Source organism: Cryptomeria japonica, chromosome 1 (assembly GCF_030272615.1).
Source record: "Cryptomeria japonica chromosome 1, Sugi_1.0, whole genome shotgun sequence".
NCBI classification, from domain to species: domain Eukaryota; kingdom Viridiplantae; phylum Streptophyta; class Pinopsida; order Cupressales; family Cupressaceae; genus Cryptomeria; species Cryptomeria japonica.
In genome coordinates, this window is record NC_081405.1 from 186,865,245 (window position 1) to 186,937,333 (window position 72,089).

The 72,089-nt window shown below is 36.6% G+C and overlaps 1 protein-coding gene across 3 annotated transcripts; it reads left to right on the forward strand.

The window, feature by feature from the left end:
• Nucleotides 1-4,718: 4,718 nt before the first annotated feature.
• Nucleotides 4,719-48,052, forward strand: LOC131066147 (uncharacterized). 3 transcript variants are annotated; one of them, XM_058000848.2, is made up of 3 exons: nucleotides 4,719-4,925; nucleotides 5,515-7,093; nucleotides 47,324-48,052. In XM_058000848.2, exons 2-3 carry the CDS (start codon nucleotides 6,257-6,259, stop codon nucleotides 47,426-47,428), a joined length of 942 nt encoding a protein of 313 aa, XP_057856831.1. In that variant the 5' UTR covers nucleotides 4,719-4,925; nucleotides 5,515-6,256; the 3' UTR covers nucleotides 47,429-48,052. The 3 variants fall into 3 exon arrangements, with proteins under 3 accessions (XP_057856831.1, XP_057856830.1, XP_057856832.1); XM_058000847.2 differs by having other exon boundaries at nucleotides 5,636-7,093; XM_058000849.2 differs by having other exon boundaries at nucleotides 5,641-7,093.
• Nucleotides 48,053-72,089: the final 24,037 nt, after the last annotated feature.

The window sequence follows — 72,089 nt, forward strand, 5'->3', positions numbered from 1 at the left end:
AAACTTTTTTTGACAGTGGGGTGGGGTAAGGTTTTTTGACATGTCTGATTAAGTTCAGAATGGTTTTGGCTGGGTGGTTTTGTTTCAAGATGGTGATTTGGTTGAATGGCGGTTTACTATGTACTTCATTTTCCTCCTTATTAAAAACAAAAATACTTTACCAATCAAAAAAGAAAAATAGACATTTTTAAAATAACTTAATGAAAAATATTTAAATTTATGACTTAAAGTTATTAAATTATTTTGTATATATTAAAATGATTAAAAAATTTATGATTTTCGAATTAAAAAATAGAAAGGTTTCAAAAAAATATATAAAATATAATTATAAAGAATACATATAATAATTAGGTTTATTTTTTAATAGAAATATTTGTATTTCATTTTTCATTTAATTTCATTCATATTAAATGAAACCCTTATAATTGATTTTATTATCTATATTTTGAGATAAAAAAATAATTATTAAAATTTATATGTTTATTTAGAAAAATTATTTTATTTACAATATTATAAATGATAAAAAATGAAAAAACTATTTAAAATAGACATTCCAGTTTTTAAAATACAAAGAAATGCAAAAGAAAACTAAAAAAATCTATCATCCCTAAAAATTTGCTCCTATAACACCAATTTTTTTAAACCAATCATAGTGTAGATAAATAATTTTTACAATATGTTAAATTTAAAAATATAAATCCTAACTTTACAAAAACCAAGTATTTTTTTAAGAAAAAATAATAATCACTTTTGATTGGTGCAAACTAATTTAATAAAACAGTGCAGTAGTATTGCAGTACTAATAAATCTAATTATTATATGTATTCTTTATAATTATATTTTATATATTTCTTTGTAATAATTCTATTTTTAACACTTTTTGTAAATCATTAATGTTTTAATCATTTTAATATATACAAAATAATTTAAGAACTTTTAGTCATAAATTTAAATATTTTTCATTAAGTTATTTTAAAACTGTCTATTTTCACTTTTATAGTTACTAATAGTTATTTTATTAAAATTGATTATAACTAATATTACATAAATACAAAATAATATAATATTATGCTACAAATTAGTAATTATATTTGAGATTAATTTAATTATTATCATGATAATTACATAATTTTTTAAAATTAAATTAGGATTTTGCTTTAAAAAAAAATAAATTTCACTATAAAATTTGTATTATATTATAATTATTATGTCAAAGCATTTCCTATATGAAGTGAACCACGTACTTATTGAAATCAATGGTTTAAAATTGGGGAGAAGAATGAAGGCCATAAAATTAACCACTTAAATTTATATTAATTTTAAAAAAGAGATCTTTAATAATAAAAAATAAAAAATATACATTTTAATATTATTTATTAGGAGTTAATTTTCATTAAGTTTGAAATTTATTTTGATTATTTATGTCTTTTCATAATAATTAAAAAAATTATTATAATCAAATCTATAATTATTTGTCTTATTAAGATTTTAATTATGATAGAATAATTATATTTTGAATTAAAATCTTTCTTTTCTTACTATATTATTTAATATTATCTTCTTTTACTAGATACTCTATTATTTATTTATTTATTCTAACTCTTCCACTTCTTCTTTTAAGGGTTGATTTTTTATTAAGTTAAAATTGTATTCTAATTATTTGTGTTTTTTAATGGAATTATAAATAATAATGAAAAGATATTAGAATTTATACATTTTGTCTTATTTAAATTTTATTTATTATAGAATAAATATATTTGAATTTTATTCTAATTTATATAATAAAATAAATTTCAACTTAACACCTAAATTAAATGTTTAGAGAGAGAGAGAAAGAAAAAGTAACTAACTTTTGATTACTCATTTCATGCCAATAATTTAAGGATATCATAGGTCTTTTGGGAGTTATATTGACGGTAGCATTTTATTTGATTATTATATCCATCTCCATCTCTCTCCTTTATCTATATCTCCTTATCTCTCCTTATATCTCTTTCTTTTCCCCTTCTATCCCTGCCACTCTATCTAGCTCTCTATCTCCCCCCCCACTCTCTCTCTCTCTCTCTCTCTCTCTCTCTCTACTTCTATATCATCTCTCTCCCTCTCCACCCCTCTCTATTTTTTGTATATCTTTCTTCCTCTTTATATCTATTTCTATATCTTTCACTCGCACACATTTTGTCTTACTCCCTCCTTATCTTTATATCTATATCTCTCTCACTCACACAAACACACACTCCATCTTATTTCCCTCCCTATCTCTAGATATTATACACTCCTCTTCCTTTATCTCTCTCACTCTCTCCATATCCCTCTCTACCTCTCAATATATCACTTCCTATATCTTTATCTTTCCATATCTCTATCTCCCCTCTCTAATTCTCACCGTCTTTCTATCTTTATTTCTTCCTCTCCCCCCTTTTCTCTCCTTCCATATTTCCCTCTTGCTCACTCCCTCTATATTTTATAAGTTATGTTTACTCTCTAGATCATTTCTATCCCTATATCTATCTCTTTATATCCTTATATATTGCTTCTCTCCCTCTTTTTATCTTATCTCTGCCTATCTCCCCATCACTCCATCTTTTTATATTTCTCTACTTCTGCTCTCTAATGTATATACACACACTCCATGTTTCTCCCTCTCTCTAAAGTCTAAACCTTTCTCTCTCTATTACTTGTCTTTGTCATCTCCTTTCTCTCACTCTTGTGCTCCATATCTCTTGCAAAATATATATTTTTCTATATTTCTTTCCATCTCTTTTCGACTCATTTATCTATCTCTTTCTATACATATATTTCTCTTTCTCTATCCCTCTCTATCTATCTATATTTTCCTCTATCTATATCAATTTCCCCACTCTCTCTCTCTCTCTTTGGGCCATCCCTCTCTTTATCTTACCCTTCTCTCTATTTCTCCCCATCTCTCTCTCCCCCATTCCCTCCCTATCCCCCTATTTATCTCTACCTCTCTCCCTTTTTCTTCCTGTATATCTCTATATCTCTCTCTTTCTCTTCCAATATATATATCTATGTCTCATATTTATCTCACCCTCTCTCCAACTCTATTTGTCTATTTATTTATCTCTCTCCCTCTTCCCCTCTCTATACATATCAAACTCTCTACTTCTATCTCATCATGTGTGTGTGTGTGTATCATCTCTCCCTCTTCCTTTATGCCTCTCTCTATCTCTTCCTCTTTGTCTCTCCCTCTCTATCTCCTCTCTTTCTATCTTTATCTCCCCCTCTCCCTTGCTCTATCTTTTTTTCCTCCTCTCTTGCTCTATCTTCATCTCTCCCCCTAATCTCTAGACATACCTCCTTCTATCCATCCATCTCTCTCTCATTCTCCTTCTTTTTGGACCTCTATATCCATATGTCTTTTTCTCTCTATATCTATCTCTCCCTATCACTTCTTTCATCTATCTCTCTATCTCTATCTCTTTGTACTACTATATCTCTCCCTCTCTCTCTATATCACTTCCTATCTCTATCTTTATCTTTCTATATCTTCATCTCTTTGCAACTATTTATTTTTCTCTTCCATATCTACATATTCCTCTCCCTTGTCTCTATGTCTCTCTCATATCTCTCTCCTCTCCATCTTCCTCTCCCCATTCTCCATATCTATCTTCGACTCCAACTATATCTTCATATTCTTCTCTATCTCTATATCTATCTCTTTACCAATCTCTCTCTCACTCTTACCTCTCTATATATCCCTTTTTTTAGCCCTATCTCAACCTCACTCTTGCGCTCACCCTATTGCAAAGATAATATGAGCCTGTTGCTAATAAAACTTGATTATCTTCTCAATTCAAAGGTTTCATTTCAGTTATGATTGAATCCTTGTAATTGGATGCATAGTTGATTTTAAGCTATCACCTCTCAATTAAGTCCTTTGTCGTACAATAAACATTATGGCCACAAATTGACCTCATGCACTACACAGATTTATCCAAAAAATAGACCAAATTTTCTCCAATTCACCATCCACACCTCTTTGGCATACCCATTGCACACCAAAGTGCAATTGCTAGTTGATATTATTTTATTAAAATAAGAGTTGTAGTTAATATTATATAAATATAATTATTTTAATATAATTTTAAAATAACAATGATTCAAAATTATAATAATTAAAAATTAAAAATTATAATAATTAAAAATTCAAAATTATAATAATTAAAAATGAAAGCAAATATTTTTATTACAATACTATGATGACAAATACTTGCCACCACACGACACTTGTTATACTTTTATAAACTTTTAAAATTGAAACTTTGATTATTTTAATAATTTAATATAAAATTAATTTTTAAATCATCTTAACACTTTAAACACATCTTAGAAAATTGTGCCAATTTATGATAGAAATTGTGCCAGTTTATGATAGACTATGACTTAAAATCTTTCTATTCATTGTCCAACAATATCTCATTTTAAAAGAAATTATTCAATTCAAGAACTAAAACACCTAATTTGAAATTTTTTGAGTTATTTACATTTGTCACCTTCTACATCGACAAAAGTCAATGATATATAAATATGGAGTGGAATCAGATCATGTTTGCTGTAAAAATAGAAACAAGAAAACCTCTACATCAAGAGTGGCTTTATCATTCTTGAAAGGGCATTCCATCCTTTTAGAGAAATAGACAGCAAACACCATCCCCCTACCCCACAAATACATCCCAACATAACTATAAATCTTATCTACAAAAGAAAGTTTGCCACGGTTGTCCCACACAACTGGCGTTGTAGAATGTCTCCCAACTCCAAACTTATTTTACATTTTAAAAGAAAACAAAGTCTTTAAGCAAGATTTCTTCATCCCATTTTGCTTACCTATTTGATTGACAGAGGGGAAGAAAAATTGCAGGGGATTCCACTAGTTTTAGGAGACGGTATTTTGAAACCAGGTGGGTCTTGGAAAACTATTATTTTCATTTGTCTTTTGTGTTTGCTATCTATGTGGTAGACTATATTCAGCTTACACAGATTACTGCGGTAATAATAGACTGGTTTGATGAACTATTGAATCTAAATTTACAGACTTTGCAAAGCGTCTGTAAATCTGATTTACTGTAATTGAACACATGCACTTGAAGGGACCAAGGTCACAGAGTTTGAATAAAAACATGGTTTTTTGATATGAATTATGCCAACGCTTTATTGCATTGCATTGCATTGTTTTTTTATTCAAACTGAGTTTTGGGAAAACTGGGGGTTAGGCGTAATGGGGTTTTTATATTTTGCTTCGGAGAGGCCAGTGGCTTGATCCCCAATAAGCTATATTAATATGACGAGATAAGACGATTTTTAACGGCCTTTAGGCCAAAACGGTCTGTAAGAGTTATCACTTTGAGTTTTTAACTGGAGATTGTTTCTACAAGTGTTAGTTCTTAGATGAAATCCCTAAGCACTGCTTGAGTGTCTTGATTGAATAATTTTTTGTTCTTGGACATGATGGCAAATTTCTATGTAATTGTGCTTTGTATGATTATATAGTGGGCAGATTAAGAGGAATGTGTCAGGCTAATTGAGCAAGAACTCTTTATCAGTTAGCCCAAGTGGTTCTTGATCTGGATCGTGAAAGTGCTGATAGTTTTTGCCTTGCTCTGTTGTGAAGCGTAGCTGCACAGATGGTTGTCTTCAAGATGGGATTCCATTTTAAGATTTTCTGTTGTGAAAGTAGGTTGTCATAGACCGGTTGGTTTATTATTGATTCTCAGATTGTGACCTGAAAATTGGGTTATTGGAAGGGCACAAGTATTGAAGAGAATGAAGAACGTTAATGGCAATAGGCTGGAAACAGGGTATAGACTCTCAAGCAAGTATTTTGTGAGAGTATGTCAATCAGCGGATATGTTGTGTCCTCTTTGGGGTATTTGGGAATGTGTGGTTCGAAAGACAAGGTATTTTTACAAGCCCGAGTGGTTGTAGGTAGGTCTGTATTACAAACTGTTTTCTGCTGAAGTTAGATTTAGGGAAAAGTTCTCAGATTATTTGTTGGTCTTCAAAGCTTTGGCCTCAAGAAGGTGCTAAAAGGATATATAAAGGCCATGAGCAAATTAATGCCACAGATTTATTTTGTATGCCTATTTGATATGCTGGTATCTGAATTTGAGTGAAATCAAATTGACGGATTAGAAATGGGGCTCACAGAGAAAAGGAAATAACAAAAACAAAACAATTTCTTGAAAAAGAAGGAAAAGATTAAAGTAACTTTTTTTTGTGCCAGAGAAGAAAAATGGATAACCATGGAGCTGTTCATAGTTCTTTACCATCAATTTCAGGAACTAGGAAGGAGAAGAAAAAGCAGGTAAAAGATGAATTGGATCGGCACCGCCAAGCAGAGAAGAAAAGGAGGCGTCTAGAAAAGGCTCTAGCAACATCTGCTGCTATTTGTTCTGAAATACGAAAGAAGAAGCAAAAAGAGAAAGAGGAGCAGCAACGCCTCGATGAAGAGGTAGCTGCAATTGCAGAGGCTGTAGCACTTCATGTTCTTGCAGATGAAGATTCTGAGGAGGCATCAGAAGTTGTTCTACATACAAATGAAAAAATAAGCCTTTGGCAGAATCCCTATGTAGGGCTTTTTCCAGAGACTATGATGGCAGCTGATGGCAATATTCAGTTTTATTTGGGAAGGCAGAAAAACGACTTGCTTTACCAGAATACTCTAAAATGTTGTGGAGACAAAAGTTGTAGAGGTTTTGAGAGCAGGGAGGAAATTTTGGGTTCAAGGGCAACACAGTGGCAGCTTAGTGATTGGAAGGTACCTTATTATAGACCAGTTGATAGAGGAATCAGGAACACTGAATGGAATGGAAGAGAATTTGTTGTTGCAAATGGATGGAGTCAATTGGAAAATATTTGCTTGGTCAATCAGAAAAGAGTAGCATGTGACGAGAAAGAAAGAACTGCAGAAGTATCAGCAGATTTGGCTGCTGCTCAAGCTGTTGCAGCCCTTCCTATTGCCAAGGAGGCACAGGCTGAAGCCAAGGTTGTGAAAATGGCAGCAGAAGCAGCTATCTCCAGAATTCTGGATAAAAATTACGTAGTGCATAAATCTGATATACCTGACAAGGTTTGTTACCTTTGGTTGAATATTCTTCTTCTGTTAATTTACAAATGTCAAATATAATCCTTTGTTTATCATGTGTGTCGTGTATTTTATGATGTCCCTGGTTATTTTCCCTACTAATCTTCCTGCTGTATTTGAGAAATGTGTTTTAGCTGGGACTAATAGATAGGTACACAGCTATTTGTTGATAGGCAGAACTACAGGTTCACACAAACTGAAATGTGTTGTTAGCAGATTTCAAACAATTCTCATTTTTGAATGTCTGTATTCAGGTTTAAACAGCATATAGATCCAAAATATCATTCAATTTTAGGCTGGTAACATATCAATCATAAAAATATATTTACAAAGATAACAAGCTTTAACAACAATTAGAAACTCCTAAGACAGATTTTTTTTTCAAGAATGGCTCCCGCTCCTCCTCCAACGGCAAAAACATTTTTGAACCAGCCCGCTGCTACGGCTCTTACCGCCCCTGCTGCTGGGCCTTTGCCTGTGCTTGTGAGGTGTGGGGGTTTTGTGCCCATTGGTGCCATGGGGTCTGCAGCTTCTCTTGTGGGTTTGGTGATGGTTGATGTTGCTTCCAAACAAATTTTCTCTATTGCTTGTGAGGGTTTTTTTTCCCTCTGTCCATTATCTTGTTGGTAGACCTCTTGTTTAAATAGGTGCGGTGGGTGTTGGGGTCCTCCCTCCAAGGCCTTTTTCTATTGCTGGTGGGTGAAGCTTTGCTTGTGTTGCCAGATCTGTTGCAGCCCTTCCTCCCAAAGGGAAATCTCGTCCTCTTGCTTGTGCCAAGATCTCCCTCCTTGTGGTTTGTGGCCAAGATGTGGTGGAAAATGTGGGTTTCTACCAACTCTATGGGCTGGTGTGTAGATTTCTTGGTACTTGGCCTTCTCTCCCTAATCTATATTGCTGGGTGATGGATTCTTGGAAGCCCTTGATTGTTGGTAACATTGAGGTTTTTCCTTGTGCTAAGGTTTTTAATTATTGTTTCTTTTGTTTCTTGTGATGACATGACTTGGTGCTAAGCAAGTTGTGGGCTTGGGGAGTTAACTCACTCTTGGTCAAACCTTGGACAACTTCTTTTAACCCTCTTCCTAAATCTCTCAATGTTTGTTTGGCGTGGGTTCATCTTCCGTATCTTCCCCATCATTTTTGGGAGAATTTTTGTTATGAGGCCATTGACAATTCTATCATCTGCTTCTTGAAGGTTGATGATACCACTTCATTCATGGGTCATTCTACTTTTGCTTGCATTTTAATCGACATTGACATCTCTACGCCTCTTCCTAGGGATGTGGTTCTTATGGTTGGGGATAGACCATGGACTTAGTCGTTGGATTATGAGGTCCTCCCCTTTCAATGTTGTAGATGCTTCTCAACTAGTCACTTAGCTGCAGATTGCTCTCTCATGCATTGTAAAGGCACTACTACATGGTGGAAGGATGCTAATGGTGATTTCTTAACTGTCGAGGCTTCAGTTTCTTCTTCTGATGACTTTTCACAGGCTGATGATGACCTCTCCTAGGATGATGTTTAGCCTCTTACTGCTGGTGTGGCCTCTTCTTACCCCATGGATCGTATTCTACCTCTTACTATTGGTGTGGCTACCTCTTGCCCTGTGGATTTCACCCCTATTGCTCCTTTTCTACTCCAGTCTTTTGTTGTTGATGGTCAGAAGTCTGCTCCAGGTGCTGACAAACCCTCTATGGGATTTCCCCTCTTGATCCCACTTTTGATGATGTTCTTAACAATAGTATTGCCTGGACTATTGTTAGTCATAGGTAGAAAGGTAGTTCTTCCTCCTCCCAAACTTTTCCCCAAGTTGTGGGTGATTTTTCTTCCCACCCTTGAGGTGGGTTCCTAGCTATACTGCTAGTGGGGGGTTAAAGGTCTGTTTTGGCTTTTGTTTACTGACAGTGGTCCGTTCAGCCTGCGTTTGTATAGGGTAAGCACCCTTGTTTTGCTGCTTTTATAATAAAAAACATATCAATCATAAAATTTCAGGCAAGTTGCATACAATAATTGACTATCTGGGTTGTACATATACTGTCTCAAGTCATATATTTATAAGAGTTATCCATTACTATCAACAAATGTATGCTGTCTCATGATCCTTGGTCGGTGCTTCAGGAAAAATAGACAACAATCACCACCTACAACAATTTGGGAATCACTTCTAATATTTCCTTGACTTGACTGACTTGTGTGAATATCAGTTAACTATCTGCTGGTTCTAATGTTGTGGATCCTCTTGATTATGTGCTGATTCCTGTAAGGCGGATAGGTCCAACATCTTTCTTGTCCCAGCTCACAAACAAGTATGGATTTCCTTTGCAAATGACTGAGTGATAAGAAAAATTGCTCTTGGTTAAGTGATCCAACAACCTAGCTCCCTCTTGAATAAATGGTGCTCATCCAATATTTGCTCACAAATTTTGAGCCGCCAAACCTGAAATTTGATCAATATTATCAATGAATGCATTTGCAACCCTTGTATAGTATTGCCAAATTGAGGTAACGATTTTCGTCCTAACATCAATTTTGCAGTTAAGGAGTTTCATCTTCAATTGCATGGACACTAGATTCAAATCAATATGCAAATATAATCAAAGTGAACAATCGAGGCTTGTAATCATACCTTCCTTGGTTAGGACACATGGGCCAAATTTTTGGTACCCAAGTTTGAAATTACTTTAATTTTATTTTACTATATATTTATTTGTTATATTTCAACAAGTGTTAAAAAAGACTTTATTTTAATAGTTGTAATATTAATTGCTGTTGGAAAAAGGGGATATGACATATTTTGAATTTTTATCACTTAGGGGAAAACCTTGGGAGTGATATTATTGTATGCTTTCCTAGTCTTGTCAAGAAATATATTGGAGGTACCTAATTTGGACTTTAAATTTCATCAGTTAGAAGCACTAGGTTCAGGTCCGGTTCAAACTTAGTTCAAATTTTGATTCGGTTTGGCTGTGGGGTCATTTAGGGCACATAAAAATGGCTGTGGGTTTGTTCAGAATGAACCTGGATGAAAACAGAACGAATTTCAATTGATTATCTTTGATACTACAATGGACCCTGTTTACTTTCTTCATTGTGTTTTGCCAAAAAATGGACATAGTTTGCGAGTGATTACAAAATCGCTAACTCTCCAAATTAGAGATCAAGGCCTTACCTTACCAATGCTCAAAAACTCTATTCTATCAATGTGCAAGGCATTTATTATTAATGAAGTTTAATTAATATATATTAGTATATTTAAATTTTAATATTTTTAGTTTAATATGGTCATGATCTTTAATATTTAATATGACGGGATAATATTTATATTATATTATATTATAATATATATTTTTTAAAGTGTTGGGTAAACTTTTTAACATGTCCGGAGCCGTTAGCACAACATGCCCTTTGGTACCATGTGAAATGCTGTCGGAGCTATGAATAGGTGAGGTCTCAAATGGGGGACCTCATCCCCATTTAACAATGTTAAGGCTCAAACTTGTGAGCACATTCGGCACAAGCCTACAATCACAATGGCCTAGCAGGGGTTTGAACCTTGGCAGTCATGACTCACGACAACACCACTACCACTTAACCAACACACTATGGAAAGAATCCTATATTATGATATTATCAATATTTAATGTTTATATATTAAATTATTGATTTATATATCTATATGTTATAATATTTATCAAATGTGATTATTAATAATTATTAATTTTAATAAAATGAACTAAGACAGCTTGGTCAGAATAGGAAGTACTTAATATTATGAATTTAATTAAAGTTAATTAATTATAATGTTAATAAAATTCTAAATATTAATACAAATATGAATGTTATGAATATTAAAAGTTATAATTATATTAATATTAATACTAATACATTTAATAGTTATACATTATTTTTATGTTTTAATCATATTAATATTTTTATTTATATTATACATAATTATAATATGTTTATGTATGGACGAACCCAAAACAAACCCAACCTCAAATTTTCTTGACCATTTCCACAAATTGAATCGGCAAACCTGAACCTGAACCAGTAACTTAGGAATAAGTTTACTTGATTAATGTTTTTCAACTGTTTTTCCTATAACATGTATTAGATGAATGACTTTACTTCTTTCTGTTTTGTTTGTTTGTATTTTCAAATATTAATTAGGTATTTCTATTATATCTTCAATTTCCAAATAATTTTCTTAATTGTGAGCTAAAAAGGTCCAGACATCAAGCAACGAAGTGCAATTCTTCTTGTTTTACGATTTATATCGTAACACCCAATATTAGCCATTTGAGGTGACATCAGATGTCTCGTTCATATTGGTAATGTGTTCTTGGGTATTAGGCAATGTTATTGTATTTGCAGGAGATCTATCCAATCACTAACTGTACATAACCATAGAGATAGAGTGTAAAGCTGAATGTTGGAGTGCATGGTGGCCACATATAGAAGGAACAAAATTTTAATATCTGTGCATCTTTGTCAATTATTGTCATGGATCATGGAGTTTGATTCAAAACGTCAAGGGAAAAAACTCACACAATTGATTCCAAAAGCTATGTACAATAACATCATGGGCTGTGGAAATCATATGTCTACAATTATTGTCATGTTAAACTTATTTCATAATGAATAAGTTCCATGGAACTGATGACTGTAATCGTTCACTTGAGCTAAGCTTGCTATTAAGACTCATTTGGTCTCTGTTAGATGTAGATTTCGCATGTTCCATATAGCACAAAGGTGGACAGTAATATGTGAAGACATTTTCATATACTTGTTAGTAAATGTTTCTTATTACAAACTCTTCGTGCAAGCACACAATCTTGGATCTAGATTGTGGAACTATTTTAAGATTGAGCATCAGATGAAATTAGAAAACTTAAAATTAGAACAATTTGAAGAAAATTAAGGAACTGTTTCTTCGTGCACTGTATCCCATTGGACTATTATGGATTGAATGATCCTCAAATAATCATTTTGCAAGGCTTAGTATCTATTATTTAGGAATGATGTGAATTTTACGTGCTTTTTATACATCAATTTTTGTCAAACTATATGAAAAATAACTTCAGGAATAGAACGAGGAAGCATTGTCAAGTCGACTATTCATCAAAAAGTCATTTATGCAATGTGAATTATGCTTGTCATTATTACAGTAAATAAGATAGCAGTAATGTGAACCTCTTTCCAAGCTTGTTTAAGGACACTTTGTATGTGAGGCTTGTTGTTTTTGAGCTCAACTCTACTTGTTGCAATTTTGTTAGCAAAATGGATAATAATTATAAACTCTTATGCGGTTTTTTAATTTAATATTCAATTTGACTGGGGCAGAGAAGAGAAGCTACTTGATTTTTATAATTTAGTGTCCTGCCACTAAGTCACAGGATACGGCGATTTTCATGGATGAAGTTCGAATGTAATCGAATTTCAAACTTCTATAAAAAAAATCGAATTTAATCGAATTTCCTCTATAAAGCACTGCTATCTGCCTCTAAGCACAACTCAACTGGTCGTAAGTATTCTTTGTATATGCTTTGTATCTATTGGGTCATGGGTGTCTACAACTGCTGGGTCGCCCTCGGATTTTCTCCAACAAGGGTCACTATTCTGATAATTTATTACAAGTATACATATATTTAAAAATAAACAAAATTATAGAAGGTGAATTTTATCCGAATTTTTTTTCTGAATTTTTCCTTTGTCGAATTTCATCCAAATTTCATGGCTGTCGAATTCGAATTTGAATTCGAACCTTGTGATTTAGTCCTGCCATATTATTTGTTATAGTAAAAAATAAAAATTCATTCGATGTATTATTTAGAGTCCTTTATATCATAGATTTAAGATTGATTTTATTGCAGTCACCAGAGAATCATTTAGTCAACAATACTAAGTATTATTCACAAAGATTTTATTGCAGTAACCATGACAATTATTTAGTTGATAATATCAAATTTTCCTCAAGTATTGAGATATAGATTCATCTTTTCTACAAACTCCACTCTGCCTGTGCACATCAATCAAAGATTTTATTGCAGTAACCATGACAATCATTTAGTTGATGATATCAAATTTTCCTCAAGTATTGAGATATAGATTCATCTTTTCTACAAACTCCACTCTGCTTGTCCACATCAATTAAGCGATTTCCCATTGTGGCTATAGAGGGAATTTTGGTGCTCTGTTCTCATTATCTAACGTGTTGAATTAGTTTCTATCTAAAAGAGTAGGAAGAATCATATATTAAGTGGAACCATTTCCATGTAATGTGGGTTCCTCTATTCACTGATTTTTGTGTTACCTGTTTGAGTGAATACTCTTTTGATAGTTTGTGGGTTTTTAATTTTTTGAGAAAATTTTCATTTTCTCATAATAAGGCCCAGAGAAAAGTGAGATCAAAGCTCTCAATTAAACTTACATAGACATCATAGTCAAAGACTCAAAGCACTCAGGAAATCACTCTCATAACCGCAACTCTATATAATTGCACTTCGAATAAGAAGTTCCTTGAATGCATGAATACTTTGAATTAAAGTTTCATGTTTCTCTTGATGTGCAACAATCGATAAACACATCAGCTATATCATCTTACATGTAACTCAACTAAGATTTAGAAATTGACAGTTTTCTGCTTCCTCCCTTGATTAGGGGTGATATGTAGATGGGTCCTTATTTTCTCAATATAGAAAAATAAATATATTAATGCCCCTAGGGAGAAAATGAATTAAGTATATATAATTGACTCTTACTTAAGATGAGATTGTCCCCAACGTATACCAAAAAAATTATCTGAAAATAGACGGAGTTCCATTTTTTTGAGAAGGATAATCATGTTTTTACCGACCAAATTTGTTGCTGTCTGCTTCTTTTTAACTGTCTACCAAACATTATATCGTCTGAGAATGCAGGATTAATTTCTGGAAGAGCATCCTTCAGGCAAAGCACCCGGAAAACATTCGATTGAGTGTGCTGGCCCATAATTTTTATTTTTTGAAAGGTGAAAAAATAGATTAAAGTACAAACCAAGACATCTTGAGGTCAAGGTAGCTTCCGTTCAAACAAAATATAGTGTCAGAGTCTTTCAGTCTCAATTGAGCTGTCCTAAATAAGCAAGAAACTAGAATGTCTAATAAACAAGTTGGCTTTTAGATTGATATTGAAATTCCTTTAGAGGATTCATCATATTGCTCTACAAATATCACCAAATATTGACATTACAATTTCATACTGTTGAATAACTTCTGCCATGCTAAATGGTTGTCAATTGTTGGAGTTTTGCCCCTTGTATTGTGTGATGTCCCCTCTTGGAATCTCCCTAATTTAAGCCCTAGAATAACAATTTCGGCTTAAGTCCAAGAAGGTAATATATTTTTAACTTTATACAAATTTTCAATGTAATACATGATTCAAAGTAATCCTACTTTAGGTCCTACAATAATATTAATTATCATTTAGAATGTAAAAAGTTACAATAACATCTAAACTTATAAGTATTAACATTAAACCCAATTTCTAAGATTCCATATAACAATGTAATGTCCTCAACAAATGGATACCTAATTTATGTCCTAAATAGAATAGAATGAGATTTAGAGATACCTAGTATTCTGAATGAAGCCCTGTAGACAAGTTAGGGGATATAAAATTATTAAATACAGGATTATTAACAAATCCTAAGAACTTATTTGAGTAAAGCATGAATTCATTTTAAAAGAACATAGTCATAGAATAGGAATAGGATAGGATGACCAAGTGTGGTGCCCAAGAAACCCTCTCTCCTAGGCTCAAGGGCGGCTTAACCCCCTTGACCTCATGTGGCCCATGCCATCAATGAGGTAGCCTACCTAGTGAGGTGTCCTATCACCGTTTTCCTCCACTTGTCATACCTTTCCTATAACCCATGGTTTACATATTCATTCAGCATGATAGAAGGTATGAGGCCTGTTACAGTAAGGTGCCCAGGAAATCTATTCTTCATAGGCCCAAGGGCATCACCTTTGTACCCCCTTGGTCTCATGGGACTCCCCGGTCTTAAACCATGAGGTGGTGTTCCTACAAGATAACGCCAGCACCATTTTCCTCACCGTAATTCCTCTCCTTCAATCATACTTAGAAACTTCCTAGAACAGATTCACAGTACTATTCTACATATATGGATTCAATATATTATCAACAAGGATTCCTCAGAATTTGCTAATATTCATCATGGGCAGAAATACTTATGAAAGCAGTGATATATTACATTTGCCGATGTGTATAAGTTTATTATAGACATGATTGCAGCATATAGGAAATTCGTACCAGGTTTGTGTGACCAGGTTACTACCTGATTTCTTTACTTTTTTCTTCCTTTATTCCGTCTGATCTTCTTCTCAGATATTTCTCCTTTTTGAGATCTTGCAATCTGCTTATAGTAATCACTAACTGCTGTGAATATGAGAAGTTCTGCTGCTGTTTGATCTTCTATGGGATAGGAATTATATTCATGCCTTTCCTTTATATCTCTCAATGTGAGGGAGGGGTCACTTTTCTTCATCATGTATGCCCTTTGGCAAGAGACATACCCTTTCACCATTAGCACCCTTTGAAAGAGTGCAACCCTTCATTATTCCTGCCCTTTGAAAGGGACACAACCTTTCACAATCAGGTCTGCTCCTATTTAAATCAGATCAGCACTTCTGATTTCCAAAATTATCCCCCCTCAAATGAGGTTCTCTTCTCCCTTTTATATCTCATGTTTGAGGGAGTCACAACTTTTCCTTCCATGTCTTTTGACCCTTCATTAACTTAATTAAATTTTAATTATATTTAGTTATATTCTTTTATATTTTATTTTTATTTTTATTTTTTTATTTTTTTATTTTTTTAATTTTTAATTTTTAATTTTTAATTTTTATTATTTATTATTAAATTCTATTCCAGAGTGGCGACATTACATATTGCTGAATCAACTTTGCATTATTTCCATCCTATGTGTTATTCTGATAAAATCATTTGTTGCTATTGTGTATAAAGATGTTCCAAATTATTCAGCAGAAGTTTCACTTGAATTGCTAAACTTCAATCTTTCGCGACTTACTGTTCCATAACTTGTTCAATGACAGGTCTTGAATTTCCCATCACAGTCCATGGCACTAGTATACAATTTAAGTTCCAAGATCAACCCTATATATGTTTTGAGTTTACTGCAAGGACAGTATTTAAAAACAAAAACCTCTGCTATAGGCTCCCTCACCTGGATCATATCAAAAAGTTATGTTCACCAAAATTAAATAAAGGACATAACAGACAAGAAACAAAAGTAAAACTAAGACTGGTGAAAAGAGCAATACAAAAGCCTGCACTAGCAGGAACCAGTCAAACAACAAAGCTAAATCAGACAGAACATGAAACAGCCAAAACCATGGAAAGGCAAGGTAGCAAGAAAAAGGAAGCTTGAAAACAAAACAATGAATATATCCTAGAGAACAAGCCAGCTTGAACCAGATCAAGAAGTCACAGATGTGTCACTCCACACTACCAATCCCACTAACACCATCATGAGAAGACTCCAGCACTCTCAACATGATATTCTAACTTTGAGCTGCTATGATAACCATTCTAGGGGCTGATCTGCCAATATAAGTTTTTGCCAAAGACTTAAACCCTGTGAATTCTTCCAACCATGAATTAAACTATTGGCTGCCATTGTGGGGAGTGTAAGGCAATTGCAACCTTCAGAGTACCAGTCTTGTGAGATACCAACAAAGGTTTAAACTTTAACCATCATACCAAGCTCATTGCAAAAGGTAGACAACTGCTGGAAATCCTCCCTTAAAGCATGAATTTCATCCTGCAAAATACTAGAATCCTGCTCTTGCTAGATAACTGACAGACCCTGGAAAGAGCTGTCTGTAGCTGCAAACTTCTCCCGTGGATTTTCATTCTCCCAACATGGTTTATCCTCCAGAAAGATGAAACCTGATGGCACCTCAAATTCCAAATCCCTCAGGTGCAGCATCAGCCCTGTCATCCAGCCCCTTAAATTCTCAGAAGAGATTGCTGCATGAAGTAATCCTTTAAAAGCTGCCAAAATGGAAGCCCTTGAATGAAGCTTACCATTACCTGCAAGGCCATTTGGACCCAAAACTAATTTTATCATGTACAACAGAGGCTGGGAGGGATTCCTAAAAACAGAGCAGAGCCTGTGATTGGACACTTTATCACAGAGCAGAGGGTCGATCGCAACAATTGCCTAATCCTTTGGAGCCATAAGGAAGAAAAGGATGAAAGAAATTGTGACACCTAGCAGAAGCCAAAACACCGATAGTAGCAATCATGCAGAAATATCAACCCAACACATCGTCCGGGAACCCACATTTGGCATGATAAAGAGGAGCAACACGTGTGAGCATGCACAACCCAGGGTGAATTCAAAGACCATTATTACAGCATAAGTCACTGGTACAGCTGAATCCGAGGATAAAACATACGATGACATCAACACAATCAAAACTTAAAATCTGCCATTATCGCCAAGGAAGGCTACGACATGAGATAAAGATTGAGGAGGCATGTCATCCAAAGGATTCTGTGAGATAAATTTTAAGGGGGCATGCCATCCAAAAGGATTCTACCTAGCATTGGCCAGTAAGCCACATCATCACTAAAGACTAAAGAGGGCCAAAAGGAGGTTTTGGAAATGCCAGCATTTGCAAACACATCAGCCACTTTATTTCCTTCATGAAAACAATGCATTTTTAAAGTTTCATCAAGCAATCTTCAAAGCTTCCTGTATAGATATATGTTGTTTTTGAGCTTGAGATGACAATTGGTGAATGACATTAAATATAATTTGATTCAACCTTTTTGTTTTTCCATTTTTAACCCAGCCACAACCTCAAGCCTTTCTGCTTCATTGTTAGATTTATACCCAAAGCAGAAGGGTCCTGCACAAACAAAGCTTCCTAAAGAGTCTCTAATTAAAATGCTTCTGCCAGGCAAACCTGGGGCTACCTTTTGATGTGCCATTAAAGTCTAGCTTAAACAGCCCCATAGGAGGTGACCTATAGACAATGTTCTTTCTAACATCTCCTTTTTCTATTAATCCTTGAACCACCTCTGCTATGTCATTGTGGTTTTGGATTAAACAATTGTTCTGGGTTGAACGATAGGTAGCCATCACCAACAGTAGGAATTTAGCAGTTACTCTGATTTTCAGATTAGCTTCCTATTATGGATATTCAATTTCAACCCAGAATAACGACACAGAATTATGCAACACAGAATAACATATTAAGTATTCTATCCTCTCTTGAACACTTAGAATACTTAGGATATTCAATTTCCTATTATGCAACATAGAATAGCATACTAAGTATTCTATCCTCTCTTGAACAAAGACCTCTTGGACGCTAAACTAGGTGATCAAACAAGATGACTCCAAGGTTCTGATAGTCAGGTCTTGACTTTATACGTGGATAGACTTAGTGTGTTGATGTGATTTTGTTGGAATCACAAGGGGACTTATGTTTTGCTTGAACTTTGTTGGAACTTAGACTTCAACTTCGACTTGGAAAATAAAGATGAAAAGGATAAGATTTTAGAGAGACTATGCTACTCCTAAGATCAATGATGACGATGAATGTTACTTAGATAGACAAATTCCCTCACATGGATAGACTTAGTGTGTTGATGTGATTTTGTTGGAATCACAAGGGGACTTATGTTTTGCTTGAACTTTGTTGGAACTTAGACTTCAACTTCGACTTGGAAAATAAAGATGAAAAGGATAAGATTTTAGAGAGACTATGCTACTCCTAAGATCAATGATGACGATGAATGTTACTTAGATAGACAAATTCCCTCACATCAAGTCCTGCTTCACCATGATGACAACAACTACACAAGACTGATGCAATCTCCCAAGGAAATTGAATATTTTCATATTGTGAATACATCATCCAAATACCCAATGCTGGCGCAACTTGAACTAGTATCCACAATCGAACTTTGTATAATAATAAGGTTGAGGCTAACTTTGCACTGTGACTTCAATCAGCAAACCACAAAAAGTATGAACCAAAGAATTCATCACTATATCTTCATAAGCATCCACCATGATCAATGAACTCTATCTAATTTGAGGATATAACAAAAAACCATGCAATATGTAGAAGAAACACCACTATCCAGCATAAATTCAATGAAAAGTATGTTTATTTACTTGCCTTGGCAACAATTTCTTCCTTCTCCTCCTACTCTACCTCTAGCTACTTGCTATCTAATGTCTATTGATCAACTATTCCCTATTAACCTTTACAAATGAGGAGAGCAAGCCTTTCATAGATTTCCCTTTACAAATGAATGGCTATGATCAAATCCAAATCAATGGCCAAGATTACAAGATAAAACCCTAATTAGGGTTAGTTACAACTAACTTCTTCTCGACCAATGAGAAAATTACATTATAATGGACACATGTCCAACATTGAATTCTAACCAATAGGAATTGAGGTTAGGTAAGATAAAAAATATTTGATGAAGTGACATGTGTTGACTTTGATTGATCAATGAAGGTGAGTTGTTGCCACCTTAGCTTGCTCATCTTGTAGATCATCACAAATGTTTGTGATTGTAATTCTTCTTGATCATTTCACCCTTCATCTTTGTGGGAATTCTGCCCTATGATGTGTTTTGCCTTTCAACCTTGGAATCCTCACCTTGGAACGTATACCTAGTCTTGGAATTTCCTTGATGTACTGACTGTGATCTTGTCGAATATCTTAGCTCTTGATCTTGTATGCTCATTGCTGTCTTCTTCATTTTTCATTCATCGACAACTGTTGTCATCTTGGAGCTGATCCCCATTCTCTATGCTAGTGAAATCTCGACCCCTTCGCCATCTTATTGAGTCTTGCATCCAAGCATGAACTGAACGTCTTCATTATCTGTTGTCAAAAATGTTTGCACCCTTGATGAGAACGCATGCTCATCAACCTTGTGAAACATTGAAACAACCTCAAAGTTTGTTTCAATGTTTCACAAGGTTGATGAGCATGCGTGCTCATCAAGGGTGCAAACTTTTGTGAAAACAGTTTCTGGCATGCCTGGTGGGACTGATTGAACTAGCTTTGGTTCATGCTTTCTTATCTTCTATTGATAGTTGGTGTGTCTATCAGCAAACTCAGCTTTTGGAGGCAACATTTCACATACTTGGCGACTCTACAAAGAAGATCTACTTGTTAAAGCAGTCCTAAGCTCAAACAACTGAAGACTTGGTGCGTTCTTCAGTTTCTAGCATTTGGAGGCATTGTTCTTTCAAGTACCTAGCAACTCTACAAATTTTTTATGAATCAATGGTATGCTATCAGTCGCCCCTTCTAAGTTTTCTTGTTTAAAAGGATCTATTTCTTCAATGCTTAAAAGATGAATTCACACCATGGGTATAACTCCTATCCAAACCCATTCTATGAGAATGCAAGTTTTTTTCCCCCCTACCAACAAAACCAAACTAGGACCGCTCCTAGTTTCAACTGAAATGGCCTTGCTACAGCAGCAGGAGGGTTTTCTCTTAATGATTACCACCCACCCATCGCTGCTTAACCTTCTTGGCAGCCCAATCAGCCTCAAAGCAATGATGACTTTATTGCAGAGCTAGATAATATGGCGGCATACTTTAAAAAGCAATTCGAAGACATTGACAAACAGCAAGAGCTTGAGGCACAACAGGATCAATGGGCTCATCAAACCTATCTGCATGAGCAACAACTTGAGATACAAAGGAGACAGTTTGAGGAGAGTCTCAAACAAAGGATTGCTATAGCTGAGGTTGAGATGAAAATGTCGCTTGCAGGTTGTGAGAGCCCCAAGTTCAAATTTCCTAGTTTTGGACTAGATAGGCCTCGTGTGTCTCCTAAGCCTGAGATTCCAAGTTTTAGGAGTCTTTCCTCTTTTTAGGAGCCTGTTCTTGAACAATTACATCCTTATAAGGGGCCCATTCAAGAGATCCAATCCGCTCCTTGTATTCTTAATGAACCTATAGGAGAGGAGGTTCGCCAATTTTCCTTTCCAAGTTTTAGGAGTTACATGCCTTTGCATGATTATCAAGCTACACGAGCTGTAGATCCACAGGACCATCAGGCTCAACTTCAGTAGCAAGAAGTACAAGCCCAAAAATAACAACATGAAGCCTTCCTTGCAGAGCAACTTGCTTCTACTAGGAGTGAAGAGATTATGCAATTGGCGACACTTGAGGTCAGGATCATGCAGGCAGAGGTTTCTGCCCCTAAAGCCCCTAAGATCAAAATTCCAAGCTTTAGGTAGGGAGACCTACCAGGCTTTTTGAAGAGCCCATCCAGGAGGCCCAACCAATTCCCTGTATCCCTGATCAACCTATGAAAGAGAAGATATTTGAAGACACAAAGTTAGGTCTTTCACCTGCACTTATGCCCATTCAAAAGGTTCCAAATGACGAACCTGATTTGCTACAAGAAATAGTCTCAGAGCAGCAGGGTGTAGAAGTGGAAGGGGGTGTGGATTTTCAATCTTCAACTGATTTTAAGGAGGTTTCCTAAATTGTTGGTGATGAGGTTAAATGTTTAACTGAACTAACATCAATTTTTAGTCATGAACAGTGGGAAGATGATAATCATCTGGACAAGGCACAAACCCAAGAACAAACAAATGAAGAAAAACAGTTTTTAGAAATTCAAAAAGATGACTTGTAGGAGGACGTTGATTTGAATGAACAAGAACAAAGATCAAAGTTTATTAAGGAAGGTAAAATTTTTGCACTCTCTGATATTCAAGAAAGCAGCTATGAGGTTGAGGTAGAACATATTATAGATGAAAGGGTTGATCATGATCCAAATGATCTTATGTTCTCTAACATCATAGATATCTTTTGTTCCAAACTTGATGGAGGGTTGGTACCTATAGGAGGAGTTTGTGAGCAACATAAGCAATTTGATGCTATCATAGATAGTTGCCAAGAGGAGACAAAAACAGAGAGACAACTTGAAGATATTAGATCTTCTTGTGAGGTGTCTCATGAGCCTAAATATTTTGCTAATAAATTGGTTATCAACACGTGATCATGATAAATTGGCTCTAAAAGTGTATTCAGACACATCATACGCAAAGATCCTCCCCTTTTGCAGGGATTTTGCTTTTTCCCAGTAGAGGAAGATATTTGCAGAAATTTGCATGCATGTAACCATCAGATCAGTCGATCTGATCTTCCTCCTTCTAATATTTTGTAACCTAACCCTGGTAGGGTTAGGGTTTCTTAACTGCAATTCAACTTGAGTTATGCCTAAACTAAAAAGGCAAATTTTGTAATCTTTTGGTTTATCTTCTTTCTTTCTTCTGCAGAAACTTTTTTTTTTTCTGTGTTTGTAAAATTGCCTTGCCTTTACATGACTAAAATTAGTCTTCTTGCCTTATTTCAGTTTAGAGCACTTGTGTCATTTGTTTAGCTTCTTGTCTGAATACATCTTCATGTGTTTTCTTTAGTGTAAGTGATTGTGTTGAACCCTTTTGTAGATGTTAATTGTGAACTATTCTTGGTTCCTCTTGCCATCTTTGCAAGAATTCAAACCTTAACTCATTCTTAGGACACTAATTTGGATAGAAATTTGTGCATCTTTGGGTAGTTTTCTTGATGTTAAGTGTGCAATATTGGCAGGGAAGATCAATATTCAATCTAGGTGCAAACCTCTTTTCCCTTTTCAAGCATTCCTCCTTCCCCTTTTTCCCCTCAATATCAGTAGAATAGATTTATATGTGTTGGGTTAGACCAACACTTGCATCCAGATTGGAAAGGAAGTCGACCTTCTCTGGAGACTCAGCGTCACATTATGCAAGGTCCCACACTTGGAGGCTGTTTCAATGTTTCACAAGGTTGATGAGCATGCGTGTTCACCAAGGGTGCAAACTTTTGTGACAACATTGACTATGCTGATATCCTTCCTTGAACCTTGACCTCCACAAGTTGCTAAGATGTCCTTCTTCACCATCATTCAATCATCTCGTGCTTCTCTCTTTGCAATCTGCTGTTTGTTGATGAAGTTATCTCTGGATATTTTTCCTCTGCCTTGCGAAAGTGTTGTAGAGAGCTTTCCTTCTCTGTTGCAATGTTTCCTTGAAATGCTTGCAGGCTGCTCCTTCATCCTCTTCCTTAGTCGTCTACAAAATAAACAAGGATAGCATCAAACACATATGATATAGACAGATTTGACCAACCCTCAATCTAATATGCATCCTAAATGATGGTAAAATGGTGACTTGATCTTTGATTTCCATGTCTGATTTTGTAATTTTTTAAGGTTTGAGGCCTGATTTGAGTTTTTGATTTTCATGTTTTAGGTCTGATCTGCCAAAGTAGTGGATTTTTCTAGGTCATGGATTTGCTTTGGGTATGGATTCTTGCTGGTCATTGATTTTGGAGGCTCGTGGATATTGGTGAGGCGTGGATTTCTTGAGTCCATGGATAGTCATCATCATTCAAGCTTGTAAACTCCAACACTCAGTCAATTAATTCACCCTCATCATGTTGTTGATCTTCATTTTCCAAGTCAAGGATTAAGCGAGTTCATTGTTTCTCCTTCATTTCATGGATCAATCTTGCCATTTTCATGCTTGAGTTGTGGGTTTTAGCACCTCATGGATTGATCATCATCATTCACCCTCATCATCAAGATTTCTTCATTCAATCTACCTCAAGACAAGCTTAGCTTCACTCATCAAGACTTAGGAATATCACAACTCGTACTCATCATTATTGCCTTCAAAGATCTTCAAGTCATGGACTTGTTGACGTGTATTTTGTACACAATCATACACAGAATAAAATACCAATAGGCATCTTATCCTCTCTTGAGAAAATAGTCTCTAACTGCTGAAGATTCGCGTAAAGGATCAGTTAGGTAGACTCCAAGGTTCTTTTAGTGGGGTCTCCACGTGTGGACAAGCTTTTTTAGTGGTATGATGTGATTTGCTGTTTCCTCCAAGGGGTCTTACGTATTCAAAGCTCGAAGATTTTACTAAACTAAAAGGAACTTTTCAAAAAAATAGCAAAAGATAGGGTTTAAGAGGTCTAATCTAGCCTAACCCTACGAATGACTTAGCATGGACGAGATTTGGCAAGACTCAACCAACTTCAATTTTGCCATAAAATAACAACTCAATTGAAATTAGTGCGATCTTCTAAGGTAATAATGATGTTCAATGCATCAAAGACCAAGGACACTACTACGAAGGTACATATCCTAGATACGAAAATGCTTGAAGGTTAAGGACTCAAAATGTTCTCCAGTCGACCACGCAAGGCGTTCCTACAATCAGCAAGAAGCTAGTGGTTTGGATTGCGAATCCTACCAAATATCAAATCCCACACTTAGTCTTTCAAATTAACAAACTACTTTGATTGAGCGTGATTCAAGTACATCCAACAACCATGAAGATAACTTAAGAAATTTGCAACAAAACACCATAACTTCAACATTTTATTGATTTCCAAGTCATCATATACAACAATTGCTTGAATTTCTCTCTTCAAGACTCAATCTTGCTACAAAATAAAAATTGCTTCTAAACTCTAATCTCTCTACTTCACTCTTATCTGACTATTCGACTATTAACTATTATCCAATGAAATGAAAAAAATGGGGGTATAAATAGCATCCCCAGTTACAATGAAAGGTCCAGATTGAAAATAAATCAACGGACAAGATCACGACACCTAAACCCTAATTAGGGTTTGTTACAAATGACCTCCTTTTTACTGAACAATATTAAATGCATAGCCAAATATTAAATTCGGCACAAAAACCTAGGAGGTATCAACCAATGAGAAATAAGATGTCATGTCATCTGCAACAACCTTTCATCTAGAATCTTATTCCCTTTCCAATTCTCTTTCTTAGCATATGCAATGAATTTTGTCACGATTCCTTCGATTTCTGTGATTGGAATCTCGGGAAGATTCTTGATACTCTCTTCTAAGTGGATGACCTGATCGAATGCATCTAGAAGAGCTGCGTCCCAAGTAGGTTCAAGTTCCTTCGTTCTATCAATCAGGAGCATGGTGGCATACATCCGATCATACTGTTCATCTGTAACATCTGCGTCCTTGCGAAAGATGATCTTGATTCTATCCTCAAATTCCTGGATATCCACATCTGTCTCGACCTCGATCCTTCTGCCAAGAATGGTACGAAGTACCTCAAATACTCTGTCCTGGATCGGATTGATCACCTCCTCAACTTGACCACATCTAACACTGATGTCCTCGAAGAGAACACTCTTTATATGGAGTAAGGTTGACCACTGGAACAAACTGTGAGAATCACCCTCCAAGATCCTCTCCTGCGCTAAAATTCTTCTGGATGTATGTCTTATTACTTTCAAGACAGGGATGACAACGTCCTTGGTATGGGCAAATGCAGCTACTGTTGCCATCAATCTGTGGATTATCTCAAGAACTTGGATAGCCTGATGAATAATCTTCGCCATCCTTGTAACAAACTCTATGGCCACTGTATGAGATCTATCCATCCAACTACATGTACGCTGGACCAGGTTCCTGAATCTTTCTGCTTCATTGATCGATTGAAGGGGCAATGCCTGCACTGGAGATCTAACTGGATCCTGACGTCCCAAAGGTTCATTGATGTGACTGAAATATGTCCTCCATGCACCGACCTCTCTCTCAAGCTTTCTATTCTTTTCCACTTCTTCCCTAAACTTGTCCTTCAATGCCTCAAATGTGTCGGTGGCATCATCTAAAGTCTGCTCTGCTGTGGATGGTCCTAACTCAAAAGTCTGTACATCATAGTCCTCTGCTAGGATCTCACCCTCATATTTATCTGCTGCCGGTGTAGCTATCTGCAGTTTTCTAGATCCAGTCTCATCTCGAATCATCTTGGACATCTTTGTAGCCTTCTTCTTCTCTGTTATCACATGTGAACGTCCAACAAGGCTCTCTAAATCAATTGCATTGTCCTCGTCCTCAATTACGATCACCTTAGTCAATCTTTCCTTCAACCAATCTGGGATATTCGATCTTGTCTCTTGAACTTGAATTTCTTTATGTACTATTTCTTCTTGTCTGGGAGGAGATGTTACTTCATTATCTTCTTCTAAATCATAGTCTTGGAGAGATCCATCTGACGAAACATGCTGTGCCTGTCCTTCCTCCTGCCTGTCATTCTGTACCATCGACTCCATGGACTCTTCCACTCGAACTGTTCTATTTTCCGGTCTGGAAGAAGTACCTGGTGTTTGATCTTTGTTGGCACCTTGCTTTTTCTTGGAAGACTCTTTCTTTTCTGATCTTTCCTTTCTCTTCGAACCTCTCGAATGGAGATTGCCCTCACTGGCACATCGAAGGTTACCTTCACCTGAATTCCTAGGATTAGGATTGCCTTCACTAACACTGGCTCCACCTTCGGCTGGTTTCTCTTCCAAAGTAAAAGACATAGCTATGCCTTGTTCTCTCAACTTCTGATGCTGAACGTCTACCCATCTGCGAGTACAAGACAAGACTGGTGCCATCAAATCATCTAAATCCACGACCTCGGGCTCATTCCAATTCAAACTTATTGTTTTGCTTTCTCTATCATATGAAGACTGGATGTGCCTGCCATTGTCCTGAGCTTGGTCGGCCACTCTGTAAATCCTGCATTTCCTGATGAAATCCAAAGGCAATCTAGAATGTATCTTTCGTTTCACTTCGAGATCATCTAGGAGATTCATCATAAAATCTTCAATTTGGTGTTCATGTTTAAATCTTCTACCGACCGTCTCCTCTAAATGTCCATGTGGATCAAAACTATTCCTCCAAGCAAAAGATGAAAAAGAATACAAGGCTAACTCCTTCTCTGCGTCATCCATGGCTAAGACATTAGGACATACCTCAACTGAATTACCCAAAATAATAGGTACCTGAACTCCGTTCTGATGTCTGTGTCTGAATGCCTTCACATATGCTGCCAACTGCCTTGTTACTTCAAGTAACACAATTCTGTCTGTCGGATACCTCGGCAACATGTATGGAGGTAAAGGACATCCATGCACTCTAATGTAAGTGAATTTGGGAAACTGAATGAACCAAGCACCGTACCTCTTGATGAATTCCTGGGCATCCTGAGATAATCTGTTGTGAATCCCTCCCTGCAACGTCCTTGTGATGTTCATCGTGAAAGTATCATTAACTAACTTGTAGTTTTTCCCTGGCGGATGATGCAAGTAGGCATAGGATTCACAAGCTCTGACCTCGCCGGGTCCTCTTCCAATCATTCCTCTGTGAGGTAGTCCTGCGTACTCAACACTCCTGATCAACGCATAGATGACGTATGAACTCATGTGGAAGGACTTAGTAGCCCTGAGTCTTCTCAACTGTACGTCTAAGCAATGGCTAATTATCCTAGCCCAATGTATTGTACCCTTTCCTTGAACAATCACCCGGATGAAGTAAAACATCCATTTCTCAAAATAGAAGGCATGAGGTGCTCCTGTAACTCTGTTGAGCATAGTAATCAAATCTCTGTACTCCTCCTGGAAATCAATCCGATGCGGTGTGTTCGGTACCTTGCTTAGACGGGGACGACTCTTAAGTAGCCAGTTCTTGTTGATTATGCTTAGGCAAGCATCTGGATCATCATCGTACACTGATCTGGCTCCCTCAATGCTCTTATATATCATGTCCCTGTGCTCTGGAAGATGGAAAGCTTCACTTATAGCTTCCTCTGAAAGGTACGCCAAAGTGTTTCCCTCATTGGACACAATTGTCCTGGACTGTGGATTGTAGTGACGGGCACACTCGATCATCAACTCGTGGCACTGAATAGCTGGAGGAAAACCGGCCGCCTTGATGATGCCACTCTCTATTATTCTCCGGGCGACAGGTGATGGCTTGCCAATGTAAGGAACCTCTCGGAACTTCTTCGTGCTAAAGTTCCCCAAGTTTGTATCTCCAATGTTGCTCCACTTCGACACGATCTTGGTCTCCACTTCTTCGGTCTTCTGATCTTCTTTCATGAGAGCCGAGCGACTGGTGGATGCTCCCGCCTTCGGGGTCGCCATACCTACACAACATTTCATTATAAGAACTAGATTTTGCAATAAATAACGTTGATTAGAGAGATAAAGTTCTTAGGAAACCTCATGATAAGTCTTTAGAGTTATCATTTCCTAAAAAATAGCAACGATTGAGCCAAGAGATTCGAAATTCAAAATTTCAAAATTTAAAATATGACGACGAATGAATAAAGCAATAATAATTAAATCGCCATACCTCGATAGAGAGCTAACTCTAAAATGCAAAAAGGAAAAGATCGCCTAGGGAAAATTGGAGGAATAAAATAGTCTTCAATGTGGTCTCCTCAAAATCGACTTCGCCACCTTTGGATTTCAATGTGATCTTCAAGTATCGCCTTTGGCGTGGTCTTAAATGGATCTCCAAGTTCGCCTTTGACAAGAATCTTCAACCCTTGGTAAATTCGCCCAAACGAAGGTCTTCAAGTTCGCACCACCCTTGATGTATAAAGCGCCACCTTTGGATGAATGAAATTCGCACCACCTTTGTTCTTCAACGTAATTCGCACTCCACACTTGATGATATACTTCGCATCACCTTCGCTTCTCCTCAAGATCGTATGAAGGATAAAAAATAATGATGTGAAAATGAAAATTTCACTCCCCTTATATATAGCGCTCACACCTTTTCATCCCCTAGGCCGACTTGATAAATAAAACCATTTTTTTTTTAAATGATTTGCAATAAAATAACAAGGCCGACTTGCTTAATTGAGCGCTCTAAATTCGATTTTATATTAATTAATTAATTAATTATTAATGCCTTGCGTTTGCAAATTTCGATTTTTTAATAAAGGCAAAAATAATTAATAAAAGATAACGCCATATTAAATGCTAAATAAAAATGGATTTTCAATTTTTTAATCGATTTAGCATTTAAGGAAATTTAAATTTGTTTATTTGGCGCCAAAATTGGAAGACAAAGGGAACGTACCTCATCGCTCTGGTCCCTTGGAGAGGGACAGGAGCGATCCATTATTTTGTCTTGGTTTTTGCATTTTCTACGTCCAACTCCTTCATCTCCACATTGAAAATCGATCATCTTGATAGGTCCTTCGAATTTGATCATCTTGCATGCGTACTTAAATGCCTTTTGAGTGTTCATCGCCCTTGTCCCTTGGAGAGGGACAGGAGCGATCTTCAAATTTCCACGCTCAATATGCATCTTTGAACTTCGATCTTTATTGGGATGTCTTCCAAACGTCGTCCTTCACCTTACCTAACCTCGCCTTGCTTTGACCTCGAAGGAATATGAGGGCTTTTGATAAGATCGCCCTGGTCCTTGTCCAAAGGACAGGAGCGATGGGAGCTTTTCACCTTGATTGGCAATGTTTGGACGTTGAAAACTCTTGCATTTATCTTCAAACGATGCCTTGGACCTTGTTCAACCTCATGAAATCTTGTTCTTACGTAAATCTCGCACAAAATGACCAATGCATCTAACATCGCCCTGGTCCCTTGGAGAGGGACAGGAGCGATCTATGTCCTAGGATGCGAATTTCATCATTGTGACGACCTTTTAATGTTTGTGCTTGCTAAAGACGCCTTGAAATGCCCCTCGCCACCTTGTCTTGACTTGGATCGACCTTGAACTTTGGAGGAACGACCTTGAACTTGCATAGGAAGTATCATCACCATTGTATCGCCCTTGTCCCTTGGAAAGGGACAGGAGCGATCCTCCTTTTGTAGCCTTTATCTCACTTTGCCGGGTTCCAAGTCTATATTCAACGGATTCGTCTTTCTTCACTCCATTCGTTCATGCCTTGACATTGTCTGTAATTTTGCAAGAAAAGCAATTATGGCAAAAATTGCTCTGGTCCCTTGGAGAGGGACAGGAGCGAACTAGGCATTTAGAACCTTTGTGGACGTCCAAAAAATCTTCAATTTGTATTCAATGCGTCCATCTCATGTTTTCCCTTGTTTTTGAACGTAAACTTGCCTTGACATTTGCCTGGATTCTGTCTAATGAAGGAAATCGCTCTGGTCCCTGGGAGAGGGATGAGAGCTACAAGGTACCTCGCCCTGGTCCCTTGGAGAGGGACAGGAGCAATTTTAGCATTCTGGGTCGTTCTCCTTCATTTTTGCATCTTAAATTATATTCATTTGGCAAAGCATCCTCCTTTGGACTCTTTCAAATCATCACGTCATCAAAATCTTGCAAGGGCAAGGCGAAATTTGATTTGTAGCTCCGGTCCTTCACTGAGGGACAGGAGCGATTTTCCTCTTGGAGGCATTTCTGTGCTCATGAAAATCTTCAATTTATATTCAATGGAAAGATATCGCCGTTCTCCATCACTTCCAACTTGAAATTTGTCTGGACTCTGCAGGGATGATGAGATATTTGAAAATGAGCTCCCGTCCTTCACTGAGGGACAGGAGCGATTTTGCTCCTACAGGCCAAAATAACATGATTTTTCACATTTTAACACTTCACGAGGCGAAAACAAATCAATTCCAATGCCCAGGATCAAAATCAAAAAAAGTCAAAATTTGGTCAAAATATTCAATCGGACAAAAATTCACATTTCACTTTCAACACTTAGACAAATTTAAGCTCTGCATTAACATTCCTATTGAAAATTAGACCATTTTGGCGAATTCATTGCATTCAAAATTTGCATCCTAGAAAAGGAAGCTCAAAAGCTCTCAAAAACGACTGGATTTTGGCTTAAAAAGACAAAATTTAAAACCCTAAGGCTTGACCCCTAAATCCAGACGACTAACTGACTAACAAAATCCTAAAAACGAAAGCGAAAACGAACGAAAAACAAGCAAAAAGAGGGGGTCCCCATTTGCGATGGGGCGATGTGTGAAATGGTCACAACAGGACTCCCTTAGGTTGTGGATTTTGAGGAGGTGTGGATTTTTCAGGAGTCATGGATTTTCAAGACTCATGGATAAACATGTTGATTGCCACCTCAATTTGATTGCTTCATTGTTTGCTCAAGTTGATTGCCGTAATGCCTTTGCTTGCACACTTAGAGGATTTGATGATGGATTCACCTTTCGTTGCCTTCACTTAGCATCATCTTCAAGGCTGCCAAGGTCATGGATTTTGGTGAGTCGAGGACAACTCACTTCGACTTCTTCACTCATTGATTTCACCAATTGTAAAGTAACTTCTTCATAGGGTTAAACTTGGTATTTTCTTTCTTCTTCATCACTACTTAGACCTTGAATCAAATCATTAAGCACACAATCTCAGTTGATCATCACTTCTTGATTGTGGATTTGGAGGGCAAACATTGCATTTCGCCACCTTCACCCATCTTGACCCAGTGAACATCCAAGTCGTGGATTTTGGCATGTTAAGGATAAAAGTCACTGCTTCACTTTATAGTCGTGGATTTTGGGCACTCATGGAATCACTACTGCATTTGGGCTTCATCCTTTCTTGAGGTTGACTCTGTCATTGTGAGGGTTTCATCCTTAAATTTCCTCTTGGAAATCCAAGGAAAACTAACTTGTATTCTTTCGTATTTTCCTCAACTTCATCCACCTAAACTTGATTAATTCTTGCTTCTACATTCTAACCTAAGGGTGCTCGCTTGTTCGTTTGACTGTTCATCACACCCAAGACTCATACCTTGACCTGACTTGAAGGTTGCACTGTGAAGCATCATTTGACAAATATCTTGGCACTCACCTATTACCTAAGCACTTAGAGCTGCAAAGACTCCAAATCAATCCAAAGCGAGACCTGTCTGTTGCTAGACTGCCTCACTTGATCACATCCTAACAACAAGGCATTGCATCCCTTCAAAAGCAAGAGGTTAAAAACATAAAAATTATTGCCAAGCTAGGCAACTAAGCTGAAACAACTACTCTACCAAGCAAAAAGTGGGGGTCCCCATTTGCAATGGGGCGATGTGTGAAAACGTCACAACACTACCTTCTTGAGATAAAATGTTTTATTTTAAATTTTTTTCCCATTTCTAATTAGCCATATACTCCATGAGGTGAAGTAGTGTTTAGCTTGAGTTTTTTTTTTTTTTTAATAAGGGCAAGCGCTTTTGACTGGAGCTATGAACTAGTGAGATCACATGGGAGGACCTCATGTCCATGTTGTGAGCCAAGACATCCTCGATGAAGCACCTGTACGGATTGAGAGTGCCAACCGTCATTTCCATTGGCTAATGAACAGAGACAAACCATCAATTGAGCCACTGACAGTGAGAGCCTAGCATGGTACGTGCTACTAGATTGGTTTGTTGGCAATAGTGGGGCGGAGCAGATGTTTTTCCGGGATGGGGGACCTATAGACAGTCACAGTCAACAGCGGTTGGGATAAACCTCCACCCCACCGTACTGCCCATCTTGGACGGCACGGTGTGAGGCTTGGGGGTTTTAACCCCGAGACCTCCACCCGAAGGTGCGCAACCTACAACCGCTGCGATACGGGGACAACTAGTGTTTAGCTTGAGTTGATCATTGACTGTGCTGTAATTTGTTTTTGGTTTTTATCTCCAGAGCCCATGGTAAATGCATAGAAGATGGTTGGAAATTTTCCCTTTAGCATTGTAGAATAGAATCTACAAGGGGTTTCCCTAAAATTTTCCAAAGTTTTGTTGAATTATGTTATTGGCGTGATGGTTTGGCATGGAATGGTAGATTTTCATTTGAATTATTAGCATTCCAGATTTCACAGCCATTCTCTTCCACTTGGCTTCAATAGTTTCCCTCTTAACTTTATAACCCAGGTGAATTTTATAAGGAGCTGATGACCACTATACTATGTGGTAAACAAATATTTCTTACTGCTGCAAAGGTTAAAAAGGTTAAAGGTTAAATTGTCTTGGGTGGGATTTCCTTTATCAGGCTAAATTTCCATAGGTTTCATGCCAGCAGCTAAGTCTGCAACTCTCCTTGGAATTATATGGAAAGAGTTGGGTTCAAGTTCTTATGACTTTATTCTTTTTGAATTGAGAGTTACCATGCAGGAATTTGGCCAAGTGTTTGGTGATTTGCTATTGTTTAACTGGCAACTCAAAATTTTTACACATCAAAGGTTTATCGGATGGAACACTCATCTGTATGTTTGTGCTTTAGCTTTTGAATTTTAGTCCTCAAAAACTGCCCTCCAGAGAAATTGTTACAATACTTACCAATGAGGCATTTCTAATGCAAGAGCTCTAAGATTACCATGCTCCAAGAACAATCCTTAAAGAGTGAAATGATCTGAAATCCATGCTGAGTTTCCTTGGTTTTCATGTTTTCTCAAGGCCTTAAAGATGTATGTTTTATCTTTTCCTAGATTCCTAGACCTACCTAATGGAATTATCAAATGTATTTCTCCAAGATATTTGAATCACCACTTGGTGCTGCTACAATGGAATAAATGCTTTGTGGTAAGCTATGTTATTGGGGATGCTTGGAACTCGCTTTGCACCATATCGGGTGCGTCTAGGTATGGGTTCGCCCCGGGGTATGCTTGGGTGCACCTGGGCATACGCAAGCGTACCCCTGGGTACTCAAAGGGGTTGATCCCAAAAAGTAACAAAGAAGACATTTTAAAACTCTTTTTTGCATCCAAAAACCCCAAAACACCCCTAAAAGCATCATTTCGCCCAATACAAAGATCATTTTTCTCTCTTCACTCTCTCTTTTATCATTTTGGCATTTTGAAGGGCAGCTGATGTGTATTGTATGGCATATGGCATAATATTAAAATTCTGAACTATCTATTGGTATTTAATATTTATCTTTGTCACTACCATTTTGGCATTTGGCATTGATCAATGATGAAGTATCATACTATCAAATGTATTTAGTTTTACAATTCTTCTGTATATTTCTTTAAATTTCCAATTGTTTGGTGCACACACACACACACACACACACCATACCCAAGGAAAAACAATTTGCTATCCCATACATGTATCCGTTCCTGTACCAGTACCAGCAACTTAGGTGGTAAAGTGTTGCCTATCTGCCATGATCAAATGCTGATTGATTCAGGTAATCCCTTTGCCATAAAAACTAAAGCTGAGACTAAGGGTGCAGCCCTTTCTTAATCCCCTTATGTGCCCAAAGAAGGTAGAAGATTCTGTTTTATCAAGAATTGAACAAGGAACTGAGCTCATGCAGTCCTTTTCTGATTTAATCCTATCTGCATTAAAATTGAGCTATGTTGTAGGTTACACTGTACCCAATATCTGTACCTTGCCCTAACGGGTCCAAGTCTAGCTTTGGGTTTTATAAACCTGCATAAACAATAATAGAAATACTCCAAGATAATATCCAATATTTTTAGAAATGAAATAAACCCTTGAGGGAGGGCAACACCATATAATGCTCCTTATTGGAAGAAGTCATTCAACTCAATATCTCCATATTGAGATCACAACATATACAATGTATGCCACTTCTGTTGTACCTAATCCACACAATATACTACTACTTCCTCACATGTGGGATAAATACTTTTATTCTAATTAGCTAGTGGGATGACTTGCAAAATATACACACCCATTATAACAACTTATGTGATGTGTGCTACATGTCAGCATATCCATCAACCAGTACACAATAATATCATACCCCTAGGTACCTAACATTCCATATTCCTTGACATGCCTCGTCTTCAAAACATTAGAAGAAACTAAATAGTAAAATTGTTGCAAGTCATCACAAATATGACACATGCCCTAATTTAACACTAAATTTGTTAAAAATTAGAATAGCAGGGTCAAATTTACATCATCATATCTTCCTCGATACTAAAAAATCTTTCTTGTGGTCACCTTTTAAAAAGTTCACAAAATTCATTTTTCAACGACTCAAAGATTGCTTTAATTTGAGACTTGTGTGAGCTGCCTGACCTTTTGCAATATAGGTGGCTTGTCTGGAAAAAATCAGTAAAAGTTTTCTCCTGCTTTGTTCAAATTGAAGCTTTGATACCAAACAAATAGTAATAGAAATACTTCAAATAATTTCCAATATATTTAGAAATAAAACAAATCCTTGAGTACCATGCTATGCTCCTTATTGGAAGAGACCGCTCCACACTATCTTCATATTGAGAGTCCAACATATTCAATGCTATTCAATTGTTCTCTCTTGCTTAATCCTCACAATTATAGCACTCAACGACCTCTTACTACCTCTAACTACCTCTAACTACCTACAACTGCCACTTCCTGCCACGTGAGATAAATCAATCAAACAATAGATCAATTAAGAGACTAACATGGAAAAGAAAACTTCCCCCAAAACTCTCAATCAAGAGACCCCCTAGCAAAATATGATCATGGGACTTTAGACCTAGCACATGTACAATCACCACTTGCTAAGTGTGTAACAGTAGACTTGATCTTAGTGAAATACAATTGCCAAAGTAGTCCAAATATTGAAATTACAATTTTGGAGTAGAAAAGGAGAAAATCAACATCACCACTGAGAGGTATGCATAAAATTATGTGCTATAATAAAAAGAAGCTTGAAAAAGGAGGTGTATGAGCCCAACCAGAGCCTCAAAAGTTACCAAAATGAGAACGACCAAACAATAGTTTTGAGAAACTGCAATTTCTAAAATTGGACATCAAAATCACAAATGAATTGCATCACAATGAATTCTTGAAAAATTAGTCCAGATCAAAAAAGTTGTACTAAATTCCAATCTCGAATGCTTGAGAATGAGTCTCACAAAGTTTCTGTGCCAAAATCAAAATGCAAATGGAGAGTGGGTCAAGTTGGAGGGAAGGAGTGCTTATATCAGCACAACACTAGCACACTGAAAACCACCCTTTGACAACTTATGAAAACACTTTGCTTGAAAATCGCTTTCAACAAAGAATTTGGAATTTCTCAAGAACCTTGTGTAGATCCCAAAACCACCCTTCACTTGTCTTATAACCACCTTTGGAGGACAAAACCGCTAATTTTAAGTTTATGACTATATAGGGACTTAACAAGTTTGCATACCTTCTCTTTTTTACTAGGTGCAATGTATCCTTTTGGTTGGGTCATATAGATCTCCACCATTGAGAAATGCACTTTTTACATCCATTTGATACAATTTCCATCCAAATTTGTGCAGCTAAAGCAAAAAATCATTCTGATGGTTTTAATTTTTGTTTGATTATTGTCATTGATGTCAAATGACAGCAGACCAATGGCAAAAATCAAAGGACAGCAGACCAAAGGCAAAGATGAAATTGATTAAAATAAATCAAATCTATGTTGGCCGATCCCCCATATGGAATCAAAGACATTTTAGTTGCTGACCGACCTGTACCTTTGTGGCATGCAATATTTAAGTTTAAAATTGCTTTTAAATAAATAAAATTACAAGGGCCAACCCTTGGTGTTTAGCACCTCCTTTTGGGGAATTAATATTTAAGTTATATTTTCTTAAAGAGGGCCAACCCTCTCAAGTGATGTGGCCAAATTAAAGGAGAAATATAGGGGCCCACCCCTATTGGAGCACCCAAATTAAAAGGGAAAAGGTGCATTTAAATTAAGGGGTTGCAATTAAATTAAGATAAAGTATATTTTTCTGCCTTGGCCGACCTGTTTTGGAGGGTTGCATCCATTGCTAAAGGGGTGCATTTGCATGTATAAAAAGGGGATATTTTGGGGTTTATTTGAACAAGCATTTATCAAACATTATTCCCATTTTAGAGCAGACCTAGAGCAGACCTTAGAGCAGATCTAAGGTGCATGTATGAGCAGACCTTATGGTGAATTATTGCAGTTTTATGAGAAGATCTAAGGTGCATGTATGAGCAGATTTTAAGGTGAATTATTGCAGACCTATGAGCGAAAAATATTGAAGATTATAAGAAGATTTAATGAAGCCTTTTTTTAGAGCAGATTTGTGGAGGAGATTCTGATTCAAGAAGGTTGTCAATTAATCCTCACATTATTCTTTTGGAGGTTGGTGTCTCGTGTTCAAGGAGATTGGTGTCTCTTGCTGAGTTGGTACTCAGCTGTGGGGATTGGTGTTTCCCATGAGTTGGTTCTTGTAAATCATCCAAAGGGGATTGGTGTCTCCCATGAATTGGTTCTTGTAAATCATCCAAAGGGGATTGGTGTCTACTGTGGGTTGGTGCCTACAAAGATTGTAAGAAGTTTCTAATATAAGCAATATTTTGTCGTGGTTTTCTCCCGTAGGAGTTTCCACGTAAATTGTTTGTGCTTCTTGTTTCCTAATTCCTAGATCTTGCATTTGTGTTACTGCTGTGGATGATTAAGTTTTGAAGCATTGCTATTGCAATTAATTAAGTTTTGAAAAGTAAAAGTTTTTTGTTGTATTGATTCACCCTCCCTCTAGGTATAATCGAGTGCTCTTTAGTTTCCTCAGCCAATTCCTTCTTTCTGGGCATAACCCTTGGTTACAAGTCTAGCCTTATATTTATCTATACTACCATCTGCCTTATACTTAGTTTTGAATCTCCATTTACATCCAATGGGTTTCTTACCTAGTGGTAGATCAACAAGCTCCCAAGTCTTTTTTTTCATTAGGGATTGATACTTTGCATCCATAACTTCTTCCCAAGGCTCTGATTCTAGTGCTTCTTGAACATTAGATGGTTCAAAATTATCAACAACTGAACTCATTAGTGCTAGATTTACCTCATTGCGAGCCATGCTACGAGTCCTTAGACTTGAAGTTGAAGCGTTTAGGACTCTATCTAACTTTGCATCACGAATGGTACTAGTATACCACATAGGCATAGGTCTTGTGACATTTGTGGGTGTTGAATTATATTAACTATCAACATTCCCATCCAAGTTGAAAATAGGAGCACTATTTGGAGTAGGTGATGAAGTGGGAGAAGTTAACTCACTCTTCTCATAAAAAATGACATCTTGTCTAATGTATATCTTTTTTGTGGTAGGATTCATGAAACAATAACCCTTAGGCTCATTACTATAACCAAGAAGAATACCTTTCATAGATTTTTCATCAAGTTTCTTTCTTTCTTGTTTAGGAATGTGCATGTATGCTGTGCAACCAAATACAACGAAGATGAGAGATAAATGGCTCTACCAGTGTGATGCCATCAAGTCCTTTTGTTGGTGCACGATTTAAAAGATAAACCATTGTATGCACAACCTCAGACCAATATGCATGTCCTAAGTGAGAATCCTTCAACATGTTATGTACCATCTCCATGATGATGCAATTTCATCATTCAATAACTCCATTTTGTCGAGCTGTGTAAGCTATAGTTAGTTGACATCGAGTTCCATTTTCCTTAAAGTAGGTGGAGAATTCTATGCTAGTGAGGACATGAATATGATGAGTTGTATCTTTCTCCACATGAGTCTAAAACTCGTTGAAGTAGGATAAAGCTTCATCTTTACTTTGCAAGCAATAGACCAACATTTTCCTTGTGTGATCATCAACAAAAAGATGAAAGTACCTGAATCCATTGTGACTAGGTTCCATGGGCCCACACAGATTGATATGCACCATTGGCAAAGGTTGGCTTGCATGATACTCACTAGGATAAGGGTCCACAATGTTATTTTCCAACAATGCAACCAAAACAAATAGCACCTGACTTTTCAAGTGAGGGAAGCCCTTTGACCATGCTTTTCTTACTAATGTAAGTAAATAAGTAGTGCTTAAATGACCAAATTGGTTATGCCATAAGATAGCTAGATCACTATCCTTAGTCACCAAAGCTTGATTATTGGCAGGTGTGATAAGCTTAAACATTTTACCAATTTTAGTAGCACTCGTAACATTCTTTGCACTTTTAGATTTGTCTCATATGAGACGTACCTTTTTATCTCGAGTTTTATCAAATTCAATCCTTAGGTTGTGGTCAAGATATTGATTAAACATATAGGAGATTTTTGGTTAGTCTTGGCACATGTAATATCCCCTCTTTGGGATGATCCTTAATCTTGCCCTAAAATCACAAGTTTAGTTAAAACAAGAGACGTCATATAGTTAGAATTATAACTTTATCAATTAAAAGGTTTCTAGCATTTTAAATCCTAGCTTAGGTCCTACAATCATGTTAGTCAACATTTAAAAATTAAAAATGTAATTTGTAATATTAATTACTACCATGAGGGTTAGGGATCATTAATATATAAGCAATTGCATTAAATATTATTTATAATCATTTGAATAAGTATCATCATGCATTGGGATTTAATTCCAAGAATCAACCATAGTAAGAGTTAGTGAAGAAGCACGATTGAGTGCCTGGAACCATTCACCACATCTAAGCCCAAGGGCATAGAGCATCCCACTAAGACAATTCAACCCCTTGGCCCACAAGTGGGTAGGACCCCTAGTCCATCCGAGCTTGGGGTGGGTTACTTAGAAGGGGAACCCTTATTGGCTTTCTCAAACATGTCTCCTTAACCATACATGATTGTTTTTCTCACTTCCCACAATCAACCATTGGGGGAAATAGGAAAGGTCAATACAAAAGGGCGCTTGGAACCATTTGCCAGAACTAAGCCCAAGAGCACAGAGCGTTTCACCAAGACAACTTGACCTCTTGGCTGACAAGTGGCAGAACCTCCTTGTCCATCCACCTTGGGGTGGGCTACTTAGAGGGGGAGCCTGTATTGGCTCAACCCAAATGCATTTCCTTCCTAACCCACATGTGATTGTTTGTGGGAGAATAAGTGATTTAATATATAGGTTAGGAATCTATTTTGAATAGCATTTCCTATTACTGGCTATATCCAAAATATATGAGAGATTATATATTAAATATTGTTCCACGGCCGTCGGGGACGAGGAGATGGGGGGACGGGCTTCGGGGATGGGGGGACAAAGGGAAATAAATAAAATATACTATCATTACAATGCATACCAAAATACTTGTAGAGAAAATTATTTGCAGATTTATTTGATGAATGCTGACTGCTGTTCTTATTTGTTGAGTGCAGATTAGATAACGATTTCTGATCTTCCTGATTTGATGCCTGTCCCACCTGCTCAAATAATATTAGGAGAATGCTTATAATCTGCTGTATTAACATATTTATATGTTTGGTGTAATAGACCTGCTTTAATTTGTAAGATCTTCCTTCTGCTTTTAGTTGATCTGATCTGATTCAATTCCTGCCTGGATGCCCTTCCTTGGGGAATTTGTTCTTCTTTCATATCTTTCGTTTGGGGCAGGGACATATCTCTTCACACATACCTTTCTCTTGGCAAGATTTGTTTCTTTTCAAATTGAGTGCTTGACTTAACAAGTCTTAGGTCTTATTATTTAATGGTGCGATTTGTATGAATTTATGTCTAACCTGGTCTGGCCAAACAAATAAACCCAGTCGGCCTCTATAGATGAATGGGAGCTATGTAAAGGTGACTGTTGATATCTTATCTATTTGGCCCTTATTCAAATAACAATTATTACTTTATTTTTTCCTTATCTCTGCTTGGCCAAATACAGTTCCCTTTACTTGAGGTCGACCCATTTCCTTTGCAGTTATATTTTATTTTTATTTGGTTATCCTTTTCCCTTTGCTTCAAGTTGGCCTTGTTCACCTGAGTTTTGTGGCTGTTTCCCTATTTAATTTGTTGCAATTCCTTTTATTGGCAGGGACATGATAGCACATAGAAAACTTCAGCGAGTCTACAATGATGTATGCCAAACTACAAGGAGATGTCACCAATACCTTGAATATCATAGGTGGTATCAGCTCCAAAGATGCTTTACCATGATTGGGTTTCAATGTAAGAAACCACTCTCATCCAGTCAATGTGCTTGGTAGCACCTGCATTCACATACCAAATGGAATTTGACTGTGAATTATTTTTTGAGGTGTGGGCTGGAAATACATATTCCAATTCTAGAGACCCTTTTTCTTCAGCAAAATTGCCATGTTCTTTTTCTTTGTTCTTCTGCTCTCATTGTGTATTGCCACTTTGAAATGGCTTCTTTGAATGTGATTTGTTGGATGATCCTTTGGTCAAGGAATTGTACCAACAATTTTTCACATCATGTTCAATTTTGTCACAATTTGAACATTTCTTCTGAGATCTGGATGAATTACCAGATTTGGGAGGCCCACCAAATTGCTTCTTAGGTTCACATTCGTGGTGAGTTGTCATGGCATGATTGTCCTCACCATGATCCTAGCTTAGAGACTCTTCTTTTTGAAGTAATTCAACCTACTTCTCAAAATTGGGTGTCTATTATGTGATATTCAATGTTGTCACAAACACTTTGTATTCTAAGGTAGTGCCCAGAGAACAATAGGTACTTGTTGATGTGTTTTTATGCACATGCGAACACAGAATAAAATACCAAGGTATCTTATCCTCTCTTGAATAAAGTCTCTCAAATGCTATGCTTTGCGATCAAATGAGACAAATCCAAGGTTACGAAATGTCAGGTTTTGACTTGTGGATAAGCTCAATGGTTGATGTGATAATGTTGGAATCACAAGGGGACTCACGTTATACATGAATGCTCGAGTACTACTGGAACTTGATCATCTGATATTGCAATCTTGCAATGCTTTCTTTCCTAAACTAACTTGAATTGAAAAAAGGACAAAAGGGAAAGGGTTTAGGAATTCTATCCTAAAGCCTAGAATGCAAGAAAAGAGTGAATGATTCAATGGAATCCGACTGGGCAAGGTCTCACCATCAAATTGAACAATTTGGCACTAGCTCAATGCAATCATCTAAGATATATTTCAAAGATATTCAGATCTTTACCATCAAACATTGATATCATTCAAGTTAATGCATTACAATGGACGTATATCAATTGAAGTTAAGTTCATCAAATTCCAGTTGACCACGCAAGGCGCACTTACAATTAGCAAGAGGCTAGTAGTATGGATTAAATGGATTCCACACAAATGCATTCAACAAATTCCTTCATTCAATCTGAAATGCTTGAAAGTAAATTCTAATCTAATTTGGAGGAAGTGAGAACCACAAATGCATGCAACACTTAAACAAAAATCACCATCAATGGAATGATGACTTGTATTCAAATCTGCAGCATATAACCAACAATTCTTAAAAATCTCTCGCTTACAAATGAGAGGCAATGGGGTTTATATAGAGCCTCAAAAGAAATGAATGGCCAAGATTCATTCAAAATCAAGGGCCAAGATCGAAAGATAGAAACCCTAGTTAGGGTTTGTTACAACTTACAACCACCATTACATTGGCCAATGAGAGATGAGGGTAAGTAAGATAAATAATATTTGATGTAGTGCCATGTGTCACTTATTCCCTCCTTGAATGAACATTGACGTGGTACCCTCTGATTGAACGAATGGTGACTAGGATGCCACCTTAGCTTGTCTTGTAGACTTGATCATCTATCCTTGAACATTCTTCATGATGTTTAGAATTCCTTGTGATACTTTGCATTTTATCCTTATGTTAGGGGATTCCATGAAATCTTCCCTCTTTATGTTTGGAAAATTTTCCCAATCTTGGAATCTTGAAATATTTCCTTCCTTGGTGCTCTTTGATACTGAAATTCCTTGATGTAGTTCCTGATTTCTTGATGTGAAATCCCTTGTGCTCATGCCTTGAACTTGCTTTCCTTCATTTGTTCAACATCAAGGTGAAGTCTTCTTCATGATCGATCTAGTCCTCATCTTTGCCTCTGGAAATCTTTGTCCTGAAATCCTCTTTCAATCTTAGAAGTGTTGATCTTTCTCATCCGCCTTGTTTGAGTTTCCTTGCAATATGCATCCTCCTTCATCTCAAGCCTTGATCACCATGCTTCCCTTCCTTGTAGTGAACTTGCAAAACTAACATTGAATCAAACACCAATGTGAAAAACTCTATTTCGACCTTGGTGGGAAATCCATCTGCATACGGACGGATCAGTTCTCAAAACCTTCGCATTATCCTTTTCCATTCCTTCACTTGGTAGGAATTTGATGCCTATTTGGACAACTTTGTTAGTGACCTTCATTCGAATTGATTTGTCTCTGTCCTCAAGTGGAAATCGGAACCCATCAAGACTCATTGTCCTTGAAATCTTGTGTTGATTTGATCACCATTCGATGGAGTGGAAATCCAAATTCCATAGGGACTCTATTCCCAACATTTGTCCCAACTTGTGATAGGTAATCTGAACAATCAATTTAACTTAGGTTGTAATTAGAAAACTGTAACACCAATTCTAGAAAAAGAAAATGTGAAGGTCTGGATTGAAATTTGGAAAATTCTCCTCAAGAAACCCTGATTTTCAGACTTAGGATAAGTCTGATTGCAAAAAACAAGTCTGAGGACACCCCTGTAAACTCAGAAAATCAAGTATTTGAAGCCCAAAATTGTATAACTAGGTCTGGAAATATCATTTGGAGGTCTGAAAACACTCAGAAAGTGACTGATTTTTGATATCAAAGTTGTATTAAAAGTTTGATTTCTTGAGGACCGAGTCTGAATACACCCTCCAATGCCTGAAAATACTTAGAAAATGGTGTATTGAAGTCTGATTTTCTGATTCTAAAGTCTGAATACACCCTCTGACAGCCTGAAAATGGCTCCAAAAAGTCTGAAGACCCTCCGAAAATGATCAAAATCAGTGGCTGGAAGTGGTCACAGCCATGTCACATGCTTGCATTTGAATTAGTTTGCCCCTTAAAACTCAAAAATGGTCACATCTGGGCACAACTATGTGGCTGGAAATGAAGTTTCAGTCTAAAGACAACCTCGTATACTCAGTAAAATGTCAAGAATGGGGTCTGAAAGTATACCACAAGCCTGAAAATACTTGGAAAGAAGTATAGATAAGTTTGATTTTCAAATTTCAAAGTCTGAATACACCTTCAAGTCAACAATGGCTGCCCAAAAGTCTGAAGACAACCTCTCTAAGGTCAAAATGGCCAAATCTAGGCACAAGTAAAAGGCTGGTAATAAAAATTGAAGTCTGAAGACAAGTCTGAAAATGGAGTTTCAGACTTGAATTAACAATGAAAGCTTCACCAAATGTCTCCAAAACTCGCCAAAATGAGTGCACAAGTGAAATCGCCCAAGTGTGGAGGAGCTGGAAATGGAAGTTAGTCCGAGGATAGCCTGCAACAATGGAGTTTCAAACTTATAGAAGCAATGGTGAACCTCAGAAAATGCTCCAAAATGACCCTTCAATCAAATCGCCTAAGTGTGGAATGGTTGGTAAGTTGAAAATGAAGTTTGAAAATGGAGTTTCCAGCCAACCATGAATGAGGTCAAAGCAACTTCCAGCAATGGCACCCAGCTCTGATTTCAATAGAATGACAGCCCCTTAGCAACCATGGAGCTCAAGACAATCACAAAAGTCACCCAAAATGAAGGGCAATCTGCCCTAAAAACAAAAGTCACCCAAATTGCATGAGCTACAACTTCCAGGCTTCATACAGTAACAGAACCGTGAATTTAATCCACTTAGATGGTTCACTGCATGTGGGCACATCTATTTGGCTTGTCAATTTTGTTCATTGCAGCAATCTAGGTGACTGAAAAGAAGCTAGCAATATGGAACAAGAAGAAAGTTCACATGAAGACAAGTCTTCAATTTGGCAAAGATGAAGCTTGTCGCAAAGGAGAATGCTTTCATGTTCTCAGCAAAGGAATCAACAAAGAAAGACCAACCCTTCATAAGGCTGTAGGGTTTCACTCGTGGAAATCACAAATTCTGCTTTTCTTAATTCACAGCTTCCTCAAATCTGGATTAAAGCAACCCAAGATACTCCCTGCAGTGAAGTGATGCAAGGGGTGAGTTGAAGATATGAAGGCTGTGATCTGCGTCCTTATGCCATAATGTTGGTTGATCCGGACATCAAGGCTTCAAGTCAGGTCGATTGTGAGGGCGGCACAAAGCCTTCATCAAACGGGAAGTTCACCATACATGTCACAGGGCCACTCCAGGATGACGAGCTAAGGTCAAGATTGCAGACTCTCCGAGGGAAAAAAATGCAGTTCCAAATAGACAGATCCATTTGCCAAACAGATTAAGCATTGATGTCTAGTGAATGGGCTCTTCACTTGCCTCAGATTAGGATAAATATAATCTAATCTATGGTGTTTAAATCAAACTGGATTTGTAGACCATATCGAGAAAAAGCAACACCAATATTCTCTCTTCATCACTAAAAAGTAGGCACAAAAACAATTACACTCTGATACTATATTACAATTTGCAATGCAATTGAATACCTTCAATAGCATCATAGGTTTGATTTATACATGAAAGGAATGAATAACCGTGTATTCATGGGTTCAACAAATAGCCTAAATTATCTAACAAATAATAACAAACCAAACAAACAAATAACAAAACAAATCCACTACGGGTAATGATGGAATATACCAACAATCATCCACAGTGACAAGAGCTTTCTTGATGAAGTATCGTCATGAACTCATGCTAGAAAGCCTCCAAACTTGGTATGGTGGCTGCAATTAGCCAAGAAAAGGTATCCATGTATCTAGGTACACAACTATTTCCATATATATTTTTATTATTGCATATGGAGTAAAAGTTTTTGACAAGAAGTTTATTCATGAACAAAATGTATAATTGATCAGCATAACAGAAATATAACAAAAGGAAAGTTTCTTTTGGACTATATTTAGGGTATTGTAACAAAATGTATATACAGAACCAAGTTCAAAGCCAGTGGCAGTATTGATAAGCCGGTAAGAAGATTAGTTGCTGAAGGATTTGGACAACATGGAATAGACTCTGGACAAATTGCACTGATAAAAAATGGTAAATATTTGAATGATCTCAGTACTTGGAGTTTGGATTGGGAGGAACATTCATTAGATGCATGTCACGGGGTGCAGAAGTTCATCAATATTTAAGAGCCTCAAGGTTTTGTAGAAAAAGTTCAACATGTTTTCGAAATTGATTATAGAATGTTACAGGTTGGAGGAGGCTGGTAAAGCCTGCTATGTGCATTTTCTCATCATATGTTCCACACAATGGCTGTATGATCCTAATTTGCTTGTGTAAATGGATGGTACTAGTTTGGTTTATTTGCTTGTTTATGTTGACAAGCTTATCATCACTGGTATTATCTAATTGATTGTATGAAGAAACAACTAAGTGTGCTTTTTGTATCATTGCACTTTTATCATTGCAGTATCATCTTTTCGATTGAAGGTTGGAAAAAATACAAATTTATTTTTATGTCACAAAAAAGTATTAAATTGAATTACAAATAAAGGTTGTGGAAATGGGTCTAATTGGCAAGTAGTGAAGAGTATAATCGAATGAAACTTCTAGTATACAAGCAGGTGTAAACTTCATTTATTTGATCACAATTAAGCCGATCTTGGCATATGACTTTAGCAAGAGCTGACTATGGAGTAGCAGTAAAACAGATAATAAGATGTATAGAGAACATTGAGTTTGGTTTGCGCCAATGATTTCAGCTTGTTTAGTTAACACAGATTCAGATTGACTTCAGCCCTTGATTGGGGATAATGCATTGTATATGTAAGAACCAAGAAGTAATCTATTATTATTTTTCCAACAATAACTGTAGACAAGTCAGTGCAACATACAAGGCATTTCAGATTCATAGGGTTCTTGAAGCTTCATTGTCACAGATGGCCGGTCAATTTTAGTTGTTGGAGTCATAGCTCTCCAGTTGTGTCCTCCCCAACATATTATTGCATTGTGGCATCTTATGCCAATTCCCAACTTCATATTAGTTGAACCCGGGGCTTTCCTCAGCATATCGTCCAACATTATGCACTATTCTAGGTTCCCCCACCACAGCATCAGTTTATTCTTCTCGTCTGGCGGTATGGATCCTGGATGCATTGACTTGGCACTGATCAATCAGTTGGTTATTTTGCTGTGCTACGACTGGAGTGCTTATCATCATCATCCTGCTCTCCTGTTTTTGAATAGTTAGACCATTTTGAAGCTGATGAACTTTTTGACTTGCTAATGGAAGACCTATTGTTTCAGTAAGCTTCTCTTCTCTTTACATTACTGCTGACACAAGGGGCACCCTTGGGCTTAAACACTGGATCATTGCTTCAGGATAGCCCTAACTTTTAACCTTATCTTCTTCTTGCATGCTTTCTATTGGTGCTGTGTGGATTGTCTTAATGAAAATTTAGACATTTTATTTAATTTAGCATGTTTTTTTTGATGGGAGGAGGTAGCTATTCAGTATATTTGTATGATATTTGTTTTTTTTAACATCATGTGTGTTAACTGTTAACAGAGCAAGTTCCAGACAAGAAGTGGTAACGAGATGGATCCGTCAAGCACTCAACTCCATGAAATAGAGCTGAAAGCAGGAAGAAAACACTGCAGGCCTGAGAGCTAGAAAGAAACTCAATGAGGTTAATCATCACTGTCTCTATTTCAAGGCAACATTGGAAGTTCCCGGTAGTCAGAATCTGGCTATCACCCTCAGAGGACTTTATAACAGAATGTAAATATAAAAGTTAAGTACTCTGGGGGATTGCTGCAGAGGAAATATTGAATGGTGTGCATTGTATTTCTGATTCTATTTGCTCCTAGATATGATGATAAAAGCTAACTAAACATATAAGGATGGGCAGCTTAATAATTGAGAAAGCTCAAGCTGTTGGCATATTTTTCAGTATTCGCCTGAATCTAAACAGTCATTTCATTATGCTAAATATCGATCATCAATGCTTTAGCTATACTGCAACATATATAATCGATTCTAATCCCGCATCCTTGCTTTTGTCTGTTTATTATTTGTATGTAAGGAGTGCCGTTTCTGAAACGCTGAAGGCTTAATATTGCACAGAAATGAGATGGTAAAAGAGGATACACAAATGATATTGCCTGTTCAATGGACGGTAATATGGAGTCAAACTTTTTGTGTCTTGAGCTATTATAAATAATCCCTTTCTTTAAATGTAGCGTCTATTATCAATCATTTTTCTAACATGAGAAAGTTTGGCATCCAATCACAGAATGGTTTGCTTTCTTGAGAGTTATTATAACGCTGCTATATTAAGACTCTTGTACTCTTTATCTTTTAGTTGCTTGTCCAGTGAGTATAATTCCCAATGGTGGTAAAAAAAGATAGTGCAAGACCTAAATTACACCTAACCCTAGCCATTGTTCTAATTTAGGGACATTTATCTAATTTTCATTTTATCCCATCAAATTTGTCATGTGAACAATATTTGATTACCCAATTGTCAATAGTGAGTCTCATTTAGATGTTGGCACTATTTTATAACTTGTTTGAGTGTGATGCATTTTATGTAATTATTAATTTAATTATAATTAATGTGTTGTAAATTTAATTAATGATTAATTAAAGGTTATTGTGACTTTAAATATAATTTTGATTTATTGTTGGATAAATGTTTAATAAATGATTCATGATTTATTGTTTATTTATTTATCGTTTATTATTATAATTTATTATTCATTATTTACTATTTATTTATTATTTATAGTTTATTGTTTATTGTTTATTGCTTATGGTTTATTGTTTATTGTTTATTATTTATTAGCTAATAGGTTATATAGCGTGGGGTTTTCAATAAAATCTGTCTCATGTTGGTTTATGGTTTCTTCTGTTGGTAAACTGTTTTTTGTTGTTGCTGGTTTATGTTTTCCTTCCGCCAACTTACAGTCATGCCACCAATGGGAATGTTGCCTCACGTGAATAACTGCCACTGTCACCATCCTCCGTCACATCACAATATGGTGTGAGATAAAAAAAATCTTCTCTGCATCACTCATTAATCGGCTAAGTATGGTGTGAGATAGGTAATTAATCTTTTGTCCAATCAACTAGAAATGTAGATAATTCTAGAACGTGAAAATTTTATTTACCTCCATAAATGCAGATCATTCTGGAATGTGAAAAATTTGATTTAGCTCCATATCTGATTTCACTTGATCTTTCAGAGATATTTTATAAACCTTTACTTTGCATGTCATGGTGTACGTTTTTGTCATTCACTGAACATTAGAATAAAATGTCAAGGACACTCTACCCTCTTGATCAAAGTCACTACGTATGCCAAGATTGTACAAGAAAGACCACACGATGACTCCAAGGTTTTTATATATGAACAAGTGACTTTGTATTGGGTAGCTTCCTTGGTTATGTATGTTGAAATACAATGGGGACTTACACAAAAAAATATCATTCACATGCTTGGACTTCGACGGATTTAACAGTAACTGTTCTCTTTTTTGTTGTTGTGATTTTTAGATTTAGACTTCCTCAAAAAGGATAAGGGTCTAGAGGTTCTATTCTACTCCTAGGAAATTTGAGAGATGGTGTTGATTAAGGCAAAGGAAACCTTACTTTGGTTTGCCAAATCAACTAGACAAAGTAGGGTGCAATCTTCAAGGATTTGTGTTTGTCATTTTCACATCTGAAGTAAATATCATCAATTTGAACAATATATACCTAGATAGAAGTTAAGCATTCACATAGACAAGCTCAGGCTAGCTTTGCACGATAAATGAAAATCATCCACTCATCAAAAGTATGAGCAAATAGCTTCACCTTGAATTAACACTAATCAAATTTCGCATTCCGTTTATCAACTTAAAGAAAATTCTAATCTATTGTGTTGAAGAAATTGTAAACCATGCCAATCACTTAGATAATAGAGATTACAAAGCCTAGAAGCACACAAGTAATTTATTATCCAAAATGACCTCTTGGAACAATTTATCAAAAGCCTCACTCTTCGAATGAGAGGAGACCTTATATAGGCACACAAAAGTTTTGAACGACTGAGATCAAATATTGATCAAGGGTCCAGATTGAATAAACAAAACCTTAATTAGGGTTTCCCAAAACTCAACTAGTTCAAACAAGAGAGAACAAGACAAGTGGCACAAGTTGCTATTTTCAAGGAAGTGAGCGTCCACTTTATCTTCTGAAAGCTGCAAATTCGATGTATCTGAACATGAGTAGTTGGACCTCCTCCATGGTGACATGTGGCAAGCTGCCAATTTGATAATCAATCATATCCATGTCATCGGTACATGTGGCGAGAGTGTCTTCCCAGTTAGCGACCCGTGTTAAGAAGTTCTCATCAATGAGCAAGAAGCTTGAAACTTTGGTGTGATCTTTGAGAATCGGCCCTGTGAAGTTATAGAAATTTCCCTAAATCTTGGCCTTCAAATTCTCTACACGTAAATGCTTTTCGTGCACCTCATCCTACCTCAATACCTCAGCTACCTCAGCTGCTACAAGGAAGATCTTGTCCTGAATACCCCAAATAATCCTCTTTATCTCTACACACTTAGCTTCTAATTTCTTCAGAGATTCAACCCTGCTAGTCAAGACAAAGTACCAAGTGTTGAAGTCATATATGTCACTAGGCTGAATAACCTTTCCATCAATTAAATCCTACTGGGGAAGCCCTCTGATGGCTTTCAAGCACAAGATTATTCTGTTTCGAATGTCTTCAATATCCTCCCAAGCTTCAGACATATCCTAGACTCTGCTCAAGAGGGATGAGGTGGAGTCATATGCTGATACTAAATTCTCAACAAGTATATCAACACGCTATATGACATCAGAAGTCCATCCTTTGACTTCTTTGAAAGTTGTTCTCATGTCCTCGTAATCTTTCATGGACTCTTGTGGAAGGGGCAAGGGTGGAGTAATTGCTACCTTCTGCCAATCAATGGGGTTTATCAAATGCTAGACATACCTCTTCCACTGCTCATTTTCAGCTTCTAGCTTCTTTCTCTTCTCAACTTCCTTGTTCAATCTCATCTTAAGGGTGTTGCAGGAATCACCAAACTCCTGGACTTCCTAAATTTTGGTGGTCTTACCCAAGCTTATGGTGGTGATTTCATATTCCTCAGGAGTGATGCTATCCAGAGCTTTATTTCCTTTAGGCACTACCACCTAGATAGACTCAAATCTTGCACTATTCCTTTGGATAAAAGAAAACTTCTTGGCTGACTTAGATGGTCTCTTTTCATTTGGCTTATTCAACTCAACCAAGAGTGCTGCTGCATTATCTTCTTGATGAACTTCTTCAGGAACCTTAACTTTCATCCTTTCTTTCAACCAATCAAGGATGGTTGACTGCTCCATGCCACTATCATCAAAATCATCCTCAATTCCTTTTAGTGCAGAAATTATACCATCCAAGATTCCTCCTTCAGGTTTATGATTCTCTGCCTCTACAACTTTAGTGAGGATGGGCTCTTGAATTGGTTCCTCAATGATGGGAGAAGGGATCTCCATCTCATTGCCTCCCATTTCATTTTCTAGTTCATGTTCATTAATCAAAATTCTGACTGGAGCTGTGGATGTAGCGCTAATAGTTGAATGACCTTCATTGGAATTCTGCCGCTTGCTTATATCTTCCTCTCTAGTGACTTTCTTTCCCTTTGCCCTTACTGAATTATCAATGGGCTCCTTCTTTTTCCTTGATCCAACACTTTATGGGTTCCTTGGATTGTTGGATGTCACAATGTGATTTGAAAATAAGGACTCATCAGTCCCCATAAGATCTTAAGTGAAGGCGATATTCTTCTCTTTGAGCTCCTTTGTCTTCTGAGCTATCCACCACTTAGAATATTCAATTGCCGGTCTCATTAGATCACCCAAGTTGGATCTCTTAGAATCTGTCCAATCAACTAGGGAAAGAGGCTTGTTCTTTAGGTTGGCACAGCGTGGCTGCTCATATTCATTATCTTCCTCAAGTTGATTTACTATACAGAAGACTTCAGATGGCCTAATCAAACTGAGTGGAATTCTGGACCATAGTCTCCTTCTCACATGGAAGTTGTCCACAACGTTGGCCCAATAGTCTTCAAGGTCCGACCTATGCTCAAACTTCATTCCATTCACCAATCCCATTTGGTGAAAAGGATTAAAATAGCTCCTTGCTTGATACTGCAGGAATGGCTACCACTAAATCTCTTTATCTACATGTGTGGCAGCCTGAGTGCATGGACAAGATTCCAAACCTTTTCCAATATTGAGGGGAAAAAATGCTCCTATCTTTTACTTTCCTCTCTGCACAACCATGAAAGTTTCCAACTGCCTTATCACTTCGAGCAAAATCATCCTGTTTGTGGGAGACATGGGAAGCTTGTATGGGGGTCCAACAAATCCTTGAATTCACAAATATGTAAATCTGGGGTATCGGATATACCAATATCCGAATTTGCTAATCAAATCCTTGGACTCCTGAGAGAGTCTTTGATGAATACCACCCTGAAGGGTCCTTGTGATGTGCATAAGAAAGGCGTCATTGACCCTTTTGAAGTGAAACTTCTCTTCTAGGTGCAAATGTGGGTAGCAGTCATATACACTGAACTGATTCTCCTTGTTCCCCACTTCTCCTCTACAAACTAGGCCTCTATATCTATAGGTTTTAGCCAAGGAATATATCAAGTAGGAACTCATGTAAAATGTTCTATCCTTTTCTAGATTTCGAAGTTGATCATCCAAATTATCAATGATGATCTTAGCCCAGTTGATCATCTTCACGCCAACTGTAACCTCATGGATAAAGTAGTACATGCAAGGTTCAAATGGAGCACCCTGCTGGCTGCCCATAACTTTGTTCAACAAAACAATAAGGTCACCATAGTCTTCCTTGAAGTAGGGTCTAAGAAGGGTCTTAGGCATTTTTGACACACTCTTCCTTGGCTTCTCCAACCATGAATGATTGATGTTGGATTAGTACTCTTTAGTGTTGTCCTCATATAATTTAGTAGCTTCCTCCCTTGTCATATAGACCATGTTGTGGTATTCGACTATGTTACCCCGAGTTTCCGGGACAAGGACGACAGGGGACGACGAGACGAGTTTCCGGGACAACAATTTTTTTTGCCAATTTTGGGTACTACGGGGGACGGCAAAGGGGACGGCAAAGGGGACGGCTATATAAAATATAGGAAATTTTTTAAATATATCGTGAAATTTTAAATTGTCATATGAAAAATAGATAAAGCATATATATATACATTATATTCATATGAAAACATGGATAAAGCAAGTATATGTACATTATAGAACCTTAACATACCACATTTGTGTTCAGAATTCATTGTCAATACTCAATATGCATTCATAATTGAAAATACATTGTCAATATGCCAACACTTGTTTGCATGTAGTTCATTGTTTATTTCTGGTTGAAGGATATTTTGATAGTCTTCCATTTCTATTATGACCTACAACCGCTTCTTTATGCACTACAAAGTTCTGGATGTTTGTGAAATTCTATACCAAGCTGTTATTCATATTTTTGAGTGCTTTTGGCTATGATTCAGACCCGTTTACCTTTCATAATTGTGAAAAGTCCAATATTGCAGACCTACAACCACTTTTTTATGCACTACCGTGTTCTAAGTGTTTGTGAAATTTATTACCAGGTTGTTGTTCATTATTTCTAAGTGCTTTTAGAAGTGATTCAAACATGTTTACCCATCATATTAATGAAAATCCAATTTTATAGACATAATAAAATAAAAAAATATTTTTTTGAACATTTGAGTCTTTTTTTGTTTTTTAAATGTGCTGGGAAAAGGGGGATGACTGGCCGTCCCCGAGACAGTTAGGGGACGGGGGGACGTCCCCAAACCATATTGGGGACAGAGGGATGTCCCCTTTGAGAGTCATTGTCGTCCCCAAGTTTCCGGGACGTTTCCCACAAATTTTGCAATTTTGGGGACCGCGAGGGGACGTCCCCTAGCCGTCCCCAATTCCCCGAAACGTCCTCGGGTGCGGGGACGGGGGATTTTAACCCAAGGACGTGTCCCCAGGTTATGTAGGTATTCAGGGATACGAAAGGCTTCTCTTATTGCTACTTCTCCTATATTAGCCAACACTCTTCCATTAGGAGCTACAATCTCTCTCTCCATGGGGTTGTAGTGTTTGGAACACTCAGCGATCAACTCATTACTCTGGACTGTTAGAAGAAAACCAACAACTTGCACAATTCCGTTCCTCATCATTCTTCGAGCAATTGGAGTGGGTAATTGTGAGTTTGTGCCATGCATTCTCTTTTTGAATTCACGGAGGTTGATATGTCCAAGGTTGGTGTCTCCAACTTGCTTCCACTTTGAGTTCATCTTGAATTCTAGAGGGGAATCCTTGTCTACTTGGAACTTCATCTGAACTTTTCTTGACGATCCGACCCCCAAGGTTATCCAAATTTGCAAAAAAAATAAAAAAGATTAAGTTAAAATCTTCATTTTAAGTGTGTATTTAGGGGTTTCGATAACTAAGTGAATTCTGATTTTCTACTTTTTCAATGCTTAGCGATTTGGACAGCGTCTCAACACTCAAATTTTCCTAAAAATTCTTAGGAAAACTTGAAAATATGGATCAACTTGGGAACTTCTTGATTGATTTTAATCAAAATCAAACCTGAAAATGAAAATTCTACTCCCAAATTCCACTACTTATGCATTAAAATCCAATTGAAAGGGCAAAAAATGAGAGAGAAAGGAAGAAAATTGAGACAAATAAGTTGTTTCTCTTTAAAAACTTCAAAAAATCAAGTCAAAAACCTTGATAATCTGCCTTAAAAACCCATTTGACCTACAAGAAAGAAGAAAAAAGGTGTTGTTTGTCTTATAAAATCTATGATTGAACTTGAAATATTGTTGAAATACTCTTCAAAACCTTCAAAATCCACTTCAAATTTGTGTGAAACTCTTCAAAACCTTGTTGAAAACCTTTAAAACCTTCATAAAACTCTTCAAAACTTCTCCAAATTCTCTCTCAAGTTCGAACTTCATTAAGAATAAAATGAGAGAATGAAAGGTTATTTGTACAAAACCTCAAGAAGTTCAAATTTTCAATTTAGAAACACAACAAATCATTCCAAGTTCGAACTTGTTTTGTTTCCACTTTTGCTCCAGTCTTTGAATTCCAAAAGAAATACTATTTTCAGTTTTAGTTGAGATGAATCCTTTAGGAAAGTTCTGATTATGAATTTTCGTCTAATCAGAAAGTTTCTAATTTGATTCATGAATTGAACTCAATCTTCAATTTCTTCCAATTTGAAAACTTTCTAAGACGATTTCCTAGTTCGAACTTGGAAAAATCTTTTGACAACAAGGCAAATTTTATGAGAATATTGTTTCACTTCAAACTTTAGTATGTTTCCTTGGGTGGACTTAGTAGTTTTCATTCCCTTGTAACTTGGGTGGACTTTATGCTTTTCATTCCATATTGCAAGTGAGAGGGCAGACTTGGTCACATTCACTCCCCAATGATAGCTTTCATTCCTTGTACCAAGTTGATAAAGTGCTATTGTAGGGCAAACTTAATTAACACTTTGCACTTCTTTGCTTGTTATTTTCTTAACCCTTGGGCAGACTTGATCTCACCCTTGCACCATGTATATCTCTTTAAGGCGGACTTCACTTGCTTCCTTCCCTCTTCTCATGCCATTGGGGTGGACTTCATAGAACTTTTTCTCAATCTACATGGCGAACTTGATCAAAGTTGTGCACCATGCCAAGCGGACTTCATATGAGGTATTCCTAGGGTGGGCAAACTTGATTAGGACCATGACCATGCTAAATCTTCTCCAAGGCAGAGTTCATTGATACCTTGACCACGTGAGCATCAAGACCATCCTTGCTGGGTAGACTTGGAGAGGGTTGTTCTCCATGAAAGCCAGATTTGAAACCTTTATATCTTATCCAATTTTACTCTGATCATCTTGAAATTTTGAAACCACACACCATTATGCCTTTGGATTCCTTTGGTCTCCACAAATTTAGGAACTTGGCTTTTTCAGACAAAATTTGAATTTAGGGTGAAATTATCGATCATTTTCAATATAACTCAGAGTCACAAGTGCAAACCCTAGATCCCCTTTCCAAAGAAAATAGAAAAAGTAAGGTTCCCTAAAAAATGGGAAAAACTTTCTAAAAAAATCCATTTCGTGGATCGTTCTTGAAGTGCCAAAAACAAAACTTCCTAAAAAATAGGAAATAGCAAAAAACAAAACTTTTCAAAAATAGAAGTTGTCCAAATTGACCCAAATCAATTGCAATCTTCGTCCTTTGGACTTTCTAGACACATTGACAGCGTTGAGACTCTGATCTGACTACGGTTTGCACAAACTGACTTGTGACTTCAAAATTTAGACCTTTCAAAACTGTCAAAATTGATGCGGGGAAAGTTGGAAGACTCTAACAAAACCGTAAAAAGCAAAAACAAGGAGAGTCCCCATTCTCAATAGGGTGATGTGTGAAAAAGGTCACAACACATCACCGCCTCAAAATCTTAGCCGCCTCCGGTGCTTATAAATACATTGCATATTGTCCACAAATAAAATCAACCACGGCTGCAATAGACCAGTTTGAAAGGTTACTTAGAAGATTGAACAATTCGAAAGTTCAGTCTTCTAATCCAAACTATCATAGAAATTTCACCACAATAATTTAATTTGCTGTAGTGTTTTAATTTTTTAATCTATGTATATAGTTTCAGTTAGATTATAATTTGTTATGTTTCAAACCATGAATGCATTGATATTCATAACTAATACTATTGTAGAAATTTCACCATAAAATAATGTAATTTGCTGCAATGTTTTACAATAACATATAAACAATACCTGCTAGGTTGTTTGCTGAAATTAGTTTGAAAATTATCACCGAATTAGTTTATGAGTGAATTCGTGTACATCCAGTCTTCCGCCCTTCCCTTTTCATGTCCATTCATCCCCAAAAAGACCTAAGATTGTTTCCTCTATGTTTTGCTTCGTGCATGCCACTAAAGCAACTTTCTCAGTTTATTGAAATAGTATTTGGATACCGTCGATGGTTTTGGGTCTTTAAGTGCTGTCTGTATATATTTGTCATCAGGGCTTTTATTCAAACCACAAATTGTGGTGTGTTGCACGTGGTTCATGATTATGAAGTGTGCATAAATCATGACCATAGAAGTATAATGAGTGGCTGATTCATGGGCATAAGAAATAATTTCAAACTTTATGAATGCTAAGGATTTTAAAAATATGCTTATGATAGATGTTTGCTTTGAATAATTTTCGGATAATCTGATAATTTATTCTTATCATAAATGATTGCTCTGAATATTTTTCAAATGATCTGATGATTAATTATCAGATGAGATTGATAGCAAGGTTGGGGTTTTATGGAAAATAGGCCACAATAAATTATGTAATTTTTTTCTTAAAACTTCTTGGAATCCCTACTCTCTCAAAATAGATTAAAGTGCCCTAAAGATCCTAGCTTTAGAGAATTAAAATAGAATGTGATCAGTAAAAAGTGTACCAGAATGGTTATTTTTGTGAACCTTGCTATGGGCAGATATATTGAAAGTGTTTAGTGGTCTGTCAGTTGTTTTTTAAGGTTATCACTAGTAAAATTGTATTTATTTTTTTATAGGATTATTTTTAATAAAAGACAAAGAACAATGAATCGCATCTATTTTACTTGATACACATTTATTGTCAAGATATCCTAGATTTTATCTTCGAATCAAACGCATTTCCCAGCTTGTTTTTCTACGTAGTTTACTTGAGTGAATACAATGGTTTCCCAAAGTACAATGGTTTCCCAGCATGAGACAGGTTTCGGCTGAAACCTGTCTGCACTATCTAGCAGTTGATTTGAATACAGTACTCCACTATCTAGCACTTGAGAGAAGGTTATTGGAATTGTTAGTTTCTCTTCATGCATGATCCTTATAACTTCTACCATGCCCTTTGTATTCCAACTGATGTTTATTCCATTATTGCAATGGAATACAATGATGACAATGAAAAACATGAAATTATGTGTGTAGTCACACAAATCTGTTCAGCTTAATTAAATAAATATTTGCTATTTATTTGATTAAAAATACACTAGCCATGAGTTAATTAATTAATATTTAAATTAATTCATCTTCAAACATTCTCCTATTAATTAAATAAATTATTCAATTTATTTTAATTAATTTATTAAACCAAATTTGCAAATCAATTAAATGAATAAAATCTATTTATTTAATTAAATCCCCCTATTCCTCTTTTAAATAAATTAAATTAAACATTTATTTAAATCATTATCCCCACCCCACTTGCATTCTCTTAAAAATGCAACTTGCACACATTTATTGAAATAAATGAATTTTTATTTTAATAAAATCCCATTTTCCCTCACCCACCAAACCCACTTGCAATTCTAATCTCCTTCTAGATTCTTCTAAACCCTTCTTAATTAGCCTAATCCATCCCCTAATTATTGTCACATTCCTAAGCAACATGGAGTCACTTTTCAAAGACTTCAAAGTCTTTGAAAAACATTTAATGCTTTGTGTGTTCAACAATTTAACCTCCAAAGTCTTCCAAAACCACTAATGGCTCTTACATGACCATTAATGGCTCTTACATAACCATTTATGGTTAATTCAACTTGTCTCCTCAAGCATTTATTGCTTTGACCATGTTTATCCCCTTTTGCCTTTGCACAAGAGTTTATCCATTGGATAAAAGCTTTATTCTTTGAATAAAGAGTTTATTCATTCAACTAACCTTGACCTTAACTCCCAAGGTCATGTCAAGCATTTAATGCTTATTCCCTCTCCTTTCAACCTATCTCACATTGACACTTGTCATCCTGGGATTTGGTTGAAAGCCCTCACATGGATTTGAAATCATTCAATCCTGACCCTTGTTGAGATTGCTCAATCTTAACTATCCATTGCTCCATTTTTCCTATAAATAGAGCTCATTTCTTCATAATCCAGAACCTGAAAACTTGTATGCATTTAACCTATAGGCATTTTAGAGAGCATTTAGCATAGCAATCTAATATCTTGTTATTTTGGTTAAAATCAATCATTTTTAATAGCATCTAGTACTTTAGCTTTTCATTTTACATTTGGAGCAAATACTCAAATCTCAATCCTCCATAAGCATCCATAGTGCAAAAAGCTACTGAGAGATACACTATTTTGGAACTTGGAGAGGAGAGGAACAAAGGAGAAGAAATCAAGAGCATGTTAGGAGGCATTTGGAGATGCCTCATCATATTTATCTTCTTAGTTAGATATTTTGTCATGCTTTTGATATCTCTTTTGATATGCCTATTTAGATTAGTTTTTGATTGATTAACACTAATGGTTTCTTGTGGTTGTGTGTTATTTATCATTGGCTAACCTTCCCCTTTTGCAGAGCATCAATGTGTAAACCTGAATGTCCACCAGTGGGCTTGAATTTTCACCGGCCTAATTAGGGGAAAGGACCTAGTAGTTGTGCACCCTAACTTCGCGCTTCTCAAAATCCTACTTGGAAATTTCAAGTCACTTCGATTTTTTTACAGCAGCTTACTTGACAAGTCCCCTGCTTATAACTAAGGTTTCAGGGCCACATCATCAAATATGATGCCACATCAACATGCTTTTTGCCAAGGTGTCCAAAACAACCCCCCAAAAAAGTGAGACCAATAGGCGTGCAAAAGAGACCTCAATAGTTGTGCAACTGATATGGCATCACCTGATTGGTTACTTTTTACAATATTAGTACATTTCTTAACAACTATTGGTACATTTCCTAACAAAAAATGATATTTTTTGTTTCAAACAATAGGTTTTATTTGTTCAATTTTTGGAACAAAAGGTAGCAACAACTCTCACAACAATTGGTACATGCTCAACTACTGGGTCCTTTCCCCTATGCCAATTTCTCTCCAGTCTCTCCATGGTAAAACACAGGCAAACAATAAGTTCTAAAAAAAAATCCCATAGACAGATGCACATAATGGATGAAGTTCTCATTTTTTAAATTGAACAATAGAGTCTTCTATTGGTAGTCCCATGAATTCCACTGCAAGTAAATGAACATTTGCATTCCCTTGGATGAGCTGGAATGATTTACTTTTTAAGGTTATCACCAATAATACTGTATTATTTTTTTTATAAGATTATTTTCGATTATTTAGATTAGATTATAACCATAGTCTTTTTTGTAAAGATGGTACTTGCTGTTGCTTACAATTTATTTAAATTAGTGTTCAAATTATAAAATCATTTTTATGATCTAAATAAAGTTTTAGTGTAGGTTTTTTATGTACTTTATGTTAGGGGGTATTTATTTTTCCTACACATATATTGTTTAAGCTTGCTTAAGTTATTATGAGTGGTTAATATGAGGATACATGGAGAAATACTTCAGCTACATGTTTAACTCTCCACCTCACATGGGTAGTTGAGTTACACACTCTCTTTTGGCTTGTTGTGCCACCACTCATAACCACTATTTTGTCATTTCCTAAGTGAGTTATGGGGTAGTTGGGTTTCTCACCCTCTTTTGGCCTTATATGCTAACTTTTTCAACTCCTGTCCTGTCTTCATGTAAGGAGGTTATGCCACATGTTTTGACATTTACCAAGTAGTTAAAACCTCCCACTTTTTATGGAGGTGGGAGTTAATGCACCTCTTGGATGTATATGCTATTATTTTTTATATATAATAAGAATTATACTCTCACCTTCGCAAGTTCAATGATTGCTTGGTGAGAGTCTTCTCCAAAATTCTCTTCTGTCTTTAATTTTCTCTCATATCAAAATTATCTTCATTCACCTATTTTGATCTTCAATCATCTGTTTCTTGGAGAGTTGCATGTGATCTACGATCGATATCAGATCTTGACTTGGTTCTTGCTTCTCACAAAATCTAACATGGTATCAGAGCCATGTTGTCTGGTATAGCTCATTGCTTTTCTGATTTATTTGAGAGATTTGAGACTATTAGATAACATTTTCCTTAAAACCCAAGTATACTCTTCTCCTGCATTCTCGTGTGACTTGGGGAATTACAACAATTTAAAGGAAAATAACTTCTAGATTAATCTGGTTTATTATATATATGTGCTCTCTGAATCTGAGTGAATGCAATATCTTGGTAATATTGGAGGCTTCTTTAGCATTTCCAGAGTGTCCAAAAGACTTGAGAAAGTCAAAAGTGACTTTTATTTCACCAAAATCAGAGTTTGGAGGACATAGTAAAAGAATTCAGAGTGAAATATTTTTACTGGAGTTGTTTTAATTTTGGCTTTAGTGTTCCAACTTCTATTCATTTTTAGGAAAAATAATTTTTGGGTTTTCTTCCTAGCATTGAAAAACTTCTATGTTTTTGATGGTGATCCCAAAAAATAATACTTTTTATAGAAATTGAGTTTGAACAGGGCCTAAGCCGTTTTTCTACCAGACAAATTCAACAACCTTTCTTAAAAGTTGCATAACTTTTGCCTTGGGTGTCGAATTTTTGCAAATGAATACTTGACAAAAATCTAGAAATGAGCACTTTCCATTATTGCAAGTCTCATTGAAATATTCTGCCTTTTTTTAATTAGATATTGTAGGTTGAATCAACTACATTTATTTTCCTTTAACAGGTCATATCTTTCACCTCACAACTCTGTTTTTCAAAAATGAATAGTTGTTGGAAAGGTATTGAGATGAATTGAGAAGCTATAAGGCTATTTTTTATCAGATCTTGTATCAATTTTACTTGTATTAAAAATTTCTATTTTTAGCCATTTGAGCCTTAGGGAGCATTGTAATCTGATAAAAGACCTTGTAAAAACACTAATTATAAAGTGTCAACTTTGTAATATTTGGGAGGGTGAACTTTGAGGCTAGTGGAAAGAGGGGGTGTCTCTTATGTCTTATTTCTTACACTTTTCTTGATTCTTTGCAATCTTCTTTTCTATTATGATGGATGCATCTACAGTTCCACTTTTAACACCATATAATTACTTTGAATGAAATTCTAAGATGATAATATATTTGAAAAGACATGGCTATCATCGTGTTACTATGGGACTTGAAACCGGACCTCAAGATGTTGTAGAAAAGATTAAATGGTTTAATAAATGTGATGAAGCTTTTGGTACTCCATGTATGTCAGTATCTCCTGACCTTCTTTTTCACATTGAATCTGCCACTACACCAAATGTAGTGTGGACCACTTTGAAAAACCTCTTTGGTAAGTAGGATGAGCTAAGAGGTCATCAATTGGAGAATGAACTCATAGGGTTGAATCCAACCAATTTTGACACTATACAAGACTTCTTCACTAGACTGAAGTTTGTAAGATTGTTGTTGGAACAATGTGGAACTAAGAAATATGATAAACAATTGATCTTGAGTATTCTTTCTAATCTTGGTCCTAATTATTTAGTGTTTGTTTCTACATTCTATGCTACAAAATGTGCCCTATGTACTGTTGGGAGTGCTAATTTTTGTTGTAATGGAATCTTCTGTGTTTCTAAATGTCCTCGATCGTAGGGTTTTAGAGGGGATTCAAAATTTTCTAAGTGGTCTTTGATTTGTCCTCGGTTCTAATCTAATTATTTGTTGACAATGAATTGCCGATCTCTGTGTCTTAAGTTATTTATTTAAGGGTTCTATGTTGTGTGTATACCGACCCCGCATGCTAGGTTTTACCTTTCAAGCTAGTCGCTTTTATTTTTTCAAAGGGTTCAATGATTCATGTGTAAGTCTCATGTTTTAAAAACCTAAGTGTTCTAGGTGTGCCTGCGTCACGACCCCTTTACCCCTCAGTAAGTGACCACGTGTTGAAAAGATTTCACTTAAGTCTGCCCTTGTGTTCTTGGTCATTGCAGGATCGCTATTTAGGAGCCCTTAGTTCCTATCTCGCAGGTAATTTTTTATGAGTTTTTAGAGGGCTCGGGATAGTAGGAAGCTTATTTAACAATAGAATTATTATCCCGCAAAGTGTTTGGTATGGCCAACTCTAGCATACGAGATAGTGAGATGTGCTTTGAATCCAAGAAAATAGACTCGCACAAGTAGTACAAGAGGTAGGAAATGTTCATGCGAGATAGCGGGAACTAAAGAAATGAAGCCCCGTTACCCTGCAAGGTTCTATCAAGAAGGTAAATACCACTGTGAGACAACGAGGTACAAAGGGGAGTGAAGAGCCTTGGAGTCTCATAGGAATTAAAGCAATAGTACTCTACAGGATAATGAGATACAAATAATCGAAGACAAAGCTTTCCCCCCACAGAGGCCTAATGGACAAAAGAAATGCACTACGAGGTAGTGGGAGAGAGTGTTGAAGGAACATAATGAAGATCCTACCATCTCACTGTGTTGATGGAAGTAGAGTTGAGACCTTGTGGGATGACTGTCACATGCAAAGAAATGAGACCCCACTATCCCTTAGGAAGGAAAACATGAAGACAACAAAGAAAATAAACAGTGAAGACATGTGATGTGGGATAGTGGGAAAGAATCAAGATTCTTAGAAAGGGGTTTCCCGTAGACTTAAAGGAGTGTCAAGGAATGAAAAGCAGGATAGCGGGGTAATTATTTTTCCTTCCTCACCATCTCGCGAGTGTTTTAGAAATAAAGAAGGGGTGCTACGGGATAGAAAAGCAGTAGAGAAACAATGAGGCCCCGCTATCTCACGTGGTGAATAGAAATAAGGAGAAGACACTGTGGGATAACAAGTAACAGGGAATTAGTGAATTCCTTCTATCTCTTAGCTTGAAGCAAGGCATAATGATGACCATGCGAGATATTGAATAACAAGGAAACATGAGGATCCTGCCATCCCGTAAAGGTCATAATTTCATACAAGTGGCAGATTTAAGGATATGAATTCAGTGTGTTTTCAAAGGTGGTAGAGTAATATGAGAGGGGTGCCATGTCAGCAATCAAAAGCATCAACATGAGATTTGAGCCATTCATCTGAGGATCAACGACAACATTTGAATTTTGAAAGCTGCCAACCAACCGAAGCTTGCACATATGGAGTAATGGTGATTCATTTGCAGAGAATAAAAGAAATTTGAATGTGTAGTTTCTCACCCTGTGATTGAAGAGCAAAGCATAGAATAAGAAAAGGCGAACCAAAGGCAATTGAAGCATCTCCAACTCTTTCAATAACACCCATTTGCATTCAAACCAGTAAGTTAACACTTCAAGCCTCTCTCTATGCTTTTGTAGGGAAATTTGTGAGCATTCGTGTGAATTTGTCTAAGCTTTGCCCTAACTATAGGAAGAGGTTTGTCTGTATAAGGTGTTTTAAGGGTTTGATATTCTCAGATATAGTAATGGCCTCCCTAGTTGATAAAACCACTCCCATTGCTTCCCAATAGATTCCTAGAGTGGGAACAAGCTCTTCTTAGCCTAAGATTACCCATACAATCCCTTTGGTGAATATCCCACCACTCCATGCCATTACTGATAAACCCTTAGAAGATCAAAACTCTCCAATTGCCACTCAAACTTCTCAGGTTGGTGAGTCAAGTGTACCACCACAACAAGAAGTTGTCAAACCAAAGAGAAAGCGAACAATCAAGAATGTCACTGTAGTCCCCTCTGATAGTGAACATTGTAAAGAGTCGATCCCTTCTCCAAAAGCAAGAAAACCTACCCCCAAGAGAAGGAAGGTTGCTCCTAAGGAACCATTTGCTCAATTATCCACACAAGAAACCCTAGCTGCAGAGAATCCTCAAGAGGGAGAATCCAATCCTCAAGAGGAAGCCCCTAAGATAAAAAGGAGGCGAGCTCCTACAAAAAAGGCCACACCCTCAAATGCAGCTACATCAGAACAAGTTGCTGAGGAAGAACCCGTACCTCCTATTACTGAAGAGGCTTAATAGGAGAAAGTAGAGGAAGCTCCATCCTCATCTATCCCAACCAAGACTCCTGAGGAAATTGCAGAAGAGCTAGCAAAAAAATTAGAGGAAGTCAAGAATAAAAAGAAGAAGGAACCTCATAGTCTCAACTAGGATCTATTAGAGATGTTCAAGGGGTCAAATATGATAGATAACTTCAAATAAAACTTTAGGGATAATAGCTCCTAATGCAGGGATGCTCTCACCATTGAGAGGGGGTGGGATATTTTCCATTTCTTCTATGGAAATAGGGATAAGGTTGCACCTATTTCAAACCCCTGGAACCTCCACTTGGGGAAGTTGGTAGTTCTGAATGTTTTTGTGGAGCCACTACTAATTAGGGAATTGGCCAAATGATACCATCTAGAGAGGATGACTGTAAGAGAAACCAATGGATATATTCTACTGGATGTCTCCAAGGAGGCCATAATTTCATGTTTTGATTTGGATAGAAGTGCCTTGACCAGGATTAAATAAGAATAGGTTAGAGGTAGATTAGTCTTCAAGGAAGAAACTATATAGGGGAAATATTTTGCCCCTCCACATGAATAAAATGTACAATGGATCAAAGAGTTATCTATTGGACTCTTTGAGGGATCCCTTTGAGCTCAAAATTTTTGAGGATTACTTTGTAAGGACTTATTATGCCCTATGCCAGGTGCTCGGAGAGGACTATAGATTAACCTGAATGACAGTTGATTTCATGGTAATGGCAACAAATATTGAGCACCTTGAACAAGTGAGCTCTACGATTTTGTTTCATATCTTGAAGATAAGCTGCATGATGGCCTATTGGGGGCCATAATTCAAAAGGAAAATTTAAAATTTAAGCGTTATTCTTTGATTTGTCATATGATTCTTTATCAAAACAAAATAGATTGGGATGATGCCCTACAAATAAAGAAATTTTATCCAAGGACAAAGGAAAGGTGGCTAGTCTAAAGGTGGACCCAAATTTGGGACAAGGGGTCCGTGTTTACTGATTACAAATCTTTTTGTGATCATTTTGTCATGAAGGTTTTGGGGATGTGTGGAGAAAGGATACCAAGATTCCTTGTGCATATAGAAAAGGTCCTAAGAATTAAGGATGTCAAGGAAAAGAACACTGAATATCCAAAGGGGGCCTTCTCCCACAATTTTGAGGATTTTTTATTCTATTCAAATTGCACCATAATCAGGGTTTATGGGTGTCCCCAGCCACCACATATCATGTCAGTGACAATCCTCCCATAACTTGCCTTCATTGAATTCATGTGGCAGCTAATGTGGATGGAGAAAGAGATAGTTAGAATAGGGAAGAAGGGGAAACACCTTTCAAGGATGACAGTTTTTGAAGACCTCCAGGTGGGCAACAATACACTTGAGTAGGTACAAAGTTTCTTAATAAGTAACTATAGGCTTAAGGTAGGTCAGATAAGAAATTTTGACCCCGAGGGGTACATAAATGACCTAAGAACCCAAAGGTTAAAGGTGAGGGGGTACTCATCAATTCAATGAGAGAGATGATTTAATGAAAAATACCAGCCCCTCTGAAGCTATTCAAAAGAGGGGAAAATGGGACTATCTCCAAAACTTAGAGAGGGAAAGGAAAAAAAAAGGACCCAATCTTTAAGGGTTTTTGTTCTAATCTTTAGATTGACCTTTCTAGAATGATGAGAAAGGTAATGAATTTTGATAGTATACTTGCTATTGAGTTGACAAGAAGAGAGGGTGAGGCAAATAGAAGAGAAATTGGAGGAAAGGTTGATTTATGAGCCTTCAAGGTCAAAGGGAAAGGCAGTCCTCACCGGGGAATCCTCTCAAACTATCCCCCCCACAATCCTCTCCATAAAGGAACCACCTACACCAGGTCCAACAAGGAATGTGGAAAAGGGAAAAGCAAAGCTCTCTGACTTTGTGGAAGTCATTGATCCTAAATTTGATGCAAGTGTCAGGCCACCTTCTCCACCAAGAGATACCTTCCAAGAGGATGAAGCAAGAGAAGTACTTGTAGACCTTGACAAGTCTCTCATCCCAAGCACCATTCCATTGGAGGAAGCAATAGATGGAAGAATAATTACTTCTATGCAATTTATGTTAGATGATGACTTTGTCAACACTCCTGAGTTTAAGTCATTTTGGATGAGGGAGAAGTTGAAAGATTTATCTAAGGATGAACTGTAGAATTCTAATAAAGTATTAGGTGCACCCCTGAAGAGGAAAGGGAATTGGTAAGAAAAAGTGATGTAATGCTTATCTTGGGGTGGGACCTAGAGAAGATTTTCCTGCTGGACCAGGTCATGAGGTAGAGGGACCCAATCTATGCTTAGGAATTTGGTGAGATTGGGTAAGGGATTAATCCAAGTGTAAAGGATTTTTTACTTTGGTCGAAGGCCCCATAAACAAATAAGAAAGTTGTATTATACAGGGTTGAACACAAGGTAGGAGATGCGGTGATCAAGACCTTAGTTGACACTTCATCAGTAGAGGCAACAACAATTACATATCATGCTGCACATTTTGTAAGGCTAGCAACAAAAGAAGAGGAGAAGAAGCATGAAGTTTTGAGGAATAGACATGTAGTCCTCACACATGACCACAATAAGTTATTCACTAAAAATGTGAGGTTAACAAAAGAGTGGCAAGTAGGGACACTCGGTCTTTGCCAGGGCCCAAGCCAGAGGATTTGGAAAAATTAAAAGAATATTTATAGAGGGCAAAGGAGGATGCAAAAAAGAATTATTCTGAGATAAGGAAATCTACAATGGTGCAGATTTCTAATAAAGTCATTGATAGGTTGATTGAGGTTCATACTTCCTATTCTTTGATGTCACAACTCCTCAACCAATTGGATGAGATTCCTTTATTCTTTCAACCTATTAGGGTTACTTGGTTCCCCAAAGGCCAAACACTAAAGGAAATTATTTTGGGAGTTAAGAATGTGTCATCTGCACCCCAGGTTGTGGAGACAATGTGGAAGAATTATAATTTGTTGATTAAAGAGCTTCCCCACGTCAAGAAAAGAAAGCATTGGGTTAGAGGCTGGAATCATTCAAGGGCCTTCAAAAGGTGGATAATCCCACTATTTTGACAGGGGAAGGACATATCAAATATTTATATGTATGGAAGTAGGGATTCCAATATGCCATTAATATGGTTTTGAATTTATTGGCTATAGATCCTGCCCAAGGTGATACATATCACAATATTATTGACAAAATCATGGAGACTGATTTAATGTATCACAAGTTCACTTTGGAGGCCGCAACTGTGCCAACCCATAAGACAAAAGAGGCAATGGGTAAGCTGCAAGGCTTGAAGACATTCGCCTAGCTAGTTGATGAAATTGACATATGGAACAAAAAGTACTGTTCTCTAGAAGAGGATCAACCCAAGGAGGAGGATTAGTTCGAGTCTTTTCCATTTTTGCACCTCCTACATTTTTGGATAGGTTTCCTATTTGGGATGGGGTGATAAGACACTCATTTTTCACTCATCATCCCCCAATGTACTTGATAGAGCCAACACCCAAGTATCGTTTGAATTTGACAGATGATGCTACAGTAAAATGCCCCTGCTTCAGTCACATCAAGCCTGTCGGTCCGGCCTCTAGAAGCTGTCAACTCTGCCACCTTCATTAATGATGTCTAGGAGTTTTTGAAATGTACATGTAAAGGTTCCTTAGGGCAGGATCTAGCTTGTAGGCAATTGAATTTCGACAAGAGTCTTACTTGGCTTGAAGCTTGTTTTTGCTCCCTTGTCCTATAAAAGGGAAATTAAGGCCAGGTAAGAAGGATTTTGAAAAATTGTGGTAGTATGTATTAGGAGTGAAAGTAATAGAAGATAGTGCATGTTCCTACAAATTTTTCCAAAGCAACTCTTAAGTGATGTATCTCATACCTTCTAAAAATCAATAAAAGAGATCACTTTTAGTTTGCTCCCACTCTCTTGTGTTCATGTTGTATGAATTATAGTGTTAATAATGCTATGATTTGTCTTCCCTTAAGTAGAGAATGTATCTTTTTAATGATCAATTTCATTTCAAGCAATTGAATTAATACTTGTTCAAAGAGAATTGCAACATATCCATTGGGAGGAGTGAGGAAATATGAAATGGTCACTTAAATATTTTATGTCAAGCATGAAATATTTTAAATATTGCTATAATACTGAGTTACCACAGTGTTGTTTGACATTGGCTTGTAGTTAGACATTGTTTTCCATAGGATAAACATTGATCGTATTACCCATCCGGGATCATTCTTGTTTCACCTTTTATATTTTTGCATTAGGAGTAGTTGTTAGTTTAGAATCATTCTCAATGTACACAAGAATGACATGTACTAAGATTAAAGCCATAACCAGATGTTTATTTGTATTTCCTTGGTATATTTTCATTGAGAGATCTACTTTGTTGTATGGTGCCACAATCCTAAAAGGTTCATAATTATTTGGAGACTACATAGGGAAATCCACCTAGGTTTTGCAAAGCCTGAAGTGTAGAAGACATTAGTTTTCAACTGAGTCTTGTTCATTGGCCAAGTCCTATTGTGAGTTTGTTGACAAGTCAGTGGCTATTTCTTTATAACTTATAATCTATTTATTTGGGAACCAACAGGTACCACATTCAAAATGCCTTCTCTAGATGAATTTGCCGATGAACCCACTAGGGAGCAAGACAAATTGGTTCAAATGGGTACAATAAAACTCTCTAAGTCACATGCCTTAGCTGTAATTTAAGGTACAAAAGAACAAAAAAGGTCTATTAAGCAAGATAAGAAACAAAAGAACAAGGAGAGAAGAAGAAAGATAAAAAAATCTAATACTTTAAAAGAAGACAACGAAACCTCTTCATCAAAAGGTGAACAAACTAAGAAGGAGAAAGTCAAGTGTTCTTATTGTAAGAGGCCTGGTCATGATGAACATAGGTGTTTAAAGAAACAAATTGATCACCTCTCACATCTTCTTGAAAAAAATAATATGAGGGTGCCTGATTCAGTTAAACAAAGTTCATCAAAAGGATCTTCTAAGGACACAGATAAGAGTAAGGGGAAAGGAAAGGGTAAGGCCCTAGTCACTATTGCTTCACAACCTAATCCTTGGATAATTGAATCAGGTGCTTCACACCACATGGCTTCTTCAGAAGATGATTTCACCTCTTTAGAGCCATGTTCTATGCCTACCATACTAACGGGTGATGACACTCTTGTTGAAGTGCATGGGAGAGGGTCTGTTGATGTGGACGAAGGAACATTTAAAGATGTCCTTTGTGTTACATCTTTAGTTTCATAAAATTGCAACCCTAGCAATTTTAACCACATTTGAAGTCCTCACCTTGGCGACGACATCCTCTTTCCTAGCTGAGACCCCTTTCTGCACCTTCACCCTTGGGTTCTTCCTTTCTCAGGACCTGTTCCTGCGTCCAGACCCTATTCGGGCCTCAAAATAGGGCAAGACAAGGGCATGGTGCCCCTATCCCCACCTCTTAGGGTGGCCCTATGATGGGTATGCCTGATCCCCTATGCATAATTTGACCTTCGGGGTTTACAATTCTTCTTTGTCAGCCTTCGGTGATTGAGAATTAATCCTTGAGGCATATTTATAAAAAGGAGATTCAAGTCCCTCATTTGAGGGAGATGAGACATGAGCAAGATAAGGATAATAAGCGAAATTCAAGCGAAGGGTCTTCATTATCAAGCATTCAAGCATTCAAGTCTTCTTCATTCATCCATTGGAGCAATATTACAACATTCATTTGCAAGCATGTGTGTGTGTTAGAATTTTGTCATGTTACATGCCATTTCATGCAACACTTGTGATTACATTCAAGAAGCAAAGTAATCATCATCGACAAATTGCAGATCTACAAGGTATACAATTTCATTATTTGCATTTCAACATTTGCAATTACTTTATTTCAAGGTTGATTCCTCAACCGGGGTTTGACTAAGGAAAACCCCTATCCACAACCCTTCTCCCCTTCTTTTCTATGTGTAGGTTGTGGGTGCGTAGCTGCAATTGTAGGTTTGGGCTTCATTTGTAGAGATAAAGAAACCCTTTTCGTTTCGTGGATGTGTCGGAGGACCATGTACACTTTCACCATGGTCTCGATGATTTTCTCCAAATTTTCAGGGCAGATTCTTATCAATCTAATTAACTCAAATTCGAAGTTACAATGTGATCCCGAACTGGTAGCTCCTCATTTCAATCATTTTCTCTCTTTGTTCCACATAGTCAACAAGTCAACTTTCCTATTTACAAAAGAGGGCAAAACACACTTCAACCCTTTCAATCCACTTGGATTTCACATCCTCGCCTCCCTTGGATTTGGATCTACTAGATTCAAGCCCCTCTTTTGAAAGTAAAGTTTCCCCAAGTGAAAATCATCCTAGTGACTTCCTTTCTCTCTCCTAGGTGGGCAATCACTAAGGTTGAATTTTCCACTTTACATTTTGGTGAAACCAACATCTTACACATTAATTCCGATTTCTCATTATTAGATCTGATTAATTGCAATTTGGATTTCAAATTTTCACTTCCAAGTTTGATATATTTGCAAATTTTAGAGATTAAAACCCTAATTTTTCATTTTGAGCAAATTAAGCTTGTGAAGTGCAAATTTTTAATTTTTTGTTTCAGATCTGATTTTCATTTCAAAATTTCAATTCAAATGTGTCTCTTTATTCTAAAAATTTAGTGGTTAAATAATAAAACTGTAATTTTTAAGATCTTTCTATTTTTTACCTTTGACTGCGAATTTGATTGATCTAGACATCTCCAAATCAACTTTTTTTTGGATTCCGCAATAATATCATAACACCTATCATCCTTGAAAATTTTGAAAAAAGTAGGTTGGACTGTGTGCACTTTTGCCACGGTCCTCGACTTTTTTCCCGAAATTTCAAGAGACAGAATAAACTGTATTTTTTTTGCTTAAATCCAGAAAATTGGCGTACTTTATCAATTTTAACACCCTCTAAGGTCGAACACAAATTTAACTTCAAATGTCAAAATTCAAAATTCAAATTTGCAGTTCAAATTCCATTTTCCCTCCTTTATTAAATTTTCTATGCATGTATGGGGTGAACATTATTCTTCTTGGATCATCAATGAATATGGAGTTCTTATATTATTTTGCTAATTCAATTTGGAGTTACATTAAAGATGTTCTTGACATTCCCTTTCATGCATATGATGATAATTTAGTTCTCCCTTTCATTCATAGCTATGATTTACCCTCTCCCAAAATTGATCTCATTAATGAGAGCACGTTGGTGCAAAAAGGGAGTATGGACACTTCTTTCAAAGATCTCCCTCCTAAAGATGAATCTTTGGAGATTTGTGTTCTTTCTTCTCCTAAAAAGTACTTCTCTCATAAGGATTATTTGGTGCAAGAGG

Bases quoted from the DNA above. Each gene is read 5' to 3' on its own strand.
- LOC131066147 (XM_058000848.2), top strand. From the start codon at position 6,257: ATGGATAACCATGGAGCTGTTCATAGTTCTTTACCATCAATTTCAGGA. The intron at 7,094-47,323 runs GTTTGTTACCTT...AACTGTTAACAG, and splicing joins AATCTGATATACCTGACAAG to AGCAAGTTCCAGACAAGAAG.